The sequence below is a fragment of the Lolium perenne genome, chromosome 6, assembly GCF_019359855.2.
Source record: "Lolium perenne isolate Kyuss_39 chromosome 6, Kyuss_2.0, whole genome shotgun sequence".
NCBI lineage: Eukaryota > Viridiplantae > Streptophyta > Magnoliopsida > Poales > Poaceae > Lolium > Lolium perenne.
Window position 1 is genome coordinate 208,845,032 of NC_067249.2, and position 72,089 is coordinate 208,917,120.

At 45.8% G+C, this 72,089-nt stretch overlaps 4 protein-coding genes across 4 annotated transcripts in view; 3 read left to right on the forward strand and 1 right to left on the reverse strand.

Annotated features, from left to right (window-relative positions):
* Positions 1–1,625, forward strand: part of LOC127306246 (U-box domain-containing protein 11) — a 4,163-nt gene extending 2,538 nt beyond the window's left edge. The window contains exons 3-4 of the mRNA XM_051336870.2: positions 1–250; positions 365–1,625. The exon at positions 1–250 is cut by the window's left edge and continues 206 nt beyond it. Coding sequence (XP_051192830.1) covers positions 1–250; positions 365–1,423 — 1,309 coding nt within the window. The 3' untranslated portion in view covers positions 1,424–1,625. The remainder of the gene's footprint in view (positions 251–364) is intronic.
* Positions 1,626–12,730: 11,105 nt separating this feature from the next.
* Positions 12,731–15,055, forward strand: LOC127306245 (uncharacterized protein At1g66480). The gene is made up of 2 exons (XM_051336869.2): positions 12,731–13,576; positions 14,910–15,055. The coding sequence occupies exons 1-2, from the start codon at positions 12,848–12,850 to the stop codon at positions 14,952–14,954; spliced, it is 774 nt and encodes a 257-aa protein (XP_051192829.1). The 5' UTR covers positions 12,731–12,847; the 3' UTR covers positions 14,955–15,055.
* Positions 15,056–52,526: 37,471 nt separating this feature from the next.
* On the forward strand, positions 52,527–55,069 carry LOC127306244 (protein TIFY 6a). Its single transcript, XM_051336868.2, has 6 exons — positions 52,527–52,826; positions 52,917–53,047; positions 53,138–53,210; positions 53,306–53,483; positions 53,605–53,668; positions 54,469–55,069. The coding sequence occupies exons 1-6, from the start codon at positions 52,647–52,649 to the stop codon at positions 54,647–54,649; spliced, it is 807 nt and encodes a 268-aa protein (XP_051192828.1). The 5' UTR covers positions 52,527–52,646; the 3' UTR covers positions 54,650–55,069.
* A 16,587-nt stretch (positions 55,070–71,656) lies between these two features.
* LOC127306243 (ADP-ribosylation factor-like protein 8c) overlaps positions 71,657–72,089 on the reverse strand; it is a 2,619-nt gene continuing 2,186 nt past the window's right edge. The window contains exon 6 of the mRNA XM_051336867.2: positions 71,657–72,060. Coding sequence (XP_051192827.1) covers positions 71,940–72,060 — 121 coding nt within the window. The 3' untranslated portion in view covers positions 71,657–71,939. The remainder of the gene's footprint in view (positions 72,061–72,089) is intronic.

Here is a 72,089-nt window from a genome sequence, read left to right on the forward strand (position 1 = left end):
AGTTTCAGAAATTAGCGGGATAGCTAAATCTGACATCAAGAAAATAACATCTGAGCTAATTGAAGGACTAGAAAACACTATAGTTACTGATTCTGCAAAACCTGTCGATGTTGAGAGCCAAAAAAGTGACGACACAAAAGGCTCACCTGACGAAGTTAAGAAGCCCGAATCTGTAGCTATGCCTGAAGATTTTCGTTGCCCAATATCTCTTGAGCTGATGAGAGATCCTGTCATTGTGTCAACAGGACAGGTAAATTTGCACACCATCACCTATTATTTGTTCGCACAGCACTTAAGAGTACTTCTGTCTAGGGCTTCAAGCATAATTTGACACCTGCTAACAATTTGCTCGCTAATGTTGTAGACATATGAGCGTGCTTTCATTCAAAGGTGGATTGATGGTGGGAACCGGACCTGTCCAAAAACTCAACAGAAGCTCCAAAACCTTACATTAACCCCGAACTTTGTCTTGAGAAGTTTGATATTACAGTGGTGTGAGGAAAAAGGGATTGAACCACCTACGAGATCTAAGTATGAAGGTTCTTCCGTAGAGGTTGGTGAGGACCGATTAGCAATCGAAGCGTTAGTTCGCAATCTCTCTTGCAGCTCGTTGGATGAACGGAAATCTGCAGCTGCTGAAATAAGATCTTTGGCCAAGAAAAGTACAGACAACCGTATGCTTCTAGCAGAGTCTGGTGCTATTCCTGCTCTAGTGAAACTGTTGTCTTCAAAAGATCCGAAAACCCAAGAACATGCAGTTACCTCCCTTTTGAACCTCTCGATATATGATCAAAATAAGGAACTGATAGTGGTTGGTGGCGCCATAGTCCCAATCATACAAGTGCTTAGGGCGGGTAGCATGGAAGCAAGAGAAAATGCAGCTGCGGCTATTTTTAGCTTGTCACTAATCGATGATAACAAGATTATGATAGGAAGCACCCCTGGGGCGATTGAAGCTTTGGTTGAGTTGCTGCAGGGTGGCAGTTCAAGAGGCAGAAAAGATGCGGCAACAGCGCTGTTCAATTTATGCATATACCAAGCAAACAAGGTCCGTGCGGTTCGAGCAGGAATATTGTCGCCACTGGTTCAAATGCTGCAAGATTCATCTAGCAATGGAGCTACTGATGAAGCGCTGACGATCTTGTCAGTCCTCGTGAGTCACCACGAGTGTAAAACCGCCATAGCCAAGGCTCACACCATTCCTTTCTTGATAGATTTGTTAAGATCAAGCCAGGCCCGCAACAAGGAGAACGCAGCTGCTATTTTACTTGCCCTATGCAAGAAGGATGCACAGAATCTGGCTTGCATAGGAAGGCTGGGTGCTCAAATACCACTAACCGAGCTCTCCAAGACAGGCTCGGACAGAGCCAAGCGCAAGGCGACTTCTCTCCTGGAGCATCTCAGTAAGTTGCAGGTGCTCTAGTCTCCTTGCCCATCGCATACCATTTTGCACGTGTGCGTGGATTTTACGTGTACGTATACATACAAAAAATTTGTAACTTCATCTGTTATTCGGTGTGAAATTAGTGGGGATGGTAAAGAGGTTTTGGACAACCTGAAATGTGTTTGTTGGTGGATACAATAAAAGGGTTGGCGCTGATGAATCTGATCTGTGGTGTTGCTCATCTGAATGAATCCCCGTTCAAGCCTTCTAGATCTCCTAAGTAATATCTATTCATGACTTCTTGGTTCCAAGATATCAGCTTTGACATTAACCAGAAACCTTTTCTCATGCCACAAAACGTTAACCAAGATTCCTTCACCACCATCAGAAAGATCAGAGATTTGGACAGCACTCAGCGCCGCCATAATCTAGCATCATTATCTGTTGCAACCCAAGTTGTTGGAAGCCCCAATATACTCGTCTGGACATGACACTACAAGGTGATTCTGGTTTGAAAAGTCACATGGTAATGGTGACTTTGTGTTTGTTTCTTTGATTTCAATACCATGCTGATCCATGACTGGATAGTGAGAATGACACGGACAGATGGTGAGCTGTTTGACATTCGATTTTACTGGACCTGATACTGCGTTCCCTCTTCTGAACATTTGACTGCTCAGAGCTTCTCCGTTCGCATGCCTGCGGCCGCAAGACTAGTGCAAATGTTGTGCTATCTGTCGTAAGAAATGTTGTACTCACACGCACCGGTCAAACAACGTTGCGTTTTCAGAACAAACTCAGCGACGGTGAGATGGTGCATACTGTTAGCGATTCGCTTTTTTTTTTTTGAAACTGCGGCAAAAGCTTTGCCCCAATCTATTAATTAAGAAGAAGAGATGCCCGATTAATTAACGGAAAATTGGGCAAAAACCGTTACAACAACACCAAAACCACAAGAGGACAACACCCAACACATGCAACTATCCGACCGACTAGAAAACCACGAACTCACGACGCCAAGAACACCAAGCCACAAAGATGACCCTACTAAACCAACAAAACCACCCAAATTGGGACTATGAAGGAGTTGCGGAAGCTTTCCTTGCAAAGCCCCTCCTCCTTACTATCACGCGAGACGGAGACTTCTCCACCTTCTTGATCATGTTCTCTGAAGCATTTTCCGCCAAGACGCAAGCAATCTCCTTGCTATATCTAGGGCTCGCCGCCTCTAGACTAACAAGCAGGTCACCAAGCTCTTTTGCAAAGAGAGCATCGGCCTCGGGTGCTAAAGCACCTGCCTCAGTAACTTTGTCACCAGGGTCAACAAAGTCAAGCGGCTGGCAAGGCTCCGCCGGTGGATGTGCGGCAGCCACCACCAAGGTCTCACGCGAGTCTACCTGCAGATGCGTCATCGACAAAGGAGAAGAGGTCTCCCTACACAACTCATGTAGCTCGAGCAGGACCAACATCACCGGAACCAAGGTCCCATCAATGGCCTCGCACCTAGAGGCAATCGACATATCAGGCTGCGGCGAAGGGAAGGACCTAGCATGAGGGGAGAAACAACCATAGATGCATTCTTCTTCAACCATAGACGACTCCTCTGGGGTCTTGTGGGCAATGGCTTCATCACCCACCTTTGACGATTCGCTTTCATGTGGTGTGTAACGTGATACGAAGGTACCAAATAATATTATCACGCGATTTGTCAGTTTGTGACGATGTGATGCACCAGTGCAAGGTCGTGGCAGTGACAGAAAACTGAAGTGTATTGCCCATTACGACAGGCCGGCGCACTAAACAACCAAATCAAACAAAATAGCAGTACTTACTATTTTGTATTTTCAAGGCGCCAGATGTATGTTGCGAGAAAAGAACAGGCAAAGCCATTGTCACAATTGATGTCACCTAAAAATAGAGACAATGGCAGATCACCGTATGCAGGGAGTCTCCAAGAGAGCTGGATTATTAGCACAACAAAAAAAAAATATCACAAAAATTATACTGTTGGAAAACTTTTTTTGAATACGAATCCAATGGTATAATTTTTGTGGCATATATTTCATATTTTGTTCGCCAAATTTATAATCAAACTTGTTTCTCGAAATATATAATACGCGTCTAAACCTGTATGAATGTAGTAGTGCGATCGAAGCAGACAAAAAGAGGTACTGATCGGTTTGATAGTGGAATTACGTAGTACTGAACGGCCTACCGACAGAGGAAGACTTTAGGTAAGATGCAGCCCCCAATGCAAATTCAGCTGACATCTTATCGCGTTGTTAAGAGGCCTACGGTTTGAGACGGTTTGACCTATAGTTTATCTCGCTTCTTCCCAGGGAAACAATCAGGTGAGCAATCTCCTCCCGAAGGCCGACTCATGCAAACACCGACGAGGCAACGACCAACAACAGAAAACATTCTAGACTAACAATTCTAGGAGCATCTCAGTAAGTTGCAGGTGCTCTAGTCTCCTAGCCCGTCGCATACCATTTTGGGCGTGTGCGTGTATTCGACGTGTACATATACTGCTATACATACAAAAAGTTGTAGGAGTAACTTCATCTGTTATTGGGTGTGAAATTAGTTGGCTGGTGATCGGGTTTCAGACAACCTCAAATGTGCTGTTGCTCATCTTCGTGATGTTTCATTTTAGCCTTTTAGACTGGAGTGTTATTGTGCTCTCCATCGAAACATATATTCATTACTCCTTTGAACCTGAATTTGTAACCAATAGGGAGAGAGCAGTGAGAAAGTAAAGAGAAGTCAAGTTTTGTTTTCACGGTATAGAAAATAATTGTATTTGTAAGTTTCAAATAATTCCGAGAAAAATCATTGCACGTGACAGATGCCGGTATGAGGCTGTGAAGTTTGAAACTTACATATGCGTATTTATGATCCTTATAAAAACGAATAATATAGATATCCTACGTAATCAAGTTTCAAACTTTGTCACTTAACACGAAAACCGGATCTCAATGAAATGGATGGATCAGAAGTTTGGGACAGATGTGCCCCAGTCCAGACGACGATTCTCGTGTTGCTCCCTTCGTTGTTACAAAGGCCTATAAGTTTATTTCTAAGTCAAACAATTTTTTTTTGACCTAGATAATAGAAAATGACTCAAAAGAAACATAGTCCTTTTGGGGAATGGAGGTACTATCAGTGTATCACCTTGTGTCATATTAAGCAGAAACTTTTTTTTCCATGCCAAAGAACATTAACCAGATTCCTTTCACTCGATCGGAAAGGTCGTAGATTTGGACAACACTGAGTGCTGGCATAACCTCATTGTCACCGTTCCAGGCCTAGCTCCACAAACTCGTGTCGCGTTTCGGTGTTTGGCGCATCTAGCCTAGCCCAAAACGGATAGCTCTCTCCATTCCAAAACATTGGATGGCTACTCCTCCTTATAAGCTGCTTGTAGCCCTCTCTCGTTAGCGAGCTGGGACTAAAGTCACTGACAACGCTTGGTATTTTTTTTTCGATAAAAGTTATTTTATTACTTAAAATATTTAAGCGTTACACACGATCTCTGCATATAGCTAAGATGCACATAGTTGTTCAACATCTAAGTACGAAAAGAAAAATAAAAGGCCAAATACATGAGCAACATGAAATAGTATTGGCTCCTAAGGCGGTGAATGTCCAATCCTGAGATTATGCTGTCACCCATGTTAGATAATAAACTTCCTCACCATGTTCTCCAGCCATGTAGACACCTTCATAAAGAGGGTATGGTTCTCCATACACTGAAGAGACGACCATGAACGGAGCAAAGTGGTGCACCGGTAGAAAACCTACATAAGAGAGGAATTTTTATCGTTAGAAAGCTTGTCATTACTACATAACCAAAGCGAGCAAATAATAGCAAGCGCTTCTACCTTAATAAGTATTTTAACCCTATGATCCACCCGGTAAGCCAATTTCCAAAAATATTGGCAACGCTCCATGGTGGGTATAAGTAAGGTAAAACCTATTTAGATGATTAACCATATAAATCTTGCAAACTAGCAGTAGAATAATAAGTGTTTTATTGTCTCATCCCGATGATAAAAACACATTTTTAACTTTCCTGCCAATTTCTCATCAAAAAGGGAACCATCCCTCCAATTAACACTTGGTACCTAACACTCACATCATCATCTGTTGCAAACTTGCAACCCAATTTTCAAGATCATGCTGATTCATGAATGGATAGTGAAGATGACATGGACAGATGGCGATCAGTCTGTTGTAAGAAATGTTGTACTCTGCACACACCGGTCAAACAGCGTTGAATTTTCAGAACAAACTCGGCGAAGGTGAGACGGTACATACCGTTAGAGATTCGCTTTCTTGTGGTGTGTAACGTGATGTGCTCACTGGTTAGAAGCGGCAAAAAAATATGATCAGTCGATCTGTCAGTTTGTGACGACGTATGCACCATGGCAGTGACAGAAAACTGAAGTATATGCTCATTACTGTGGCAGCTGTACCTAACAACGAGAGGAAACGAAAAATAAGTATGGGATTATTTCGTATTTTGAAGGCGCCAGATGTACATTGCGAGAAAAGAACAGGCAAAGCCATTGTCACTATTTGATGTCTCCAAAAAACAGAACGATAATGGCAGATCACCGTACGGAGGGAGGCTCCAAAGGAAAGGGACCTGCATTAGTAGCACAACAAAGTAGGTAGCTAGATAGCTTAGAAGCTGACAAAAAGAGGGGATCGATTTGACAAGTGGTAGCTTAATACGCTTAAGCCCCTTTTGGATAGAAGGATTTTAATGGAACTTTGGAGAAATATAGTCGGTAAGATATTTTGTTATAAGAAACTCCTTTGGATCAATGGAATTGGAGAAGCTCTAGCAGATCCCCCGTAATCCGAACCAAATACGTCGTGTCGGGGGAGCTAGATAATAGATCTGCAGTACCCACGGTTGAGCACAGATACTGAAATTCATACTAGAAACTGAAAAAAAAAATAGCGCAACAAATAGAAGATATACATAGTTCACTAGTTCGTCATAGATCATAACAGATCAGTAATTTACGTAGGCAACAGATAGATAGATTAGCATCTTTTAACCCTACTATCATTGGACCTAACCCTGCCCTAGATAGATTAGTCGGAAGACCTACGAGGTGGCGTCGACGGCGCACATCGGAGGACCTACGCATTGCTGTCGCCATAGCGATGATTTGGCGGATGCACAAATCCGTGCTGAATGTTGAGGCTCTCGAGGATCGCCTACTGGTACTCGCCTCATCTATCGCAATGTCGCCTGAATCTGCCCTTGTCGCATCCCACGCCTCGATGAAGACCTCCAACGAGTCCCGGGCGCGATTGAGCAACAGAAATTATGCTTACATTAATTAGATGCCGACGCATTCGCAGTGAATGCATCGGCGCTGACACGCCGGTCAGTTTGCCTCGGCCCTCCCGGTTGGAGGTTTTTCCAAAATTCTATCCGGCATGACCAAAACGGACTTTTGGTCCGTTTACGACGAGCCGCTGGAGATGCCTTTAAAGGAATTTTGGAGAAATATAGTCTATAAGATATTTTTTCTAAGGAAGCCTTTTGGCTTTTGGATCAAAGGAATTAGAGCAACTCTAGAAGATCCCCATAATCTGAACCCACAAATACTGGAAATTCAAAACAAAAAAACGTGATAAATAGAAAATAGACATAGTTCACTAGTTCGTAGTTCATCACAAATCAGTAATTTACATAGTTAACAAATAGATACATTAGCATCTTCTGACCCTACTATCACAAGACCTAACCCTACCCTAGATAGATTGGCCGGAAGACCTGTGAGGCGGCGTTAGAGGCGCTCACCGGAGGACCTACGAGTCGTTGTCGGGGGGGGGGGGGGGGGGGTTCCAGTATAGGAACCCTAAATCGCTCTCTGGAAAAGATATATAACGGCATGAGGGGGTTCTAACGGGTAACCTTGATATTTGTTTCCAGGCCGTTTTGCAATATATATTCGGGCCCAAAAAAGTTACAACCGGAAAATGGCCGGAGTTATCCAGTTTCTAGCCGTTTTCCAGGATATGCTAGAGTTGCTTTTACAACTATAAAAATTCTATGGATTGGTCTTTCCTTGCGTGTCTCCCAACCCCTCTCCCCTCTCATTGCCCCTAGAGGCTGCCACATGGTAAGGTTGTGCGGCGCCGGTGAAGGTGATGGTGGCGGCGCGAATCTACTCTTGGGACTCCATGTGCGGTTGTAGAGAGGAAGGCGACCGTGTGGGGGGCTTGTCTCCGCTGCTGGGAAGGTGCCAACGGCAACCCTCCTCCCTTCATCCCCCTCTCCGGCTCGGCCTCACCAGCGCTTGGGAGTAATGGACGGTGCCTGGAGTGCTACCCTCTGCAGACCGGGCTAGGACAATGGAATTTAGGGCGATGCCCCTAGGCGCGTGGTGGGGCAGCGACGACCTAGCGGCGGGTGGCGAGCGTCGGTGCTGCAAACCGTGCTCTTTGGTTGTGTGGGTGGTGACTGGGTGGCGGGCGTGGGCTTGGGCATGGTGCAGAGATTGCCCTGATAGGCCTCCGACATCAGATCTGAAGATTATTGATGCTCCTCCCTGCGGTGCTCATCCCACCTCCCCGACCCCAGACTTTGCTCCGGTGGTTGGCAGGTGTCGTCGGATGTGGGTTGTGGACTGGGAGAAAACCTTTGGCCGATGGTGGCGGCCACGATGTCGACGCCACCGCCGGCGCCGTTCTCCTTCTTGAAGGCGACATCGATGTTGTATCCCCTCCCTTCCTGCCTATCTATCTCAGGTGAAAATCCAAAGCTTCGGGTTGGGCGGCGACACTCTGGCATTGTCCCCTCGCTGGGGCCGCCGTCTTGAGATAGAGGGTTTGGCTAGACGAGATCGACAGTGGAGGGTAGGCATCGTCTTTGCCTGCCCCTGGCAGCTTGGTTCGGTGTGTTGTGGTTAGGGCTACGAGTGGTGGTGATGTTCGTGGGTGGCGGTGCGGCGAGTGCTCGGAGTCCTTCTCCCCGGCAGTACACTTCCATTACCTATGCGTGCTTAGGGAGATCTGTCTACCCTACGATCCGGGGAGAGAAAGTAGGTGCTTTCCTCGACTGTTAAAATGGATGGTGTTGGGGCTTTGCTTGGCCTCTGGAAGTTGATGATGGTGCGAGCCCCTCAATGGCGTCCTTCTTCACCAGCTTCGCTTCCCCATTAGCCGGATTGCAAGGCTGGACAATGGACACGAAGCTCAAGTTGTGTTTCATTTCCTTTTCTTGTATGTTTGTTGTTTTTTCGTTTCCTATGAGCTGGGTTTTCAGCACTTTGCATCAACTTGACGGCAACATCCTTATTAATTCAAGGCAGGGTCACCGCCTAATCTCTAAAAAACATCTATTCTAACCTCTTTCTTACACTCACATGTGTTTTTCTTGTGTTGCATTCAAATTACTATTCCTGCAAGTTTTCCTTTGTTTGCAATCATATGCATTGTACATGCAATACTATCAAAACCCAGTGTTTTTTTTGTATTCCTGTGATCCAAAGGAGCCTTTAGGAGTTACGATTGCAGCGAACGGCCTACCGACAGAGGAAGACTTTAGGAGTTGTAAGATGCAGTATCTATGTGTTTTTTGTGTGTGTTGCGTCCAAATAATTATTCCTGCCGTTTTCTTCTGTTTATAATCATCTGTTTTGTACCTGCAATACTATCGAATTCCTGTGGTTTTCCTATACCGTGTGATGCAAAGAAGCCCTTAGGATTGCAGCGAACGGCCTACCGACAGAGGAAGACTTTAGGAGAGGTAAGATGCAGCCCCCAACGCGAATTCAGTTGACATCTTATCGTGTTGTTAAGAGGTCTACGGTTTGACCTAGTTTACACCTCGCTTCTTCCCAGGGAAACAAATCAAGCAAGCAATGCGGTGGCCGACTCCTACAAACACCGACGAGGCAACGACCAAGGACAGGAAAAAAACAGTACTAGCAAATCTAGAAGCGTAACCATTCAAAAAAAAAATCTAGAAGCATAGGAGGTTGGCTGATTGTTCACATTAACGCGCGCGAGCGACGGAAAAGAAAGAGCTGGTTGTGCCTTGAATCTTACTTAGCCGCTCGCTTTACAGTTCGCAGTTGGGCTGGGCAGCTGCAAAGAGCTGAAGATCTCGTGACAATCCAGGATCGTAACCAGAATGGAAGCCAGTGTTGATATTCCCCTGCACAGATTCCGTTCATCTCCACGCTTTCACATGCATGCACACCCTTCTTTCCACTTTACTTTCGTAGAAGCTGTATTTTCTTCTTTGCCATGATTGTCGACTCAAACGGAGTTTCCATGGTCTCCCATGCGTGCTAAAGGCATTTGCAACGATCCAACCTAAACGGATAGAAGTTGTTCGTTTTGGTTCACGCAGAACATGAGAACACAAAATATATGATCTTGGCTCGACACAAATGGATCGAGGCGCGTGGATCGACTCTTCTCGGCCAAATTTGGGCTTTAAATGTGATCGCACGGGTAGCGCCTACTGTTTGCTTGCGTCGCCACCTTGTCCTCCCGGGCACAGGCCAGTGGCGCACGAGCCACTCTCCCGCCACTCCCTCACAAAACCCGCTGACGCTATTGTGACAACCCTATCATGTGATGGATGAAGCCATAGCCCGCACCACCACCGTTGTCGACATCTGCTAGTGCATGGCCAAGGTCGTAACCGAGTCGAAGAAAGAGCTGACGCCAACGGAGTGAACAAATGAGACCAAGAAACACGCCGGCCGACGTGTCGCCATGCAGGTAAGGGCGGACGGAGCCAGGAATGAAGTATAAGGGGCCAATCTTAGTATGAAAGGGGCAAAGCTAGCTAAAATCACACAAATAAGGAGCTGACATGGCTTGTGTTAACAATCATGAGCATGGGGGTGGGGGGGGGGGGGGGGGCTCGCCCCCCTTGTCTCCGTCCCTGAGGGCGACCAAAGAGGCAACCGTTGCCGCAGCAAAGAAAGAGGCCGAGCTCGCTCTGACCATTCAGGCCCATGCGAACACAAACGTCTTCGCCTCCCAAGCCTCCGTCAAGGCCGTGCTCCTGATCAAGGAAGAGACACCCACTCCCGCCAGGGGCCAGGTCGTCGGTGCCTCTTTGAAAAGCTCGGCCTCGTCTGCGGCCGCACGACCACCTCTTTCACCATGGTCGCCAACAGCACTGATGGAGACGTTATATGTAGTCTAGTACGTCTCCATGCCCTCTCGGCTAGACGCGTTGTGATCGTCGTCACCGGAGGACTCATCCTTGCAGGGTGGCCTAGCAGTGCCTGGCCGTGACCTCAACCGCACCCCTGTGCCCCGTGATTTAGGCCATGAGACTAGCAAGAGGCCACAGGTGATCCCGCCAGGGAACTTTCTCGTGCCCATCATCCTGTTTGAGGGAGTGCTAAAGACAAAGACAACAACACCTAAATGCATGACATGATGAATGGTGGCGGCCCAATGGACGATGATCTAGGGACCACACAAGAGACTCAACTAGAGGGGTTCAATATTCATTTGGAGCAATTGTTTGGGCAAGATGGCTACCCTATGGATGATGCCACCGTCATGGAAGATAAGGCCGGCAATATGGACGATGACCCTGTGGATGACAACGACGGTGCAACACAAAAAAAGGACCGGAGGATACACTTTGAAGGAGGACCGGTACCTTTGTGAGGCTTGGATGCCGATTAGCCAAAATCCAATTTGCGGTGCCAAGCAAAAAGGAGGGACATATTGGCTAAAGGTTACCAAGTTCTTTCTTGAGCAGAGGAAGTTCCTTCCCTTCCAAATTAATGGTGATCAAAATCAATTGTCAATTCAAAAGACATGAGGATTCATCAAAGAGGAGTGCAAAAAAAATTGTGGTGCATACGAGCATCTGCTTGCGCGCTCCATCAGCGGCATCGACATTGAGAACATGGTAAAACCTCAAACCATTTTAATATGACAATTTACATTGCATACGTTAGTGTATCGAACAGATTGCATAAATGTAGGTTCCCCAAGCTTTGGACTACTTCAAGGAGCAATATGATAACAAATTCTTCACCTTGTGCCATTGTTGGATGGAGATCAAGGACTGTCACAAGTGGGACCTATGCTATGCTACATACAAAAAGGTCTAAAGCATGGGGGCATCGATGTATCGTCGGTCATTTATATTAAAGAGGGTAGTCGAAGCACGGGTAGCCCAAGCAATGGTGGCCTTGCATCTCGTCCAAGGGGCCACAAGGCCACCTATGCGAATCTCAAGCGTGATGCTTTCGCACTTGCAGTTAAGCATTGAATGAGGAGGCAAATACCAAGAGGGATGAGAAGTAACTCCGGGACAAAGAGGCCACATATGCTATCTTCATTGACCTTCAAAAGAGAGCTCTTGAAGTTGACGAGAGCAAGGCACAATCACTAGACATTGAGGCCAAGGCCAAATTGCTAAGCAAGGAGAACAAGAACATGTTCGTGAACTTGAGCATCATGGACTTGGTAAATCGTGCTTGGTTTAAAAAGAAGAAACTGATCATCCGTCAACTCACATATCTATCTATCTTATTTCGTCTTTTGTTTTCTTCCGTACTTTGATTCGATAATATGACGTGTGAACTCTGTGATTTTCCAATTAGTGGTGATTTACATTCCATTAATTAACTCAGTTTTTTGGTGGTAGATATGTTGGCTAATTAGATGCAATAGGGATAAATAAAATGCAAAGAGGCAACATAGACCAAATGATTCTGGCCGTTGGGTATGCCCCCAATCCAAATGGATCGAAGGAGTGACACGATTTTATTTTTTTGTGTGAATAGAACCCTGGTATTAAGAGAAATGTCGAACAATATAAAGCATCACAATAAAAAAAGAAAATTACAACGAAATTCTTGAGAGGCCCTTCGTTTTCAACTTATAGACCGTGTCGAGCGACGTGCCGCCGCTGCCACTCCTCCCTGAGACGGTCTAACGTTGTTGGTTATGGATGAAAAGTCATCGAACAGGTCGAGAAGACCGCATCCATCCCGAAGATGAAGAAGAGGGATTAACCTTCGATGAAGCTCCATGAAAATCTGTAGATCCGCCATCCAGAAGAAATCCTCTAAAACCACATCAATCCGATAAGTTTCTCGACATCGTCGTTCAGATAGGGGGGGAAGTGCCCTATTATGTCCCTGAGCTGAGCCAAACAGATCAAAACGGACGGCCTGAAATAGATCAGTCCCATTGATACCTAAATAGCTCAAAAAAATAAAAGAAAGGAAAAAACAAGCGCAAGAGAGACAAGAGCACACCTCGGCATCTTCCCGGAGCAATAAAGTACTCCCACGTCACCTTTGACCCCGCCACATTTCCCTCCTCCTCCTTCCTTTTATAAAACAAAAGAAAAATCGCGCATCCCGAGACGACACACCTCCTTCAACATCAAAACGCAGGCCAGCGACGCCGGGCGCACCACCACCGCCGAGAGCACGAGCCATGGGGAACAGCATTGGGGCCAAGCGCAAGGGCGCCAAGGTGATGCAGCTGGACGGCACCTCCTTCCGCGTCAAGCCGCCGGCGGCCGCGGCCGACGTGCTGCGCGACCACCCGGGCTTCCAGCTCCTCGAGGCCGACGAGGTCAAGCTCCTGGGCGCGCGCGCCCGCCCTCTATCCGCCGACGCGCCGCTCCGCCGCGGCCACCTCTACTTCCTCGTCGCGCTCCCGCGCCGCCCGGCCTCGCGCGCGGCCCCCCCGCGCCGCGCCTGGTCCGGCAACCTCCAGGTCGGCGCGCGCGAGCGGCTCGAGTCGCTCAAGCTCTCGCGCCGCTCCACCTCCGACCTCTCCTCCTTCCAGGGCCACGCCGCCGCCTCCGCCTCCGCGCCCACCTCCCCGCTCAACTGCGGCTACGCCAGCGGCGGCGGCGGCGGCGGCACCCCCGTGCGGCTCAAGATGCGCCTCCCCAAGGCGCAGGTGGAGAAGCTCATGGGCGAGAGCCGCGACGCCGCCGAGGCCGCTGCCAAGATCATGGAGCTCTGCGCCGCCGTCGGCGACGGCGGCAGCGCCAAGGTCACGCCCGAGAGGCCGCCCGGGATCCTGCGCAGCCCGCGCTTCGCGGCCACGCCCGAGTGGGGCTCCGGGTTCATGCTCCCCAAGCCGGCGAACGGGCCGGCGCCCAGGACGCCGCAGCGGTGGCCCTCGCTCGCCCGCACCAACGCCAAGGAAGAGGTACTACTAACCAATGCCTTCTTCGATTAACGTCCCACATTCATTCTCCACGTGCACTCCATCACTGCGTGCTCCCTTGTACACATTGCACATTGCGTGAAACAATTGCGATACATCTCTGAACAAGATCTACTATACATTTTTCACTTGCGGTAAAATCAACATGCCTGTACTCCGGAGTAGTTCTACGACCTGGAAATGCAACTTAAAAACTTAGGCACCGCTCACTTTGTGAATTATCCTTGGATAGAAATATGTACTCCTACAATTGTTATTTGCGACGCAGCTCAGAACAAGATCTACTCGTAGCACATTTTTAATTGGTTGAATTAATTAGGAGTTGCTTGTAGTGCTGGAGCATGAAGATGTAACTTGAAAAATTAGGCACTGTTCACTTTCCGAGTTATATCCTTTTGCCAGTAATGGTGTAGATACTATAATTCTTGTTCTTTTTAGATCGGTTTGCGTCGGTGACCGTAGTACAAAAGCGCCACTAGCAGAGGTTAACGAAATTGCACTATGTAAGATGCCGCGTCATGACTCACGAGCACAGCAGCAGCAAGAATTTTGTTGCCTTTGCAGAGAACATGTAGCCTGTCTCGGTGGAGCACTACACTTGGAAAACTCTTCTCCGCTCATTGCGGGAAACAACCTACACGCAAGTACCTTCCTGCTGTTTTCCTCTTTTCACATTCAAACAATACTCAGCTTAGCAGCCCTCGAAAAAAAAAACAGAGTTAGTAGTGGGAACAAAAGAAGAAGAAAATGGCTGTTGCCTGCCATCTTTGTTTTTTCTTTCAATAAATGATGAATCCAGAAGCATACGACATTTTTTTCAGCATCCGACTTTTAAACCATGAAATTTTCTTAATCTTTTTCTATATGGTTTCTGGTTGCCAACAGACAATACATGAAGTCGTTATCCCTCTGGCCATCAATTGTATTTGCAAAAGACTTTCACATTCAACAAGTATAATTTAGTGGCCCTAGCAGAAAAAAAAATTAGTAGAATGGGAAGAAAAGAAGAAGAAAATGACTGTTGCCTGCCATTTCTGTGTTTTTTTTAGAACTGCATTGTGGTGTTGACGATTTTATTTTCAGCGACCGAGTTTCTAAATGATGAAGTTTTCTCTATCATTTTTATACAATTTCTAGGTGCCAACAGACGTTACCTGAAGTCGTTATCCCCCTGGCCATCGATTAAAATTGCAAAAGACTTTCTTCGTGCATACATGCTTATGCACACCGAACTGTTCAACAAACCTGTATACAAATCTGTGTCATAATCATCGCCTTGCCTGAAGACTAATCTTATTCCATTTTGGTATTTCAGAAGCGGGCAAGGTTTGTGGCGTTGCCAGACGAGCTGATAGCATGACTGGCATTCCCTTGACCAAGACGTGTTAACACATCCTACTGTCCCAACCATGCTTGGTGATCGTCTGACCGGCCGGGAGATAGAAAGTTTCAATGTATCTTCAGGCTGAGATGTAGTTGGATTGTTGCTCTCCTTCCAAAAAAAAAAAAAAAAAAAACTATGGTCTGATGACAGAGAAGCCGCGGAATGGCTTCCAGTTCACCTTGATTTCACATCTGATTAGTGTGTTTCTGGATTCTCTCTTCTGCGTTTTGTGGTAGCTTGTCTCTGGTGGTTTATTATAAGTCCACCATGTTGTGCTCTCATTCTCTGGGCGAGCCAATAGTCATGGTCAACTCTTTTGCATGATTTGGAAGATGCCAACCTGCAGTTTCAGGTTCTCTGCACTGTCTTGTACTACTAATTCTCATTCGTTTCGTGTATGATTCTTGAGCAGACGTGCGGTCTAATAGTGCTTAATAATCGATCCTTGCGTTGAATTGGTTAGATGATTAGCATAAGTATAATGCATAATAATGGGGCTGTTTCTGAACCGCGTTCCTCCGCACATGCAGATATCATTTACATAACCATGCACCTGCAGTGCTTCTTATCTCAAACCAGTCAGATTTGGATAATGGTGCTGCAGGTTTGCACCCAATCATCAGAAAGCTGGACATGTTGTATGATCGATTTGAAATACAATTCTAGTATATTCAGTGCCAGAAAGTCAGATATATGCACATACTTGAACCTTGCTAGCTGACCCTCTCTTTTTTTGGCATTGCATCTTAGAGCATCTCCAGTCGCGTCCCCAAAGCGACTTGGGGCGCGCCGGATAAAAAAAGTTCCCAGCCGTGCGCCCCAAAGGCCATATTTGTCCGGCGTGGCCCAATATGGTGGCTGGCGCCCCCAGCCCGTCCCCTCTACACAGGAGACGCTCCGGGCACGCCGAACACAACGAAATGAGAGGCGAGGAGGCATGGGCCCGACGCGTCATTGGCTCGGATGCACAATCGCCGCCTACGTAGCGACAGTGCAGTTGCCGGGAAGTGGAACCGTCGCATTGGCAACCGCGTTGGCCGACGCGCCAACCGCCGGAATGGAGCGCGGACTCCTCGGAAGAGCAACCGCCGCTCTCTTCGACTTCTGCGCCTCCGTTCATCCGCGCTCAATAAGACCAGTATGTAGGCGCTTTCGGATCTTCAACCGGCTGCCATTCATCCAAGCTTCTCCTCACGACGATGAGCTACATCTCTGAGCTTCCATCCGACACCTCCAACAAGGGCAAGCCTCCAGGATGGCGCCATTGGTGGGACAACGGGATGCCCAACAGCGGCGACGATTCCCCGCCGCCAGTTGACAGCGCCGAGGAATGGCAGGACGTGGAGGAGGACGCGGAGGAGGAAGGGTCAGAGGAGGAGATGGCGGCGGCCCGTGCGAAGGCGGAGGCGGACGCGAAAGCGAAGGCCAAGGCCAAGGCCAAGGCGAAGCCGGCGAGCACCAGCGACGACGAGGAGGACACAAGTTCCTCCGACGCGTCGGCCGACAGTTGACACCGCCTTTTCGGAAGAGGTGACGAGCAGGAAGCGCCACCGTGATGACGACGACGAGGCGGGGCCATCATCAAAGAAGAAGAAGTAGTAGTTTAAAATAATTTGTATGTAATTTAATTATATTTTTTCGAATTTTTATATGTAATTTGTTTATGTTGCACCGATTTGAATATTAGTAAAGAGTTTTTTCTATCTATTAAAATTATTTTTAATGTTTGGGGGGCGGTGTTTGGGGGACGCGGCTGGAAGCGACGTCCACCAAATGCGGCATGAATGAAACACGTCCCCCAAACGCTCAATCCGACACCATTTGAGAACAGTTTAGGGGACGCCAGAGTGGTGATGCTCTTACTCAATGACCCTGTAGTGCACCTTATGCACCTCAGAATAGTTAATGGGCGTCCAGATGTCCAACTTCAGCAGGACCTGACAATGACGCAATATTGCTGCCAGTTTGTTATGTCTATGCGACTGAGATGGGCAGGATGAACAGAACAGGTCAGGGTCTTAATCAAACCTAGACGACTGAGACATTGTTATAATTGCTTACCATACATCTCTCGAAGAGAAATAACTCCATCCAATTAAAATAGCAGAGCCACATTTAGATGAATGGGTGTTAATTTTTTTTTTCAAATCGAGGAAATGAACCCCCAATCTCCGCATCGAAATAACGCCTGCTTTTATTTCATTATTGAAAGATAGTTTCCAATGTATAAGCTGATTACAAATTCATCAATCACTTAAGATTGATACATGTATCAACCATCTAAAGAAGCAAAAGCTGAATCAGACGCCAATGAATCAACATGCAAGTCGGTGATCAAGCTGCCATCCGCATTATTGAAAGATAGTCTCCAACTCTCCAATGTATAAGCTAATTACAAATTCATTGATCACTTAACATTGATACATGTATCAACCATCTAAAGAAGGAAAAGCTGAATAGGCGCCAACGAATCGACATACATGTCGGTGATCAAGCTGTCAGCCGCAGCAGCTGAACAAATCATGTGTAACAATTTTCAGTCGGTAGCACAACACCCAAAATTCATGTCCAGACGTTGCTCATCTGGGGGCTGGTGACATAACCACGTACGGTGTTCAGTGGGTAACAAGAGGGATAGCATGCAAAAAAGAAGCACAATTTGTTTTGTTAAAGATGATATCATTTCACAAATGCCATATTGTCCACATAAGAGCACAAACGCCAACTCTAATCTGGCCCTTGACTCTTTTGTTCAGTCCTTCCGACCAATTTATAAATAAACTCTTCATGTTTCTACGTGGTGATTTACCAAAGGACATATGGACAATACCCCCCAAATAGTTTTGCAAGTGTGCAATCAATGAATAAATGTTGGGTGTATTGTTTTCTCTTTGGGCAAAAACAACATTTTGTATTCCCATACCAATTTCTATTAATTAGGTTCTCTTTTGTAAACATTACCTTTCTATGTAAAAACAACATGAAGATCCTTATCTTTAGTGACACAGTAATCTTTCATATGTATTTACGCAAAAGCACCGTGTGGGACCTAGGGGCCAAAAGAACACCAGTGGTGTCGCCTACCATGCTAGCCGCGCTAGCTGTCCTTGTGGGCCCAACATGGGGAGTTATGTGAGATGCAAGCTCCGAGGTTCTTCCCCTCAACTCAAAACTCGACCAGGTACTCCTCGGAAAAATCCCCACTCTCCCTTGCTGCCTCATTTTCGATCTCCAAGTTTGAGCAACCATTTTCAAATCCCTTTGGTGGGATTACTCCTTGGTATGTGACTCCTCCCCTCATCTAATTTGTTTTGAGTTGATGCTTTGTACTATGAGAGAATTTCTGCTATTGGTGACACATCTTATGCATTAGAAATCCATGGATTTGTATTCTTTAAGTTGAAATTATGGATATTCTTGCTTGATAGACCCTTTGATGGTATTCTTAATGAATTACAACTTGATACATCTAATTATTTAGTGATTTTGTTAGAGTTCAGCAAGGTTCTTATCACCATGATCAAGGGAAAATACATCCCTGGTGCTCTAATGCCAAGGTCTAGAGGAGGTTCTTCCAAGGTCTCCATCATCCTTGATGAAGCTCAGCAGTGGTAAGCCCATATGCTCTATAAGGCGGAGCAATTGCACCTGCACACCACAAGGTGGAAATACCCAAGTGTGTTGGAGAGCTGGAGAATGGAGGATGACTTCAACCACTTCGCAGGGTTGCTCAATTTCGCCAATAATCCTTAGAATACTTATGCTGAAATGAGTCGTGAGTTCCTTGCTACCTTCAGATTCAACTACTAGAAGGGGAAGGTAAGTAAGAGAGGTAAAGACACTGCAAGCACCTTTAATATAACTTTTGTCATGCAAGAAAAAAGATCTGTCATGTCCCTTGATGAATTATGTAATGCATTGCGTCTTCCAAATAATGGTAGTTGGGATGAAATCCCTAGTGATATTGATGCTAATATTAGAGCCTTTTGGAGGACTATAAGTGTAGATGTGCATATTCAACACCCTGGACTAGGGTACTTTGCATATATTGCATTGTTTCTTGTTAGAGGATTTTTGGTAGAGATAACTCCACTGGTTGCACCGGTCCCATGCTATATTTGTTGAAATGTGCTAAGGAAGGTAGATTTCCAGATTACAATCTAGGGGTAATTCTTGCTAGAACTTTATCATATGCAGTATCACATAATAGTAGCACACCCCTTTTTGTTGGAGCCATAGCTACATTAATTTTTTTTATTGTAGGGATTCGTTGCATAGAAAACAAAAAAAAATCCTACCGCGAGAACGCAATCCAAGCCAAGATGCAATCTAGAAGATGGGAGCAACGAGGGGATGAACGAGACTAACCCTTGAAGATTTCCAAAGCCTATAAGAGTAGGCTCTTATTGCTGCGGTAGACGATCACTTGCCGCTTGCAAAAGCGCGTAGAAGATCTTGATCACGGTGCCACGATCGGGCAGCACCTCCGTACTCGGTCACACGTTCGGTGTTGATGAAGACGACGTCCTTCTCCCCGTTCCAGCGGGCAGCGGAAGTAGTAGATCCTCCATGGAATCCCGACAGCACGACGGTGTGGTGGCGGTGTCGATGGAGATCTCCGGCGGAGCTTCGCTAAGCATATGCGGGAGAGGTGGTGGAGGAGAGGTAGCTAGGGTTTGGGGGGAGGGGGCTTGGGCGCCGGCCCTCAAAGGGGTGCGGCCAAGGCTGAGCCAAGAGTGGCCGGCCACCCTCCCCTTGCCCCTCATTATATAGGTGGAAGCCCCAAGAGTTGTGGTCCAAGTCTTCGAATAAGACCCCAACACCAAAACTTCCCAAAGGTGGGAAACCTACTCAAGGGGGGAGTCCTACCCAAGGTGGGACTCCCACCTTTCCTTGAGGTGGGGCTGGCCGGCCACCAAGGTGGAGCCCACCTGGGACTCCTCCCCCTTAGGGTTTGGCCGGCCATGCTAGTGGAGTCCCTCCGGGACTCCACCTTCCATAGTGCCGTTCTTCCGGACTTTTCTAGAACCTTCTAGAACCTGCCATAAATGCACCGGATCATTTCCAAACTTGGAATATGACTTCCTATATATGAATCTTATTCTCCGGACCATTCCGGACCTCCTCGTGATATCCTGGATCCCATCCGAGACTCTGAACAAAACTTCGAACTCCATTCCATATTCCATATCTACTTAAACGACATCAAACCTTAAGTGTGTCACCCTACGGTTCGTGAACTATGTAGACATGGTTGAGACTTCTCTCCGACCAATAACCAATAGCGGGATCTGGAGATCCATAATGGCTCCCACATATTCAACGATGACTTAGTGATCGAATGAACCATTCACATACGATACCAATTCCCTTTGTCACGCGATATTTTACTTGTCCAAGGTTTGATCATCGGTATCACTCTATACCTTGTTCAACCTCGTCTCCTGACAAGTACTATTTACTCGTACCGTGGTATGTGGTCTCTTTATGAACTTATTCATATGCTTGCAAGACATTAGACGACATTCCACCGAGAGGGCCCAGAGTATATCTATCCGTCATCGGGATGGACAAATCCCACTGTTGATCCATATGCCTCAACTCATACTTTCCGGATACTTAATCCCACCTTTATAACCACCCATTTACGCAGTGGTGTTTGATGTAATCAAAGTACCTTTCCGGTATAAATGATTTATATGATCTCATGGTCATAAGGACTAGGTAACTATGTATCGAAAGCTTATAGCAAATAACTTAATGACGTGATCTTATGCTACGCTTAATTGGGTGTGTCCATTACATCATTCATACAATGATATAACCTTGTTATTAATAACATCCAATGTTCATGATTATGAAACTAATCATCCATTAATCAACAAGCTAGTTAAGAGGCATACTAGGGACTCTTTGTTGTTCACATAACACACATGTATCAATGTTTCGGTTAATACAATTATAGCATGGTATGTAAACATTATCATAAACTCAAAGATATTATAATAACCATTTTATTATTGCCTCTTGGGCATATCTCCAACAGTCTCCCACTTGCACTAGAGTCAATAATCTAGTTTACATTTGTAAAGATATAACACCTTGGCCTTCCGGTGCTTTATCATGTTTTGCTCACGGGAAAAGTTTTAGTCAACGATTCTGACATACTCAGAAACGTATGTATTTTGCAATTCATTTGCGTCTTAACGCATCACTCATTTTCCAAATGAGTTGGCATTAAATATATTTTGGTCTTCTGGTGGAACCTTAATTCCGCGGTCTGAAATATGTCACTAATATTGTCATACACAATATAGCTTCAAAGTTCTGACACTATCGGAACTACACCAAGTTCTCAAAGAACCTCTTTGACTTAACATCCTCAGTCATTGTCAAAACAATGACATACTCTGCCTTCGTTTGTAGAATCCGTCACAATATTTAGAACTCTTCTAAATCTAGCATAGACAACTTCTAGCTCATTGTGCTACCTTTTACTTAGTCTAATTTGAGATTGAAATTTTATTTTCATATGTGACAAAACAAATATCGGTGCAACATCTTACAGCGATTTGTTTGTCATTTCTCCATACAAAACTATATATATATACTTGGTTCTTCTTAAGTACTCAAGAATATTCTTACTGTTTTTTAATGATCATCACATAAATCATTTTGGTACATGCTCATAACACTTTTAGAGCATAGGACATCTGATTGTGTACATATTATTCGTGATCTATAATCACTCATGTGTTTTTACTCATTGAGTGTCAGATACACTCAAGTCTTGTTAAACCTTCACATGACAAGAACATTTTCTTAATATTTCTATATTGAACTACTTCAATATCCATCCTATGTACTTTGACTTAAACTTATTTATGTGTTTCAATCTATCTTCATAGATCTTGACACTAAATTTGTTTCAGTCCATATCCTTTCATTGAAATTAATTCTCAATGAAACCTTTTTAATCAAGTATATAATTACATCATTTATAACCAACTATATGTCATCTACATAAAGTATTATAAATATGTCTCAGCGCTCCCACTTAATTTCTTGCAAATGCAAGCCTCTTCATCGTCTCTGATGAAATCAAAAACTCTTTGACTATTTCATCTGGTGAAGATTCCAACTCCGTGATACTTACTTCATCCAATTGAAGTTTGTATACCTATCTAGTATTCTATGGACTAGCAAAACTCTTGGTTGTATCTTGTATACACCTTTTAATACACACTTCTGATATGTTATGTATTTTGCCATCCTACTAACATATCTCATAAAAGAAATATGTAGTGAATACTAGAATAATCCACATAGACTATAAGCATTGCTACGGAAGATCTAATCTTATCGTAGTCAACTCTTTGAACTTTGTCGTAAACAACTTTTCGACAAGTCGAGCTTCTTCAAGGATATTTCATCCAAGTCCATCAAATTTATAGATCCATTACTTTCAAAAAGTATTCATCTATCTTGGATTTCATGGCGTATAGCCATTTTAACGGAGTCAGGGCCCATCATAACTTCTTTGTTTGTAGTTGGTTTATCATTGTTCAAAATCAATCCTTTGTCCACAAATCATTTATTTGATCACAAAGTAAACCATACCTACAAGGTTCAATATGTACTTTGATCTCCATGACTAAAACACTTTGTAGTCATGGGAGCCATGATCGTCGTGGACGCTTCCGGAACCAATTCCGATGCTGCGCTACTCTGATCATTATGCTTAGGTTCATAAATTTTATCAAGTTCTATTGTCCTCCCACTCAAAAACTTCGCTAGAAACAATTTCTTGGAAATAAGAAACATTGACAAACACTTTTGTCTTTGTCTCCATAGTGGGAAGAATTCCCAATCAATTCTCTGGGATAACCAACAAAGACATTCATCCGATTTTGGTTGTAAACTTATTTACTTATGCTATGCATACCAAAATTTAAGAAAGGACTATTAGGGTTCATACCCATGCCATAACTCGTATGGTGTCATTTCTACGGATCATGATGATGCTCTATTCAGTGTAAAAGCGGTAGTCTCTAAAGCATAATCCACAAAAATATAATGGCTTTATTTTATTTTATCTCATCATTAATCCAACAAAGTTTGGATACATCTCTTGGATACTTCATCATCACTATGATACTCCAAGAAACGTGAGTTGTAGAACAATTTCATAACTCTCTTAGATGTTCGCTAAAACTCGTAATTCAAATATTTCCACCATGATCCAATCATAGATATTTGACTTTTCTATTACGATGATTTCCACTTCATGCTGAAAATTATTTGAATCCATTCAAATGTTTCAAACTTCTTCCTTATCGAATATATCCACATATATATACTCAATTCATTGTTGGAAGTTTTCATGAAGTAGAAGAATCTCCCGCACACAACTATGCCCAGTGAACCACATACATCATCATGTATTTTTTCACTAAGTTTGTTGCCCGTTCAACTCCTGGCCTATGAACGGTATTTTAATAATTCTCTTTTAGAAAAGATTTGCAAGCGCCAAATGATTCAAAAATCAAATGACTCCAAAAATCCATTTGCATGGAGTTCCTTCATGCGTTCCTTTCTAACATGACCTAAATGGCGGTTCCACAAATAAGTGGAATTCAAATCATTTGCCTTATGGCATTTTAGCGTCAGTGTTATGTGAAGGAGATATGCCCTAGAGGCAATAATAAAGTGGTTATTATTTATATCTTTATGTTTATGATAAATGTTTATATATCATGCTAGAATTGTATTAACCGAAACATTAGTACATGTGTGATATGTAGACAAACAAGAAGTCCCTAGTATGCCTCTTAAACTAGCTTGTTGATTAATGGATGATTAGTTTCATAATCATGAACATTGGATGTTATTAATAACAAGGTTATATCATTATATGAATGATGTAATGGACACACCCAATTAAGCGTAGCATAAGATCTCGTCATTAAGTTATTTGCTATAAGCTTTCGATACATAGTTACCTAGTCCTTATGACCATGAGATCATATAAATCACTTATACCGGAAAGGTACTTTGATTACACCAAACACCACTGCGTAAATGGGTGGCTATAAAGGTGGGATTAAGTATCCGGAAAGTATGAGTTGAGGCATATGGATCAACAGTGGGATTTGTCCATCCCGATGACGGATAGATATACTCTGGGCCCTCTCGGTGGAATGTCGTCTAATGTCTTGCAAGCATATGAATGAGTTCATAAGAGACCACATACCACGGTACGAGTAAAGAGTACTTGTCAGGAGACGAGGTTGAACAAGGTATAGAGTGATACCGAAGATCAAACCTCGGACAAGTAAAATATCGCGAGACAAAGGGAATTGGTATTATATGTAAATGGTTCATTCGATCACTAAAGTCATCGTTGAATATGTGGGAGCCATTATGGATCTCCAGATCCCGCTATTGGTTATTGGTCGGAGTGAGTACTCAACCATGTCCGCATAGTTCACGAACCGTAGGGTGACACACTTAAAGTTGGATATTGAAATGGTAGTACTTGAATATGGAATGGAGTTCGAATATTTGTTCGGAGTCCCGGATAAGATCCCGGACATCACGAGGAGTTCCGGAATGGTCCGGAGAATAAGATTCATATATAGGATGTCATTTTATGTGAAATAAAATGTCGCGGAAGGTTCTATGGAAGGTTCTAGAAGGTTCTAGAAAAGTCCGGAAGAAACCACCAAGGAAGGTGGAGTCCACATGGGACTCCACCTCCATGGCCGGCCAGCCCTAGGTGGGGAGGAGTCCCAAGTGGACTCCCCCTTAGGGGGCCGGCCACCCCCCACATGGGAGGTGGAAATCCCACCTTTTGGTGGGAGTCCTAGTTGGGCTAGGTTTCCCCCTCTTATGGAAGGTTTTTGGTTCGGGTCTTATTCGAAGACTTGGACACCAACACTTGGGGATCCACCTATATAATGAGGGGCCAAGGGAGGGGGCCGGCCACCCCAAGACCACAAGCTGGCCGCCCCCCTTGAAGTGGCCGGCCACCCCCTCCCAAACCCTAGCCGCCCCCCTCTCCTCCATATAGCCCGCGTAGCTTAGCGAAGCTCCGCCGGACTTATCCACCGCCACCGACACCACGTCGTCATGCTGTCGGATTCAAGAGGAGCTACTACTTCCGCTGCCCACTGGAACGGGAGGTGGACGTCGTCTTCATCAACAACCGAACGTGTGACCGAGTACGGAGGTGCTGCCCGTTCGTGGCGCCGGAACCGATCGTGATCAAGATCTTCTACGCGCTTTTGCAAGCGGCAAGTGATCGTCTACCGCAGCAACAAGAGCCTCATCTTGTAGGCTTTGGAATCTCTTCAAGGGTGAGACTCGATACCCCCTCGTTGCTACCGTCTTCTAGATTGCATCTTGGCTTGGATTGCGTGTTCGCGGTAGGAAATTTTTTGTTTTCTATGCAACGTTATCCTACAGTGGTATCAGAGCCGTGTCTATGCATAGATGGTTGCACGAGTAGAACACAATGGTTTGTGGGCATTGATGCTCTTGTTATCTTTAGTTTGAGTACTTTGCATCTTTATGGCATAGTGGGATGAAGCGGCTCGGACTAACTTTACATGACCGCGTTCATGAGACTTGTTCCTCGTTCGACATGCAACTTGTATTGCATAAGAGGCTTTGCGGGTGTCTGTCTCTCCTACTATAGTAAAGATTCAATTTACTCTTCTATTGAAAACATTAGTATCAACGTTGTGGTTCATGTTCGTAGGTAGATTAGATCTCTCTCGAAAACCCTAAACCACGTAAAATATGCAAACCAAATTAGAGACGTCTAACTTGTTTTTGCAGGGTTTGGTGATGTGATATGGCCATAATGTGATGATGAATATGTATGAGATGATCATTATTGTATTGTGGCAACCGGCAGGAGCCTTATGGTTGTCTTTAAATTTCATGTTGAGTAGTATTTCAAAGTAGTTGTTATAGTTGCTACATGGAGGACAATCATGAAGACGGCGTCATTGACCTTGATGCTACGCCGACGATGATGGAGATCATGCCCGAAGATGATGGAGATCATGTCCGTGCTTTGGTGATGAAGATCAAAGGCGCAAAGACAAAAGGGCCATATCATATCACATATGAACTGCATGTGATGTTAATCCTTTTTATGCATCTTATTTTGCTTAGATCGCGACGGTAGCATTATAAGATGATCCCTCACTAAAATCTCAAGATAATAAAGTGTTCATCCTTAGTAGCACCGTTGCCAAGACTTGTCGTTTCGAAGCATCTCGTGATGATCGGGTGTGATAGAATCAACAAGTGCATACAACGGGTGCAAGACAGTTTTGCACATGCGGATACTAAGGTGGCCTTGACGATCCTAGCATGTACAGACATGGTCTCGGAACACGTGATACCGAAAGGTAGAGCATGAATCATATGGTTGATATGATGAACACTTTGAGTGTTCGCCATTGAAGTCACACCTTTTCTCGTGATGATCAGGTTTAGGTGCGGTGGATTTGGTTCGTGTGATCACTAAGAGAATGCGAGGGATATTGTTTTGAGTGGGAGTTCACCTAGATTTTTAATTATGTTGAATTAAAATTTGAACTCAATTTGTCATAAACTTAGTCTAAACTATTGCAAATATATGTTGTAGAGATGGCGTCCCCAATCAATTTTAATCAGTTCCTAGAGAAAGAGAAACTTAAGAGCAACGGTAGCAACTTCACCGACTGGTTCCGTCATGTGAGGATCTTCCTCTCTGGCGGAAATCTGCAATTTGTGCTTGATGCACCGCTAGGTGACCCTCCTGCAGAAGATGAAACCGATGAAGTAATAGCTATTTACGCGACTCGGAAAACTCGGTACTCTCAAGTTCAGTGTGCCATCCTGTGCAGCCTGGAATCCGATCTTCAAAAACGTTTTGAGCACCATGATCCTCATGAGTTGATGAATGAGCTGAAAGCTATATTCGAGACTCATGCGGCCGTGGAATGCTATGAAACATCGAAACATTTCTTCAGCTGTATGATGGAAGAAGGCAGCTCCGTTAGTGAGCACATGCTCGCCATGACCGGGCATGCGAAGAAACTCAGTGACTTGGGAATAGTGATTCCTAATAGACTGGGGATTAATCGTGTCCTTCAATCACTGCCACCAAGTTACAAGAACTTTGTGATGAACTACAACATGCAGAACATGAACAAGGAGTTACCTGAACTCTTTGGCATGCTAAAAGCTGCAGAGATTGAGATCAAGAAAGAGCACCAAGTGTTGATGGTCAACAAGACCACCAGTTTCAAGAAACAGGGCAAGTCTAAGGGAAAATTCAAGAAGGGTGGCAAGAAAGCTGCCACGCCTCCTATGAAACCTAAGAACGGCCCTAAGCCCGATCTTGAGTGCTATTATCGCAAGGAGAAGGGACACTGGAAGCGTAATTGCTCCAAGTATCCGGCTGATCCGAAGAGCGGCCTTGTCAAGAAGAAGAAAGAAGGTATATCTGATATACATGTTATAGATGTTTATCTCACTTGGTTCTCGTTCTAGTACACTGGTATTTGATACTGGTTCGGTTGCTCATATCTGTAACTCGAAACAGGAACTAAAGAATAAACGAAGACTACTGAAAGATGAAGTGACGATGCGCGTTGGAAATGGATCCAAAGTCGATGTGATCGCTGTCGGCACACTTCCTCTACATCTACCTTCGGGATTAGTTTTAAGCCTAAATAATTGTTATTTTGTACCCGCGTTGAGCATGAACATTATATCTGGATCTTGTTTAATGCAAGACGGTTATTCATTCAAGTCTGAGAATAATGGTTGTTCTATTTTTATGAATAATATCTTTTATGGTCGAGCACCACAAAAGAATGGCTTATTTCTGTTAGATCTCGATAGTAGTGATACGCATATACATAACATTGATGCTAAGTGAATTAAATTGAATGATAATTCTACTTATATGTGGCACTGTCGTCTTGGTCATATTGGAGTGAAACGCATGAAGAAACTCCATACTGATGGATTACTTGAATCACTTGACTTTGAGTCACTTGATAGATGCGAAGCATGTCTAATGGGAAAAATGACAAAGACTCCATTTTCTGGTATGATGGAGCGAGCTACTGATTTATTGGAAATCATACATACCGATGTATGTGGACCAATGAGCGTAGCATCGCGCGGTGGTTATCGTTATGTTCTAACCTTCACAGATGATCTGAGTAGATATGGGTATATCTATTTCATGAAACATAAATCCGAAACTTTCGAGAAGTTTAAGGAATTTCAAAGTGAAGTAGAAAATCAACGTAACAAGAAGATCAAATTTCTACGATCTGATCGTGGAGGTGAATATCTGAGTTATGAGTTTGGCATGCATTTAAAGAAATGCGGAATACTTTCACAATTGACACCGCCGGGAACACCTCAACGTAACGGTGTGTCCGAACGTCGTAATCGAACTCTCTTAGATATGGTTCGTAGTATGATGTCTCTTACTGATTTGCCGTTATCATTTTGGAGTTATGCATTAGAGACAGCCGCATTCACTTTAAATAGAGCACCATCAAAATCCGTAGAAACGACACCGTATGAATTATGGTTTAATAAGAAACCTAAGTCATCGTTCTGAAAGTTTGGGGTTGCGAAGCCTATGTAAAGAAGTTACAACCGGACAAGCTAGAACCCAAAGCGGAGAAATGCGTCTTCATAGGATACCCTAAGGAAACTATAGGGTACACTTTCTATCACAGATCCGAAGGCAAAATCTTTGTTGCTAAGAACGGAACCTTTCTTGAGAAAGAATTTCTCACTAAAGAAGTGACTGGAAGAAAAGTAGAACTCGATGAGATTGATGAATCTATACTCGTTGATCAGAGTAGCGCAGTACCGGAAGTTGTACCTGTACCGCTTACACCAGCAACAGAGGAAGCTAATGATAATGATCATGAAACTTCGAATGAGGAAACTACTGAACCTCGCAGATCGACAAGGGAACGTGCCACTCCTGATTGGTATGATCCTTGTCTAAATGCCATGATTGTGGATAACAATGATGAGGACCCTGCGACGTATGAAGAAGTGATGATGAGCCCAGATTCCAACAAATGGCAAGAAGCCATGAAATCCGAAATGGGATCCATGTATGATAACAAAGTATGGACTTTGGTAGACTTACCTGATAGCTGAAAGGCTGTCGAAAATAAATGGATCTTCAAGAGAAAAACAGATGCTGATGGTAATATTACTGTCTATAAAGCTCGACTTGTCGCAAAGGGTTTCCGACAAATTCAAGGAGTTGACTACGATGAGACTTTCTCACCTGTAGCGAAGCTAAAATCTGTGAGGATTTTGTTAGCAATAGCTGCATTTTTCGATTATGAGATTTGGCAGATGGATGTCAAAACAACATTCCTTAATGGAGACATTGAGGAAGAGTTGTATATGGTACAACCCAAAGGTTTTGTCGATCCTAAAAATGCTGACAAAGTATGCAAACTTCAGCGTTCAATCTATGGACTGAAGCAAGCATCAAGAAGTTGGAACCGACGTTTTGATAAGGTGATCAAAGACTTCGGGTTTATACAGTGTCATGGAGAGGCCTGTATTTACAAGAAAGTGAGTGGGAGCTCTGTAGCATTCCTGATATTATATGTAGATGACATATTATTGATCGGAAATGATATAGAACTATTAAGCAGTGTTAAAGGTTATTTGAATAATAGTTTTTCAATGAAAGACCTTGGTGAAGCATCGTATATATTAGGCATCAAGATTTATAGAGATAGATCAAGACGCCTAATAGGGCTATCACAGAGTACATATCTGGACAAGATTCTAAAGAAGTTTAGAATGGACGAAAGTAAGAAAGGGTTCTTACCTATGTTACTGTGCAAGGTATTGAGTAAGACTCAAGGACCGGCTACGCAGAAGAAAGAGAAAGGATGAGTAATATCCCCTATGCCTCGGCGATGGGATCTATCATGTATGCCATGCTATGTACTAGACCGGATATAGCACATCTTTGTTAGTTTGACTAGCAGATATCAAAGTGATCCGGGAATGGAACACTGGACAGCGGTCAAGAATATCCCGAAGTACTTGAAAAGAACTAAGGATATGTTTCTTTGTTATGGAGGTGACCAAGAGCTCGTTGTAAACGGTTACACCGATGCAAGTTGGAACACCGATCCCGATGACTCTAAGTCACAATCTGGGTACGTGTTTATATTGAATGGTGCGGCGCAAGCTGGGCAAGCTCGAAGCGATTGCACGGTGGCGAAGTCTTCAACAGAATCGAGTACATAGCGGCTTCAGAGGCTTCATCGAAGCGGTATGGATGAAGAGGTTCATTGTAGAGCTCGGTGTGGTTCCTAGTGCATTGGACCCATTAATCATTTACTGTGATAACATGGGTGCCATCGCCAATGCACAAGAGCCAAGGTCACACAAGAGGCTGAAGCATATCAAGCTGCGTTACCACTCGATACGCGAGTACATCGAAGATGGAGAAGTAAAGATTTGCAAAGTACACACTGATCTGAATGTAGCTGATCCGTTGACTAACGCTCTCCCTAGGGCAAAGCATGACCAACACCGTAATGCCATGGGTGTTAGGTATATTACGATGTAATCTAGATTATTGACTCTAGTGCAAGTGGGAGATCAAGGAGATATGCCTGGAGGCAATAATAAAGTGGTTATTATTTATATCTTTATGTTTATGATAAATGTTTATATATCATGCTAGAATTGTATTAACCGAAACATTAGTACATGTGTGATATGTAGACAAACAAGAAGTCCCTAGTATGCCTCTTAAACTAGCTTGTTGATTAATGGATGATTAGTTTCATAATCATGAACATTGGATGTTATTAATAACAAGGTTATATCATTATATGAATGATGTAATGGACACACCCAATTAAGCGTAGCATAAGATCTCGTCATTAAGTTATTTGCTATAAGCTTTCGATACATAGTTACCTAGTCCTTATGACCATGAGATCATATAAATCACTTATACCGGAAAGGTACTTTGATTACACCAAACACCACTGCGTAAATGGGTGGCTATAAAGGTGGGATTAAGTATCCGGAAAGTATGAGTTGAGGCATATGGATCAACAGTGGGATTTGTCCATCCCGATGACGGATAGATATACTCTGGGCCCTCTCGGTGGAATGTCGTCTAATGTCTTGCAAGCATATGAATGAGTTCATAAGAGACCACATACCACGGTGCAGTAAAGAGTACTTGTCGAGACGAGGTTGAACAAGGTATAGAGTGATACCGAAGATCAAACCTCGGACAAGTAAAATATCGCGAGACAAAGGGAATTGGTATTATATGTAAATGGTTCATTCGATCACTAAAGTCATCGTTGAATATGTGGGAGCCATTATGGATCTCCAGATCCCGCTATTGGTTATTGGTCGGAGTGAGTACTCAACCATGTCCGCATAGTTCACGAACCGTAGGGTGACATACTTAAAGTTGGATATTGAAATGGTAGTACTTGAATATGGAATGGAGTTCGAATATTTGTTCGGAGTCCCGGATAAGATCCCGGACATCACGAGGAGTTCCGGAATGGTCCGGAGAATAAGATTCATATATAGGATGTCATTTTATGTGAAATAAAATGTCGCGGAAGGTTCTATGGAAGGTTCTAGAAGGTTCTAGAAAAGTCCGGAAGAAACCACCAAGGAAGGTGGAGTCCACATGGGACTCCACCTCCATGGCCGGCCAGCCCTAGGTGGGGAGGAGTCCCAAGTGGACTCCCCCTTAGGGGGCCGGCCACCCCCCCACATGGGAGGTGGAAATCCCACCTTTTGGTGGGAGTCCTAGTTGGGCTAGGTTTCCCCCTCTTATGGAAGGTTTTTGGTTCGGGTCTTATTCGAAGACTTGGACACCAACACTTGGGGATCCACCTATATAATGAGGGGCCAAGGGAGGGGGCCGGCCACCCCAAGACCACAAGCTGGCCGCCCCCCTTGAAGTGGCCGGCCACCCCCTCCCAAACCCTAGCCGCCCCCCTCTCCTCCATATAGCCCGCGTAGCTTAGCGAAGCTCCGCCGGACTTCTCCACCGCCACCGACACCATGCCGTCGTGCTGTCGGATTCAAGAGGAGCTACTACTTCCGCTGCCCGCTGGAACGGGAGGTGGACGTCGTCTTCATCAACAACCGAACGTGTGACCGAGTACGGAGGTGCTGCCCGTTCGTGGCGCCGGAACCGATCGTGATCAAGATCTTCTACGCGCTTTTGCAAGCGGCAAGTGATCGTCTACCGCAGCAACAAGAGCCTCATCTTGTAGGCTTTGGAATCTCGTCAAGGGTGAGACTCGATACTCCCTCGTTGCTACCGTCTTCTAGATTGCATCTTGGCTTGGATTGCGTGTTCGCGGTAGGAAAATTTTTGTTTTCTATGCAACGTTATCCTACATTATGTATGTGTGTTTCACCATTAAGATTTATAATAACTTATCCATCGTACATGGAGTAATGTCATAATTTGAACAACTCATTGTTTTTATTTGACCAGAGCAAAATAACAATTATTAAGTTCTTTATTATAAATTCTAAGGGCTAGATAGAATGCCAACGACGAACATAATAACACCTTATTTTGTTCCAGACGTGCATTCCTATCATATTCCTTGTCAGTCACTTAGGCCATTGTATTCTTGTATTGCGTTGTTTTGTATGACACTTCATACCAACCAATATGGTACAAATACCCAAGAATTTTATTGTGTGACTAAACAAGGAATATATCCATAACATGTATATCATTTATGTACACCTGAGCTAGACTTTCTAGTCTTTTCTTTCTTTCTGCCAATAATCTTTTGTAGTTTCTCTTTTAGCTTTCCTCATTATTCAGAGAAACACTTCAACATCAATAACTTCTAGGTTTGTTGGTCAAATACCAATAACCTTGAAGTTCTTACTTTGAAGTTGATCATCATATGACAAGTGTTCCGGAATTCACTATTAGTAACCTTGTAATATGATGAACAATTTCATTCATAATTTTATCCATTGTTGAAGGAGATATGCCCTAGAGGCAATAATAAAGTGGTTATTATTTATATCTTTATGTTTATGATAAATGTTTATATATCATGCTATAATTGTATTAACCGAAACGTTAGTACATGTGTGATATGTAGACAAACAAAGAAGTCCCTAGTATGCCTCTTAACTAGCTTGTTGATTAATGGATGATTAGTTTCATAATCATGAACATTGGATGTTATTAATAACAAGGTTATATCATTGTATGAATGATGTAATGGACACACCCATTTAAGCGTAGCATAAGATCTCGTCATTAAGTTATTTGCTATAAGCTTTCGATACATAGTTACCTAGTCCTTATGACCATGAGATCATGTAAATCATTTATACCGGAAAGGTACTTTGATTACACCAAACGCCACTGCGTAAATGGGTGGTTATAAAGGTGAGATTAAGTATCCGGAAAGTATGAGTTGAGGCATATGGATCAACAGTGGGATTTGTCCATCCCGATGACGGATAGATATACTCTGGGCCCTCTCGGTGGAATGTCGTCTAATGTCTTGCAAGCATATGAATGATTTCATAAGAGACCACATACCACGGTACGAGTAAAGAGTACTTGTCAGGAGACGAGGTTGAACAAGGTATAGAGTGATACCGAAGATCAAACCTCGGACAAGTAAAATATCGCGTGACAAAGGGAATTGGTATTGTATGTAAATGGTTCATTCGATCACTAATGTCATCGTTGAATATGTGGGAGCCATTATGGATCTCCAGATCCCGCTATTGGTTATTGGTCGGAGTGAGTACTCAACCATGTCCGCATAGTTCACGAACCGTAGGGTGACACACTTAAAGTTGGATGTTGAAATGGTAGAACTTGAATATGGAATGGAGTTCGAATATTTGTTCGGAGTCCCGGATGAGATCCCGGACATCACGAGGAGTTCCGGAATGGTCCGGAGAATAAGATTCATATATAGGATGTCATTTTATGTGAATTAAAATGATGCGGAAGGTTCTATGGAAGGTTCTAGAAGGTTCTAGAAAAGTCCGGAAGAAACCACCAAGGAAGGTGGAGTCCCGGTGGGACTCCACCTCCATGGCCGGCCAACCCTAGTGGGGGAGGAGTCCCAAGTGGACTCCCCCTTAGGGGGCCGGCCACCCCCCCATATGGAAGGGGGGAATCCCACCCCAAGTGGGATTCCCACCCTAGGTAGGTTTCCTTTTCATATGGAAGGTTTTGGTTTCGGGTCTTATTCGAAGACTTGGAGTCCAACACTTGGGGTTCCACCTATATAATGAGGGGCCAAGGGAGGGGGCCGGCCACCCCAAGACCACAAGCTGGCCGCCCCATTGAAGTGGCCGGCCACCCCCTCCCAAACCCTAGCCGCCCCCCTCTCCTCCATATCTCCCGCGTAGCTTTAGCGAAGCTCCGCCGGAGTTCTCCACCGCCACCGACACCACGCCGTCGTGCTGTCGGATTCAAGAGGAGCTACTACTTCCGCTGCCCGCTGGAACGGGAGGTGGACGTCGTCTTCATCAACAACCGAACGTGTGACCGAGTACGGAGGTGCTGCCCGTTCGTGGCGCCGGAAGCGATCGTGATCAAGATCTTCTACGCGCTTTTGCAAGCGGCAAGTGAACGTCTACCGCAGCAACAAGAGCCTCATCTTTTAGGCTTTGGAATCTCTTCAAGGGTGAGACTCGATACCCCCTCGTTGCTACCGTCTTCTAGATTGCATCTTGGCTTGGATTGCGTGTTCGCGGTAGGAAATTTTTTGTTTTCTATGCAACGTTATCCTACAGTGGTATCAGAGCCGTGTCTATGCATAGATGGTTGCACGAGTAGAACACAATGATTTGTGGGCGTTGATGCTCTTGTTATCTTTAGTTTGAGTACTTTGCATCTTCGTGGCATAGTGGGATGAAGCGGCTCGGACTAACTTTACATGACCGCGTTCATGAGACTTGTTCCTCGTTCGACATGCAACTTGTATTGCATAAGAGGCTTTGCGGGTGTCTGTCTCTCCTACTATAGTGAAGATTCAATTTACTCTTCTATTGAAAACATTAGTATCAACGTTGTGGTTCATGTTCGTAGGTAGAGTAGATCTCTCTCGAAAACCCTAAACCACGTAAAATATACAAACCAAATTAGAGACGTCTAACTTGTTTTTGCAGGGTTTGGTGATGTGATATGGCCATAATGTGATGATGAATATGTATGAAATGATCATTATTGTATTGTGGCAACCGGCAGGAGCCTTATGGTTATCTTTAAATTTCATGTTGAGTAGTATTTCAAAGTAGTTGTAATAGTTGCTACATGGAGGACAATCATGAAGACGGCGCCATTGACCTTGACGCTACGCCGACGATGATGGAGATCATGCCCGAAGATGATGGAGATCATGTCCGTGCTTTGGAGATGAAGATCAAAGGCGCAAAGACAAAAGGGCCATATCATATCACATATGAACTGCATGTGATGTTAATCCTTTTATGCATCTTATTTTGCTTAGATCGCGACGGTAGCATTATAAGATGATCCCTCACTAAAATCTCAAGATAATAAAGTGTTCATCCTTAGTAGCACCGTTGCCAAGACTTGTTGTTTCAAAGCATCTCGTGATGATCGGGTGTGATAGAATGAACAAGTGCATACAACGGGTGCAAGACAGTTTTGCACATGCGGATACTAAGGTGACCTTGACGAGCCTAGCATGTACAGACATGGTCTCGGAACACGTGATACCGAAAGGTAGAGCATGAATCATATGGTTGATATGATGAACACTTTGAGTGTTCGCCATTGAAATCACACCTTGTCTCGTGATGATCGGACATAGGTGCGGTGGATTTGGTTCGTGTGATCACTAAGACAATGCGAGGGATATTGTTTTGAGTGGGAGTTCATCTAGATTTTTAATTATGTTGAATTAAAATTTGAACTCAATTTGTCATAAACTTAGTCTAAACTTTTGCAAATATGTGTTGTAGAGATGGCGTCCCCAATCAATTTTAACCAGTTCCTAGAGAAAGAAAAACTTAAGAGCAACGGTAGCAACTTCACCGACTGGTTCCGTCATGTGAGGATCTTCCTCTCTAGCGGAAATCTGCAATATGTGCTTGATGCACCGCTAGGTGACCCTCCTGCAGAAACTGAAACCGATGAAGTAAAAGCTGTTTACGAGACTCGGAAAACTCAGTACTCTCAAGTTCAGTGTGCCATCCTGTGCAGTCTGGAATCCGATCTTCAAAAATGTTTTGAGCACCACGATCCTCATGAGTTGATGAATGAGCTGAAAGCTATATTCGAGACTCATGCGGCCGTGGAATGCTATGAAGCATCGAAACAATTCTTCAGCTGTATGATGGAAGAAGGCAGCTCCGTTAGTGAGCACATGCTCGCCATGACCGGGCATGCGAAGAAACTCAGTGACTTGGGAATAGTGATTCCTAACAGATCGGGATTAATCGTGTCCTTCAATCACTGCCACCAAGTTACAAGAACTTTGTGATGAACTACAATATGCAGAACATGAACAAGGAGTTACCTGAACTCTTTGGCATGCTAAAAGTTGCTGAGATTGAGATCAAGAAAGAGCACCAAGTGTTGATGGTCAACAAGACCACCAGTTTCAAGAAACAGGGCAAGTCTAAGGGAAAATTCAAGAAGGGTGGCAAGAAAGCTGCCACGCCTCCTATGAAACCTAAGAATGGCCCTAAGCCTGATGCTGAGTGCTATTACTGCAAGGAGAAGGGACACTGGAAGCGTAATTGCTCCAAGTATCTGGCTGATCTGAAGAGCGGCCTTGTCAAGAAGAAGAAAGAAGGTATATCTGATATACATATTATAGATGTTTATCTCACTGGTTCTCGTTCTAGTACCTGGGTATTTGATACTGGTTCGGTTGCTCATATTTGTAACTCAAAACAGGAACTAAAGAATAAACGAAGACTACTGAAAGATGAAGTGACGATGCGCGTTGGAAACGGATCCAAAGTCGATGTGATCGCTGTCGGCACACTTCCTCTACATCTACCTTCGGGATTAGTTTTAAGCCTAAATAATTGTTATTTTGTACCGCGTTGAGCATGAACATTATATCCGGATCTTGTTTAATGCAAGACGGTTATTCATTCAAGTCTGAGAATAATGGTTGTTCTATTTTTATGAATAATATCTTTTATGGTCGAGCACCACAAAAGAATGGCTTATTTCATTAGATCTCGATAGTAGTGATACGCATATACATAACATTGATGCTAAGCGAATTAAATTGAATGATAATTCTACTTATATGTGGCACCGCTGCCTTGGTCATATTGGAGTGAAACGCATGAAGAAACTCCATACTGATGGATTACTTGAATCACTTGACTTTGAGTCACTTGATAGATGCGAAGCATGTCTAATGGGAAAAATGACTAAGACTCCATTTTCTGGTATGATGGAGCGAGCTACTGACTTATTGGAAATCATACATACCGATGTGTGCGGACCAATGAGCGTAGCATCGCGCGGTGGTTATCGTTATGTTCTAACCTTCACAAATGATCTGAGTAGATATGGGTATATCTATTTCATGAAACATAAATCCGAAACTTTCGAGAAGTTCAAGGAATTCCAAAATGAAGTAGAAAATCAACGTAACAAGAAGATTAAATTTCTACGATCTGATCGTGGAGGTGAATATCTGAGTTATGAGTTTGGCATGCATTTAAAGAAATGCGGAATACTTTCACAATTGACACCGCCGGGAACACCACAACGAAACGGTGTGTCCGAACGTCGTAATCGAACTCTCTTAGATATGGTTCGTTCTATGATGTCTCTTACAGATTTGCCGTTATCATTTTGGAGTTATGCATTAGAGACAGCCGCATTCACTTTAAATAGAGCACCATCAAAATCCGTAGAAACGGCGCCGTATGAATTATGGTTTAATAAGAAACCTAAGCTGTCGTTCCTGAAAGTTTGGGGTTGCGAAGCCTATGTAAAGAAGTTACAACCGGACAAGCTAGAACCCAAAGCGGAGAAATGCATCTTCATAGGATATCCTAAGGAAACTATAGGGTATACTTTCTATCACAAATCCGAAGGCAAAATCTTTGTTGCTAAGAACGGAACCTTTCTTGAGAAAGAATTTCTCACTAAAGAAGTGACTGGAAGAAAAGTAGAACTCGATGAGATTGATGAATCTATACTCGTTGATCAGAGTAGCGCGATCGGGAAGTTGTACCTGTACCGCCTACACCGGCAACAGAGGAAGCTAATGATAATGATCATAAAACTTCGAACGAGGAAACTACTGAACCTCGTAGATCGACAAGGGAACGTACCACTCCTGATTGGTATGATCCTTGTCTAAATGTCATGATTGTGGATAACAATGATGAGGACCCTGCGACGTATAAAGAAGCGATGATGAGCCCAGATTCCAACAAATGGCAAGAAGCCATGAAATCCGAAATGGGATCCATGTATGATAACAAAGTATGGACTTTGGTAGACTTACCTGATAGCCGAAAGTCTGTCGAGAATAAATGGATCTTCAAGAGAAAAACAGATGCTGATGGTAATATTACTGTCTATAAAGCTCGACTTGTCGCAAAGGGTTTCCGACAAATTCAAGGAGTTGACTACGATGAGAATTTCTCACCTGTAGCGAAGCTAAAATCTGTGAGGATTTTGTTAGCAATAGCTGCATTTTTCGATTATGAGATCTGGCAGATGGATGTCAAAACGGCGTTCCTTAATGGAGACATTGAGGAAGAGTTGTATATGGTACAACCCAAAGGTTTTGTCGATCCTAAAAATGCTGACAAAGTATGCAAACTTCAGCGTTCAATCTATGGACTGAAGCAAGCATCGAGAAGTTGGAACCGACGCTTTGATAAGGTGATCAAAGACTTCGGGTTTATACAGTGTCATGGAGAGGCCTGTATTTACAAGAAAGTGAGTGGGAGCTCTGTAGCATTCCTGATATTATATGTAGATGACATATTATTGATCGGGAATGATATAGAACTATTAAGCAATGTTAAAGGTTATTTGAATAATAGTTTTTCAATGAAAGACCTTGGTGAAGCATCGTATATATTAGGCATCAAGATTTATAGAGATAGATCAAGACGCCTAATAGGGCTATCACAGAGTACATACCTGGACAAGATTCTAAAGAAGTTTAGAATGGACGAAAGTAAGAAAGGGTTCTTACTTATGTTACCAGGCAAGGTCTTGAGTAAGACTCAAGGACCGGCTACAGCAGAAGAAAGAGAAAGGATGAGTAATATCCCCTATGCCTCGGCAGTAGGATCTATCATGTATGCCATGCTATGTACTAGACCGGATATAGCACATGCTGTTAGTTTGACTAGCAGATATCAAAGTGATCCAGGAATGGAACACTGGACAGCGGTCAAGAATATCCTGAAGTACTTGAAAAGAACTAAGGATATGTTTCTTTGTTATGGAGGTGACCAAGAGCTCGTTGTAAGTGGTTACACCGATGCAAGTTGGAACACTGATCCTGATGACTCTAAGTCACAGTCTGGGTACGTGTTTATATTGAATGGTGCTGCAGATGGTGGGCAAGCTCGAAGCGGTGCACGGTGGCGAAGTCTTCAACAGAATCGAGTACATAGCGGCTTCGGAGGCTTCATCGAAGCGGTATGGATGAAGAGGTTCATTGTAGAGCTCGGTGTGGTTCCTAGTGCATTGGACCCATTAATCATTTACTGTGATAACATGGGTGCCATCGCCAATGCACAAGAGCCAAGGTCACACAAGAGGCTGAAGCATATCTAGTTGCGTTACCACTCGATTCGCGAGTACATCGAAGATGGAGAAGTAAAGATTTGCAAAGTACACACTGATCTGAATGTAGCAGATCCGTTGACTAAAGCTCTCCCTAGGGCAAAGCATGACCAACACCAGAATGCCATGGGTGTTAGGTATATTACAATGTAATCTAGATTATTGACTCTAGTGCAAGTGGGAGACTGAAGGAGATATGCCCTAGAGGCAATAATAAAGTGGTTATTATTTATATCTTTATGTTTATGATAAATGTTTATATATCATGCTATAATTGTATTAACCGAAACATTAGTACATGTGTGATATGTAGACAAACAAAGAAGTCCCTAGTATGCCTCTTAACTAGCTTGTTGATTAATGGATGATTAGTTTCATAATCATGAACATTGGATGTTATTAATAACAAAGGTTATATCATTGTATGAATGATGTAATGGACACACCCATTTAAGCGTAGCATAAGATCTCGTCATTAAGTTATTTGCTATAAGCTTTCGATACATAGTTACCTAGTCCTTATGACCATGAGATCATGTAAATCACTTATACCGGAAAGGTACTTTGATTACACCAAACGCCACTGCGTAAATGGGTGGTTATAAAGGTGGGATTAAGTATCCGGAAAGTATGAGTTGAGGCATATGGATCAACAGTGGGATTTGTCCATCCCGATGACGGATAGATATACTCTGGGCCCTCTCGGTGGAATGTCGTCTAATGTCTTGCAAGCATATGAATGAGTTCATAAGAGACCACATACCACGGTACGAGTAAAGAGTACTTGTCAGGAGACGAGGTTGAACAAGGTATAGAGTGATACCGAAGATCAAACCTCGGACAAGTAAAATATCGCGTGACAAAGGGAATTGGTATTGTATGTAAATGGTTCATTCGATCACTAATGTCATCGTTGAATATGTGGGAGCCATTATGGATCTCCAGATCCCGCTATTGGTTATTGGTCGGAGTGAGTACTCAACCATGTCCGCATAGTTCACGAACCGTAGGGTGACACACTTAAAGTTGGATGTTGAAATGGTAGAACTTGAATATGGAATGGAGTTCGAATATTTGTTCGGAGTCCCGGATGAGATCCCGGACATCATGAGGAGTTCCGAAATGGTCCGGAGAATAAGATTCATATATAGGATGTCATTTTATGTGAATTAAAATGATGCGGAAGGTTCTATGGAAGGTTCTAGAAAAGTCCGGAAGAAACCACCAAGGAAGGTGGAGTCCCGATGGGACTCCACCTCCATGGCCGGCCAACCCTAGTGGGGGAGGAGTCCCAAGTGGACTCCCCCTTAGGGGGCCGGCCACCCCCCCATATGGAAAGGGGGAATCCCACCCCAAGTGGGATTCCCACCCTAGGTAGGTTTCCTTTTCATATGGAAGGTTTTGGTTTCGGGTCTTATTCGAAGACTTGGAGTCCAACACTTGGGGTTCCACCTATATAATGAGGGGCCAAGGGAGGGGGCCGGCCACCCCAAGACCACAAGCTGGCCGCCCCATTGAAGTGGCCGGCCACCCCCTCCCAAACCCTAGCCGCCCCCCCTCTCCTCCATATCTCCCGCGTAGCTTTAGCGAAGCTCCGCCGGAGTTCTCCACCGCCACCGACACCAGGCCGTCGTGCTGTCGGATTCAAGAGGAGCTACTACTTCCGCTGCCCGCTGGAACGGGAGGTGGACGTCGTCTTCATCAACAACCGAACGTGTGACCGAGTACGGAGGTGCTGCCTGTTCGTGGCGCCGGAAGCGATCGTGATCAAGATCTTCTACGCGCTTTTGCAAGCGGCAAGTGAACGTCTACCGCAGCAACAAGAGCCTCATCTTGTAGGCTTTGGAATCTCTTCAAGGGTGAGACTCGATACCCCCTCGTTGCTACCGTCTTCTAGATTGCATCTTGGCTTGGATTGCGTGTTCGCGGTAGGAAATTTTTTGTTTTCTATGCAACGTTATCCTACAATTGTATCATGATGACTTTCTGAGACCATGTCTATACATGCTAGGCTCATAAAGTTTAACCTTAGTATTCACATGTGCAAATCTGTCTTGCACCCGTTGTATGCACACGTAGAATCTATAACACCCGATCATCACGTGATGCTTCAAAACGACGAGTCTTAGCAACGGTGCATACTAAGGATGATTACTTCATGGATATGCGAATATCGTTAGTGCCCCAATAGTTGGAGGATTGGGACGCCTTGCGTCTTCAACCTTCGTACATTCCCATAAAACTTATGAGTTTATGTAGTCTCACCAAATTATATTCTATCATCTTGCAATAAGGTCTTAGATATCACATATATCTCGTACCTTGATTATTTCTGAAAACTAAATTTTCAGCTCCTTACTTTTCAAACAGATTTGAACTTCAAGTTTCACGGAGACAAGATAACTTTAGGTACTAATTGAAACCATAGCTCTCTGAATCAACAAAGTGAGGTTTACTAAAAGTTTGCAATAGGACTTAATCATTTCTTGATTCATTAACAATACGGTACCAGTCCGTAAAGTTACTTGTTAGATTTAACAGTATTTCTATCTCAATTACAAGACTAGCGCATGGTAGAAAACGGATGCCAATTCTACAAATTAATTCAAAATACTACGCAGACTATGTTTATGATAATTAGTTCATGTTTTAATCTAATTACTAATGAACTCCCACTTAATAAAACATCCCTCATAGTTGTTAAGTGGTACACGATCCAAATCCACTACATCAAAACCGATCATCACGTGAGATGATGTAGTTTCAATGGTGAACATCAACATGTTGATCATATCATCCATATGACTCGTGTTCAACCTTTCGGTTTCCGTTGTCCCGAGGCCATGTCTGTACATGCTAGGCTCGTCAAGCAAACCCAAGTATTCCGCGTGTGCAACATGGCTTACACCCGTTGTATATGAACGTTGAATCTATCACATCCGATCATCACGAGATGCTTTGAAACGACGAACTTTGGCAACGGTGCATACGAGGGGAGAACACTTTATTATCTTGATATTAATGTGAGGGATCATCTTATAATGCTACCGTCACGTTCTAAGCAAAATAAGATGCATAAAGGATTAACATCACATGCAATTCATATGTGATATGATATGGCCCTTTTGTCTTTGCGCCTTTGATCTTCATCTCCAAAGCACGGACATGATCTCCATCATTAACGAGCATGATCTCCATCATCGTCGGCGTAGCGTCAAGGTTCATGGCGCCGTCTTCATGGTTGTTCACCTCATGTAGCAACTATTACAACTACTTTGAAATACTACTCAACATGAAAATTAAAGACAACCATAAGGCTCCTGCCGGTTGCCACAATACAATAATGATCATCTCATACATATTCATCATCACATTATGGCCATATCATATCACCAAACCCTGCAAAAACAACTTAGACGTCTCTAATTTAGTTTGCATATTTTACGTGGTTTAGGGTTTTCGAGAGAGATCTAATCTACCTACGAACATGAACCACAACGGTGATACTAGTGTTGTCAATAGAAGAGTAAATTGAATCTTCACTATAGTAGGAGAGATAGACACCCGCAAAGCCTCTTATGCAATACAAGTTGCATGTCGAACGAGGAACAAGTCTCATGAATGCGGTCATGTAAAGTTAGTCCGGGCCGCTTCATCCCACTATGCCACAAAGATGCAAAGTACTCAAACTAAAGACAACAAGAGCATCAATGCCCACAAAACCATTGTGTTCTACTCGTGCAACCATCTATGCATAGACACGGCTCTGATACCACTGTAGGGATTCGTTGCATAGAAAACAAAAAAAATTCCTACCGCGAGAACGCAATCCAAGCCAAGATGCAATCTAGAAGATGGGAGCAACGAGGGGATGAACGAGACTAACCCTTGAAGATTTCCAAAGCCTATAAGAATAGGCTCTTATTGCCGCGGTAGACGATCACTTGCCGCTTGCAAAAGCGCGTAGAAGATCTTGATCACGGTGCCACGATCGGGCAGCACCTCCGTACTCGGTCACACGTTCGGTGTTGATGAAGACGACGTCCTTCTCCCCGTTCCAGCGGGCAGCGGAAGTAGTAGATCCTCCATGGAATCCCGACAGCACGACGGCGTGGTGGCGGTGTCGATGGAGATCTCCGGCGGAGCTTCGCTAAGCATATGCGGGAGAGGTGGTGGAGGAGAGGTAGCTAGGGTTTGGGGAGAGGGGGCTTGGGCGCCCGCCCTCAAAGGGGTGCGGCCAAGGCTGAGCCAAGAGTGGCCGGCCACCCTCCCCTTGCCCCTCATTATATAGGTGGAAGCCCCAAGAGTTGTGGTCCAAGTCTTCGAATAAGACCCCAACACCAAAACTTCCCAAAGGTGGGAAACCTACTCAAGGGGGGAGTCCTACCCAAGGTGGGACTCCCACCTTTCCTTGAGGTGGGGCTGGCCGGCCACCAAGGTGGAGCCCACCTGGGACTCCTCCCCCTTAGGGTTTGGCCGGCCATGCTAGTGGAGTCCCTCCGGGACTCCACCTTCCATAGTGCCGTTCTTCCGGACTTTTCTAGAACCTGCCATAAATGCACCGGATCATTTCCAAACTTGGAATATGACTTCCTATATATGAATCTTATTCTCCGGACCATTCCGGACCTCCTCGTGATATCCTGGATCCCATCCGAGACTCCGAATAAAACTTCGAACTCCATTCCATATTCCATATCTACTTAAACGACATCAAACCTTAAGTGTGTCACCCTACGGTTCGTGAACTATGTAGACATGGTTGAGACTTCTCTCCGACCAATAACCAATAGCGGGATCTGGAGATCCATAATGGCTCCCACATATTCAACGATGACTTAGTGATCGAATGAACCATTCACATACGATACCAATTCCCTTTGTCACGCGATATTTTACTTGTCCAAGGTTTGATCATCGGTATCACTCTATACCTTGTTCAACCTCGTCTCCTGACAAGTACTCTTTACTCGTACCGTGGTATGTGGTCTCTTTATGAACTTATTCATATGCTTGCCAGACATTAGACGACATTCCACCGAGAGGGCCCAGAGTATATCTATCCGTCATCGGGATGGACAAATCCCACTGTTGATCCATATGCCTCAACTCATACTTTCCGGATACTTAATCTCACCTTTATAACCACCCATTTACGCAGTGGTGTTTGATGTAATCAAAGTACCTTTCCGGTATAAATGATTTATATGATCTCATGGTCATAAGGACTAGGTAACTATGTATCGAAAGCTTATAGCAAATAACTTAATGACGTGATCTTATGCTACGCTTAATTGGGTGTGTCCATTACATCATTCATACAATGATATAACCTTGTTATTAATAACATCCAATGTTCATGATTATGAAACTAATCATCCATTAATCAACAAGCTAGTTAAGAGGCATACTAGGGACTCTTTGTTGTTCACATAACACACATGTATCAATGTTTCGGTTAATACAATTATAGCATGGTATGTAAACATTATCATAAACTCAAAGATATTATAATAACCATTTTATTATTGCCTCTTGGGCATATCTCCAACATTTATTACATTAAAGATGAAAGGAAGCTCTCAAACCCTGGCACTAAAATCAATGAATCTAATCTCATAGACTTGAACGTGCTGAAAAACATGGGAATAATGAGATTGTGGAGAGATGGAATTTACATGTATCAATACATGGTTAAACGTGGACACTTTGAGTGCACAATCCTCCCTCATCTTGACTATTTTGACAGGCTTTCGGACAAGTGGATAGCTCCAGAGGAGACGCATTCTTCATGGGATGACACGCCTTCACCATCTCATTATCCATCATGGGAGGCACCCTCTTCCTAGTAGGACAGCGAGACCGCGCCTCGGGAGGATGCGCAATGGTAACTATCACCTTACTACGATGATGGATCAAGTGGCCGGGGGTCATACTAGCACTTTCCGGACTGCTAGCTTCCACCCACGCTTGGGGGAGTATCATTTTCTGGCGTTCATTCTCATTGTTCATATCATGATTGAATTGTTTAAGTTGTAGTTCTGTTATTTATTTGTTTCTTTAATTTTTTCTCATAGTTATTTACTTCATCCATCTAAAACCGAAAACCCAAACAGATTTTCGTTTGTGTTATGAATGCTAGAAAGAGTTGCAGAAATCTGCATGATGTTGTCCACTATTTTATTTTTCATTGTTTCTCTCTAACTCTGATTGAGTTGAAACTTATATAGCAACTGTAACTTTTCACCCCCTGCGAAAAAAATGGCAAAAATTCCTAGGGTGTGTAAGTAAGGAAAAATTGGGATGAACTGTTGTAGTAAATTGTTGACATATTTTGATCACTATTTCCTCTGTGAATGCATTGCGCAGTTTCATGTGGAAGAGGAAGAGCAACAATGATGAATCGGCACGTAAGAATTGATAAAGGAGGTATGAAAACTTTGCTATATTTATGTATGCAATTTAATAATAGCAAGTGTTCAAAACATGGCTTCGTTAATACTGAGGAAAGTGGTAATAGATTGTTTAATCTGTATGTGTACTCTTCGCTATATAATGATGCTAGGAAGATGCTACCAAGTAACAATATTCAGCTTAGACTAAAAGATAGTGGCTAGGAATAAAGGTCTGTGCATCCCATCATGCTTGCTATTGTAAATTTGGCACACATTTAATGATGATTATTTATATTCATGTGTGTCTTTAAAATATAAAGGTTAAATGTTGGTACGAGAATCCAGTCTTTGAAATGGTGAACCTTATCATAGATTCATATATAAGTGGGTTGATAGTATCTTCAGTTGACGAATCAGTCTTATTGCTAGCCTGAAAAACCAATTCCGCCAACATGAATAATGTGTTGGTGGACAAAAACCCTTGAGCCAAAATCATGAAAATAAAAAGGAAAGAAAAACCCAATGAGCTGGTTTTTATTTTTATTATTACTACATTGAGATCCATGGAAAGAAAGAGTTATGCAAGTTCAAATTTCTGTTGAGGGTATCCTCGCCGCTCATCCAAGGCATGAAGCTAAGAAGAAGCAAATGCATTTCCTACTTCCTTCCCATCTCAATGTTGTCAACTGAAGATACTAGCCACATACTCATATATGGATCTTCAATGAGTGCTTAAATATTGAAATACTGGAATGATACGACATTACATGATTATTTAAGTGTACAATGCAAGCATGGTAAATTATCAATCAAATACTTAAAAGAATCAACGGTCCCAAAACCTTGCTCATGGTTCAATCAAAATGCGACGTGAGAACTTTATTTGTTGCTACTCTCAATTGATCTTGTCTCAATAGTGTTGCCATATATTATCTTCTCTGCAACATGTATAAATTTTGGAACACCGATAGAATGAACCTTTGCTAACACTTTGCTATTTGTTAAGGAAGTAATAATCTGGACACTTGTTGCTATTGATGGCTGTGAAATACACCATATTTTCTCGCGTTTAAACCCCTAGCTAAGTCAACAAATTGACTAAATTTGCCTCTCAACTTGCCACTAATGCCTAATCAATGCAAAGATGTGCAATCTCTTCTATTTTTGGATGTTGTGCAGGATATTACGGCATAATGGCAAATGGACCTGCAATTACTGAAGAAAATCACGTCATGAGCATGGAAAGTTGACTACGCTCGGAAAGGCGGGTTCCAGGGGCTTTAACGGGCACGGGAAAGCTCCGCTCGTACCGTCCGCCCGTACTGTGTGCTACTGCGTTCCCGATGTCAAACTCTATAAAAGTTGTGAAGGGACCGATGCCAAAAATACAACCATTCATCGCCATACAGAGCCGCCATCCACCAGATCCATCTGCAACACACCGAAGGAGATCCATTCCCTAGTTCATCCATTCCATCCTCCATCTACCTCATAGCCATAGCCATCACCATTGTAGTAGATATCTCCTTGAGATTGGCGACCATTATAAGAATATTGTGATTTCAATCTAAGTATTTTGCATAATGATTTCTTTGTTTGATCTTGATCTTGATATTATGTGTGAGTAGTCCTCATGGGCTACGGGTTGGGGTGAATCCTCGCAGCAACTATGTGCATCTAATCTTATGTTTATGTGTAAGGATTTTATATGAGTTTTGCAATCTTCTATCTTTGTCTCTTTCCCTCGTCTTTGATGATCTGTAGGTACCCATGTCATTAGAGAGGATCAAGGGAAGAGGTGGGATGCGTGGAGAACGACGTGTACGGTGAAACCTCAGTGACAGAAAGGGAAAAGTATAGGTACATGTTTAGTGATTCATTCGAGATCATAGCACAATCATCTAGCTTATGGCTTTGGAAGATTTGTATTTACTTAAAAACTGTTCTTGCTTGCGGCTGTGAGGCCAATAGTTGGACCATTAGACTCTTGTCACCTATGGCTTTAGGGGAAAGGGTATCTACGGATGTGCTACCCACATATCTCTCATCTATATTTTATATGTTACACATATGAGCTTTATTAATATATGTACGCATAGCTGCAGGTGAAACCTTAACCTTGGCCTATTTCCATCATTGAAGACAACCCTCTCCAAAGTAAACTAGATAGGTTCGGTAAACTGAAAATTAGATACACTAGCAAAATCCTGTAGACGTTTCCTTCATTTACACCATTTAGCATGCTTCCCAAGGTTCGATTAAACCTAGGTATTCTAGGGAAAAAGCTTACCATACTACAATCCGTAATCTGGATCAGAGGTATCAGCTATTAAAATGTCACACATGTGTTGAGCAAAGTTCTTGTCAAAGTTCCTTATCACTTATGCACTACATTTGAGTTGTTTGAGGATAAACAACGAGCTAAGTTTGGGGGATCTGAGACATCCAAAAAATATATACTTTTTCAAGTAGTTTGCTCGATGTGCTGCTCCGGAATCTCACCATACTTGAACTAAACTGCTGAATCTGACGCATCATATGTATGAATTTGATATTTATCTGCAAAGTGTATTGCCTATTATTATATTGAACCTGTGATTCCTAAAGTGATAGTTAGGCAAAACAAGAGGGATATGTGGTACTTTTGAGGATTGTGTGTTACCAGAGTGCTAATGCATTGTTTAGGGCTATCAAAAAGGTAGACCTTAATTACATGTAGTTTCAAGTTGGCCCCGGTGAAACAGGCATGTAGGACAATAGATATTCTGTACGCATAACTATATTTAAAACACATGTCTAAACACAGCAGAGTTAGAGATGAATGCCATGTTATTTGTATCTCATCATATGATCAATCGTATTCATGCTAACCCCGCTATCACCTCATGCCTATGTTTTTAGCCACTGACGTTACACGTTGCTACTTTTGGTGAAAACTGGAAATCTGTTTTTACCGTTTAGTGTTTTGTTTTACTGTTTTAATTCAAATGTTGCAATCACCACTTCCTTTTTGATACACATGTGTGGTCGAGAGTGACGCCTCAATTATTAAAGTTTTACTGGTATTTTTGTGTTTCCCTTGAGTCAAACTATAAATTTGGGTAATATACTTTCTATCGAAAATTTCAGCGGTCCTCTATACCTGTGGGCATCAACGTTCCACCCGGATAAAAAATTCGTTGTCTTCTAGGAGAACGATAGGAAATGTCTTCTAATGTGCCTCTGCCGCACAAAGGAGGATTTCATTGATGCACTTCGACGCCTTCTAGGAGAACGATAGGAAATGTCTTCTAATGTGCCTGTGCCACACAAAGGAGGATTACATTAATGCACTTCGACGACAACTGGGTACGGGTTGCGGCTGATTTATGCCCCTACCAAACGCATCAACTTGATTTTTAGGTTTGTGTTTGTCTCATCTCGTGTGTAATCGATCAATCAAGAGTGCCCTGCCAAGCTCATGAAAGTGAAATTCATGTCTGTGTCTTTCACATCTCATGTGTAATTGATCAGTCAAGAGTGCCATGCATCAACGTGAATTTCAGGTATGTGTCTTTCTCATCTCGTGTGTAATCGATCAATCAAGAAATGTTCAGAGTGTTGTGTTGCATCGCGAACCAATGTTGAAGGATACTGCCCGGTTATCGAAAAATTCGATCTTGTTCTAGGTTCAGAAGGTGTCTTATATTTTCTCTAGGATTGGAGTAACTTAGTTCCTATTTATATCTTAGACATATTCTATTGGAGTTCTTTTCATGTCTAGAACTAACCTTGTATACATAAGGTCGACAACCTTTTGACTTTGTTCAAATCTGATGTTACACAAGAACCAATTTTATGGACTGAATATGTGAGTGTGTGGTAGGTTAATACTATGATGTTTCATCTAGCTGAATTGTATGGTGTATACGCGCATTGTCAGAGCTCAGCCCTACAATTCATCGTAAGAGTAATCTTGTACTGCTGGATTTTAGTGATCCATATACTCGCTGAATTTTGGTGATTCATGTGGTATTGTGATTGCTATACTTGCTGGGTTTTTGGTGATCCCTATACTTGAGTTTTTATCTAACTTGTTGTTTGATCAAGTTGATGAATGTAAAGCTTAAACCTGGTGTGCATTCAATGTGGGCTGAACCTGGAGTTTTTTGGAGCTGATCTAGACTACTTGTTCAACAAAGTAGTTAAATGTTTTGTGAGTCAAAACAATGGAGCCTGCTTAAAAAGGATGGATTTTTTTTGCATGTTTGAAATGTGCTGATCGTTATCTCTTATCTTGAAATATTGATATCTATACCAAGTTGTTTATGACTTGGAAATTGTTTATAGCTCTAGTAATTTCTTGGTATAACAACGTAGGGAGGGATTTCCGTTGAAACTACGAAAAATTAAAGGTAAAATCACTCCTAACTTGATGCTTGACTTCGTAATGCACTATATGAGCTAAAAAAAAACTACACCCCTCTGATCGAAAAATAGTGTCGGAAAGGCGATTTCCCAAAATAAACCTCGTGTTTTTGTTCTCGTCGACCCTCACTCCCCTTTGTGACCCACCCGCACCACACGGAACCCGCATTCACTCCCCAGTGCAGGTCTGGGCTGCCTCCTCATCTCCACTCCACCTCATTCCCCTCACAATCCCCCACCCACCAGAACCATGGACAAGAATCTCGTCGGCCCTCCTCCTAGATGAGCTCACCATGGATACATGTCGGCCCTCGTCCCCCCATCTGTTCCATGACGAGTAATAGGTCGTCCGTAGCAACACCTCAAACCCTATCCGGAGGACAAGTGTACGCATATTCCTTCCGTGGCGACGGGGGAGCCGCGGCAACGGGTCATGGCACAACGGCTCGGGTGGCCACCTACAACAGTGCAAAAGCCGTGGCTGGCTAGCGCCATCCCATTACCGGACGTCGGCGTCTTCAGGGCCCGCATCACTGCCTACGGCCGCGACCGGGAGCTGCGGGTGGCAGCATTGTTAAATGGAATACATTATGACAAGACAACAACAGCGATGATAACCTCTACTTGAATGTACTTTTTTGATAAATTTACATCATGTATGTATTTGGAAGTATAGATGAACATTATTATAGTTAAATGAAATACGATGTATTTTGAAATGATTTTAAAAAATCCAAACATAGTTACTACTGGCGTACCTACTAAATTGCATGTCGCCACTAACACTTTTTGCCATGGGTGTGCAAAATTTTGGTACGCCACTAATAATTTATATACTAATGGCGTACAAAGTGGCTACCAGTAACGTATAGCCTGGTTCACCACCAATAAGTTGGTTATTGGTGGCGTATCATACTGGTGCGTCACCGGTATCCACTTACCAGTGGCGTGAAGTTTGTGGCCTACCTTGGTGCGCCACTAGTAGATTTTTTCTAGTAGTGCAAACATGATAGATGCCACTCGTCAAAAGATCCTAGCCCGTGATAGTTGTAGTGGTGGCCTCAGTGGTGGTTATGACTTTGATATGATTTCCTTGGTGGTGATAAGCATGAAAGTGCTTAAATTCTTTCGGAGGTGATGCTAGCGGTAGGAGTGATGGCTTTGGGAGGTGATGCTAGCGGTAGGAATGATGGCTTTTGGATGAACTTGATCAATGTGTTGTTTTATTTTGGATGAACTTGATCGATGTGGTGGCATTTTGGGTGAGTTTGATGGATGTGGTGGCTTTTGAATGAACACTCTATGCCACGTTTTAATTTGAAATGTTAGATTTGATGAAATATATGTATGTCTATTGGTCAACTCTGTTAGATTGTATTGTACTCAACTAATCATAAGGATCAAATACAGGATCGGCTAGAAACGGTCACCTTTAACTTTTCAAATTATAGTAAAGTTAAGGTAAGGATACTTGGCTGAATAAAAAGTTAAGTTTTAGGGGATTGGTCAGAGATGCCCACAGGTTGTTCTCAACCACTGATCTTGTGCACGGATGCATACTCCAAATATAGCCATGAACAGTGTACAACGTGTAACGCATGTACAGACTCAGTCAATTACTAGTAGCGGGTCATTTGTGGATGCCTCAAGAATAGTGTTGGCTCATGTGAGTTTCCACGGAGTGTCAGCTCCGGAACGAACTGCCCTGCATCCCGACGCCTCCGCCCTAGCACTCACGCACGCATGCGCACACCTCGTTTTAGGCCATCGCAGCTCGGATCTCACCCGCTCGCGCGAATATCGTGAGTGTTAACAGTACCAGAAATATGACGCGCGTGCATGCATGCACCCCGCGCGCTAGCTCCTATATCTGCACCCACGGGGAGCAGAGATTAGCCGAGCGAGATCCATTCTCGGCCCTACACCACCGGCGACGACGCAGGTGCGTTCGTTGTGTTGATCGCCTTCCCCGAGCCCGATCGAGGCGCAGCGCGGATGGAGATGGACTTCCTCGGCCCCCGCTCGTCGCCGTGGCAAGTGATGCCGCCCGTGCCGCGACGCAACGACGGCGCCGAGCCCTGGCGCTTCGCTGCGCCGCCGCCGCCGCCGATGCTTCATGCGCCGGTACCGGACGTGCCCGCGGCTCATCGCTACCCGACGGCTCCGGCCTCCGAGGTTTGCGCGTCTAACTAACTTCGACCAGGGACCCTTGCGATCCCGATCTCTCGCACGTATAATGCCGGGTAAAACTGATCTGTCTGTTAGGTTCATCACGTCGGCGCGCGCGTGCCGCCGTCGCCGTATCCCCAGGCCTTCCCGTTCGGCATTCCAGCCTCGTATCTACAGGGCTCCCAGGTAGGAGTAGTCCACAATGCTGCGCCCACGCGCGATCAGAGGTACGTAATTCAAGCCACCATTGATTAGCCAAAGATTCTTTGGATACCACACATCGATGAGGTAAACCATTCCTGAATGTCATCAAACAGGTGCCCCGCCCCGCAGCTCACGATATTCTACGCCGGCTCCGTGCACGTGTTCGACAATGTCACCAAGGACAAGGTAAAATTTCTAACCCCAAATCTGACGATCTCAACTGAAGTAATGTGATCGTGAGCGTGCATCATTTCTGAAGATATCGGGGGTGTGCCGTGCAGGCTGAGCAGATCATGTTCATGGCTTCCAAGGCGGCTCAAGCAGGCAGCAGCCCTCCATTCCGTCTGCCGCTGCGGCAATCTGAATCAGCCCCAGCCCCAGTCCCAGACGAAAGGCAGATGGCGCCATTGGCGAGAGCTTGCAGTGATCCGGTGCATCTCAACCTGGACACCGTGCACGGTATTGTCGACAACACTTCGCCGGATCGTCTATCAGTGCTAGCTGAAGTTATTATATATGAAATGTACGTACTGTCGCATTGGCACGGCTTAATTTTGCCGTGGTGTTTCTCCCGCTGCAGATGTTCCGCTGGCCAGGAGCGCGTCCCTCGCTCGCTTCCTCGAGAGGCGCAAGCAGAAGCAAAGGTGCGATCATCACTGATGATTACTCCTGCATATAGCTCTACCAAACTATTTGGGGGTCACATTTGGGACAAGGGATTACAGGAGGATTCAAATCAAACTGGTTGTAGTGAAATGTTGGGTTCAAACAGGCTAGCATATTATTATGGTCTTTTTTTGTTATGTAAAACCCCTCTTCTGTAACGCAAAGCATATCTGTCTAACATGTCTTCGACCTTGAGGTCTCATGCATGCCAAGCAAATTAAATTCTCACGTCCAGTTTCATAAATAATTGACGATTTGGCATTTCTTGCTAAAATTTGATTTTATTGTTTAAAACTCAATCCTATGTACAGAGTTTTCACGTAGAGCATTTCAATTCTTATAGTTCTTCAGATTTTAAACATATGGTGAGAAAATACCCAGTGCAAACCAAGTCACGACGAAAAACTCCCTAAAAACCACGTCAGGCCTTGTTCGGTTTAACAGATTTCGGAGGGGATTGACATGGTTTGAGGAGGATTAAATCTCATCTAAGTCAAAATTCTCCTCAATCCCTCCCAATCCACTCCAGTACACTTGAGAAATGTATTAACCGAACAAGGCCTTATGTGTTTCGGATGTAAGAATATAAATATGCATGAATACTGAAGGTAAACTGTTTGTCATTATTCGCTTGCTGGATTATCTTTTTTCAAACCTCAAAATATGTTACTAAGGAGTATTTGTCAATTGCATGCAGACCATAGAGCAGTGCTCTCCACAAATGAAATCACCCGTTTATACCTGATGCAAAAATCTGAACTTGTTTCTTACCTTGCAGGGCAGCACATGCGGCAACACCTTACTCTCGCAGGGAGATATCTCCTGGCAGCATGGACACGTTCCTCATGCTTTCTCCGGGGAACACAGCGGTGTCTGGCAACCCCGAACTGTCATGGTTCTTCGGAGACGAAAAGGGAAGCCGCAACGAGGAGGCTCTGGACACCGAGCTGAAGATGTAGCACTCGCGCCAAACATCGGGTTCTGTTCACAACAACAACACACAGTACGTACGAGCCCGAATTCTGGATCAGGTCCGGTGGATCGTCGAGCTGATGATAACAAAAAGCTTTTTGCTAATTCAGCTAGAGATTGCCTAGGTTTTTCTTCTTTAAATTTTGAGTTCGGAGAGGATGTTTGCTCACAGTTCCTCCTGGAACTGAAAACATCGTCTTCCTTTTCGGCTTTACCTCCACGCAGAACAATTTGTGGGTTCGTTCAGATTGTCCGCAATCTGGGTAGGAATCCTGTAGTTTTGACCGGTGAGAGTTTTTATTTCCTTCCCTTTGAACATGAGATGACTTGATGTATCTCATACAATGAACAATTTTGTGAACTCATCAGTTCATGCCGTAATGAATCTATTGCTCTTAGGCCCACAATATTTTTACCTCCTGCTTTTAATGTAATGCGTGTACAATGGGAAGTTGTGAAGCTAATGTTTCAGATCAGTTTAGCAAGTTCACTATGTGAAGGTTCCAACTAATTTGATAGCGTCCATGAAAATGGCTATACACTACAGGAATGGCGCGCTGCGCCGACGGCCGTGGCGTACGCCGACGGCCAAATGTCGGGGCCGTCGGCGTACTGCCCGGTCAGCCCAGCTGCTCGAAGCGCCCCTCGGCGTATAGCCACCCTCGGCACATGACACGCTATGCCGAGGGTGGCCCTCGGCGTATCGGCGGCCCTCGGCATAGGTTGAGGGTGCGACCCCGTCCCATCGCCCCGCGGCCATGCCCTAACTGGACCTTGACGGCGTGAAGCCTATGCCGAGGGCCACCGTCGGCGTAGCTGAAGCCAATTTCTCCCGCCGAATCCTCCCGCCCCTCCCGCCAAAATGACGTCAGCTGTCTAGCCTATGCCGAGGGGCACCGTCGGCTTAGCATCCATCTTTTTTTTCCTTTTTCCCGCCCATTTCTCCCGCCCAATCTTTCCCGCCAATTTTTCCCGCCATTTTCTCCCGCCAGCTTTTCTCGCCGTTTCAGCCCCTCGCCTCCCTATATATACCCATGTGTTCTTCTCCAACAAAACACCACCACCAGCATGGTGTGGTGTTGTTTGTCTAATGTTGTACCCCCGGGGTCTTTCGGCTACACGCACATGCGCTGACGGCACTTAGGCATGTCCTGGACGTATAGGGCAGAACTCACCGGTGGGGTGAACCGGAGGAAAACCTTAGATAGCATGGATCCATACTTGCCACCACATGACCTAAAACAAAGGAAAAAAGTCCATTGCTAACCCTAACTCTAACCCTAACCCTAACCCTAGGGGTAGATTTGCGGGGTCCCCGCCCCCTAGGGTTTCCCTAGATACAAACCACCGGAGCGTCCGAATCGCTGGAAACTCCTGCTACGGCTCATCCGGGGCCTATTTCATTCCAAACCTATGGTTTCCATGTGCATATGTCCTAAACAAAGCAAAGAAATTAAAAAAATCCATTGGTGAACCCTCGCACGAAAAAAGCTATAGGGGTAGATCTGCAAGGTCCCCGGCCTAGGGTTTCCCAAGATACAGATCACCGGAGCGTCGGAATCGCTTGAAAACTTGCATTTGTCCCTAACATATGTGTAAAAGTGTGATGTAAGGTTTGTCTAACCTCGCATGTACCCCGCGTTGACGATTTCCGCATACATGGGCCGACACTTGGTAAAATCCAGGATTTGTATGTGGAAACTCCTGCTACGGCTCATCCGGGGCCTATTTCATTCCAAACCTATGGTTTCCATGTGCATATGTCCTAAACAAAGCAAAGCAAATAAAAAAATCCATTGGTAAACCCTCGCACGGAGAAAGCTATAGGGGTAGATCTGCAGGGTCCCCGCCCTAGGGTTTCCCAAGATACAGATCACCGGAGCGTCGGAATCGCTTGAAAACTTGCATTTGTCCCTAACATATGTGTACAAGTGTGATGTAAGGTTTGGCTAACCTTGGATGTACCCGTTGTTGACGATTTCCGCATACATGGGCCGACACTTGGTAAAATCCAGGATTTGTATGTGGAAACTCCTGCTACGGCTCATCTGTGGCCTATTTTATTCCAAACCTATGGTTTCCATGTGCATATGTCCTAAACAAAGCAAAGAAAATAAAAAAATCCATTGGTAAACCCTCGCACGGAAAAAGCTATAGGGGTAGATCTGCGGGGTCCCCGCCCTAGGGTTTCCCAAGATACAGACTATCGGATCGTCGGAATCGCTGGAAAACTTGCATATGCCCATAACATATGTGTACAAGTGTGATGTAAGGTTTGGCTAACCTTGGATGTACCCGTTGTTGACGATTTCCGCATACATGGGCTAACACTTGGTAAAATCCAGGATCTGTATGTGGAAACTCTCGCCACGGCTAAAATGGAGCCTATTTTATGGTAAAGTATGCCCAACCTATGGTTTCCATGTACATATGTCCTAAATAAACCAAAACAAGTAAAAAATTACATTGGTAAACTCTCGCACGGAGAAAGCTATAGGGGTAGATCTACGGGGTCCCCGCCCTAGGGTTTCCCAAGATACAGATCACCGGAGCGTCAGAATTGTTGGAAAACTTGCATCTGCCCCTAACATATATGTACAAGTGTGACGCGTCATTTTATGTGCTAAATGTTTTCCGTTTCGCGCGTTGGCGGACGGGTGCACGCGAGCGCCTCGCACGGCCATACCGCATGTCCCGTTGGCCCCGTTTTGCGCGATTGGCAAAGCAAACGGAGCCAAAAAATCGAGCGGAGCCGCGTGGCGTCATTTTATGTGTCCTAGTAACCACTGCAAAAGACGGAACTGGGATACGGCAATTATCTTGGAGAACCCTTCACGAACAAGGCTATCTCGTCCGGAGTTCTATGGCTTTTAGGGGAAATGAGTAGGAAACGGCCCGTTTCACCACATAGTTTGTCGGAACGAGGCCATATTTGGCACGTGCGTGGGCCTTAGGATGGGAAGCAAGGCCCCGGTCGCGGATTTCCAATCCGAACCACGGGCGACGGTTTTTCCATTTTCGGGGTGCCGGAAGGGCTTTTTTTTTGTGAAGCAGCTACATGGTGCGCATTTCAAGATCGCGCGGGACCTCTGCGCGGCGGTAGGATACCTCCTACGCACCACCTATCACATGCCATATGCGCGCGGAAGCCATCTGGGAATCCCACCCGCTTCTGCGGTGCCCGCCGAATCCATTGAAACTGTCCGGATTTGAACCGCGACACTTTCCTTCGCTCAATAAATGGAGGGAAAAATGTTTTTAGGTCTAGGACGCGTCATTTTATGTGCTAAATGTTTTCCGTTTCGCGCGTTGGCGGACGGGTGCACGCGCGCGCCCGGTACGGCCATACCGCATGTCCCGTTGGCCCCGTTTTGCGCAGTTGGCAAAGCAAACGGAGCCAAAAAAATCGAGCGGAGCCGCGTGGCGTCATTTTATGTGTCCTAGTAACCACTGCAAAAGACGGAACTGGGATACGGCAATTATCTTGGAGAACCCTTCACGAACAGGGCTATCTCGTCCGGAGTTCTATGGCTTTTAGGGGAAATGAGTAGGAAACGGCCCGTTTCACCACATAGTTTTTCGGAACGAGGCCATATTTGGCACGTGCGTGGGCCTTAGGATGGGAAGCAAGGCCCCGGTCGCGGATTTCCAATCCGAACCACGGGCGACGGTTTTTCCATTTTCGGGTGCCGGAAGGGCTTTTTTTGTGAAGCGGCTACATGGTGCGCATTTCGGTATCACGCGGGACCTCCGCGCGGCGGTAGGATACCTCCTACGCACCACCTATCACATGCCATATGCGCGCGGAAGCCATCCGGGAATCCCACCCGCTTCTGCGGTGCCCCGCCGAATCCGCTGGAAACTGTCCTGATTTGAACTGGGGCGACACTTTCCTTCGCTCAATAAATGGAGGGAAAAATGTTTTTAGGTCTAGGACGCGTCATTTTATGTGCTAAATGTTTTCCGTTTCGCGCGTTGGCGGACGGGTGCACGCGCGCGCCCGGTACGGCCATACCGCATGTCCCGGCGGCCCCGTTTTGCGCAGTTGGCAAAGCAAACGGAGCCAAAAAATCGAGCGGAGCCGCGTGGCGTCATTTTATGTGTCCTAGTAACCACTGCAAAAGACGGAACTGGGATACGGCAATTATCTTGGAGAACCCTTCACGAACAGGGCTATCTCGTCCGGAGTTCTATGGCTTTTAGGGGAAATGAGTAGGAAACGGCCCGTTTCACCACATAGTTTGTCGGAACGAGGCCATATTTGGCACGTGCGTGGGCCTTAGGATGGGAAGCAAGGCCCCGGTCGCGGATTTCCAATCCGAACCACGGGCGACGGTTTTTCCATTTTCGGGGTGCCGGAAGGGCTTTTTTTTTGTGAAGCAGCTACATGGTGCGCATTTCAGTATCGCGCGGGACCTCTGCGCGGCGGTAGGATACCTCCTACGCACCACCTATCACATGCCATATGCGCGCGGAAGCCATCTGGGAATCCCACCCGCTTCCTGCGGTGCCCCGCCGAATCCGCTGGAAACTGTCCGGATTTGAACTGGGGCGACACTTTCCTTCGCTCAATAAATGGAGGGAAAAATGTTTTTAGGTCTAGGACGCGCCATTTTATGTGCTAAATGTTTTCCGTTTCGCGCGTTGGCGGACGGGTGCACGCGCGCGCCCGGTACGGCCATACCGCATGTCCCGTTGGCCCCGTTTTGCGCAGTTGGCAAAGCAAACGGAGCCAAAAAAATCGAGCGGAGCCGCGTGGCGTCATTTTATGTGTCCTAGTAACCACTACAAAAGACGGAACTGGGATACGGCAATTATCTTGGAGAACCCTTCACGAACAGGGCTATCTCGTCCGGAGTTCTATGGCTTTTAGGGGAAATGAGTAGGAAACGGCCCGTTTCACCACATAGTTTTTCGGAACGAGGCCATATTTGGCACGTGCGTGGGCCTTAGGATGGGAAGCAAGGCCCCGGTCGCGGATTTCCAATCCGAACCACGGGCGACGGTTTTTCCATTTTCGGGGTGCCGGAAGGGCTTTTTTTTGTGAAGCAGCTACATGGTGCGCATTTCAGATCGCGCGCGGGACCTCCGCGCGGCGGTCGGATACCTCCTACGCACCACCTATCACATGCCATATGCGCGGAAGCCATCTCGGGAATCCCACCCGCTTCCTGCGGTGCCCGCCGAATCCGCTGAAACTGTCCGGATTTGAACCGGGGGCGACACTTTCCTTCGCTCAATAAATGGAGGGAAAAATGTTTTCAGGTCTAGGACGCATCATTTTATGTGCTAAATGTTTTCCGTTTCGCGCGTTGGCGGACGGAGTGCACGCGCGCGCCGGTACGGCCATACCGCATGTCCCGGCGGCCCGTTTTGCGCAGTTGGCAAAGCAAACGGAGCCAAAAATCGAGCGGAGCCGCGTGGCGTCATTTTATGTGTCCTAGTAACCACCGCAAAAGACGGAACTGGGATACGGCAATTATCTTGGAGAACCCTTCACGAACAGGGCTATCTCGTCCAGGAGTTCTACGGCATTTAGGGGAAATGAGAAGGAAACCGCCCGTTTCACCACACAGTGTGTCGGAACGAGGCCATATTTGGCACGTGCGTGGGCCCTAGGATGGGAAGCAAGGCCCCGGTCGCGGATTTCCAATCCGAACCACGGGCGACGGTTTTTCCATTTTCGGGGTGCGGAAGGGCTTTTTTTGTGAAGCAGCTACATGGTGCACATTTCGATATCGCGCGGGACCTCCGCGCGGCGGTAGGATACCTCCTACGCACCACCTATCACATGCCATATGCGCGCGGAAGCCATCTGGGAATCCCACCCGCTTCTGCGGTGCCCCGCCGAATCCGCCGGAAAGCGTCCGGATTTGAACCGGCGACACTTTCCTTCGCTCAATAAATGGAGGGAAAAATGTTTTAAGGTCTAGGACGCGTCATTTTATGTGCTAAATGTTTTCCGTTTCGCGCGTTGGCGGACGGGTGCACGCGCGCGCGCCGGTGCGGCCATACCGCATGTCCGGCGGCCCCGTTTTGCGCAGTTGGCAAAGCAAACGGAGCCAAAAATCGAGCGGAGCCGCGTGGCGTCATTTTATGTGTCCTAGTAACCACTGCAAAAGACGGAACTGGGATACGGCAATTATCTTGGAGAACCCTTCACGAACAGGGCTATCTCGTCCAGGAGTTCTATGGCTTTTAGGGGAAATGAGTAGGAAACGGCCCGTTTCACCACATAGTTTGTCGGAACGAGGCCATATTTGGCACGTGCGTGGGCCTTAGGATGGGAAGCAAGGCCCCGGTCGCGGATTTCCAATCCGAACCACGGGCGACGGTTTTTCCATTTTCGGGTGCCGGACGGGCTTTTGTGTGTGAAGCTGCTACATGGTGCGCATTTCAGTTTCGCGCGGGACCTCCGCGCGGCGGTAGGATACCTCCTCCGCACCACCTATCACATGCCATTTGAGCGCGGAAGCCATCTGGGAATCCCACCCGCTTCTGCGGTGCCCGCCGAATCCGCCGGAAACCGTCCGGATTTGAACTGGGGCGAAACTTACCTACGCTCAATATGTCGTCGGAAAAATCTGTTTGGGTCTAGGACGCGGCAGTTTGTGTGCTAAATGTTTTCCGTTTCGCGCGTTGGGGGACGGGTGCGCGGGCGCGCCCGGTGCGGCCATACCGCATGTCCCGGCGGCCCCGTTTTGCGCGATTGGCAAAGCAAACGGAGCCAAAAATCGAGCGGAGCCGCGTGGCGTCATTTTATGTGTCCTAGTAACCACCGCAAAAGACGGAACTGGGATACGGCAATTATCTTGGAGAACCCTTCACGAACAGGGCTATCTCGTCCAGGAGTTCTATGGCTTTTAGGGGAAATGAGTAGGAAACGGCCCGTTTCACCACATAGTTTGTCGGAACGAGGCCATATTTGGCACGTGCGTGGGCCTTAGGATGGGAAGCAAGGCCCCGGTCGCGGATTTCCAATCCGAACCACGGGCGACGGTTTTTCCATTTTCGGGGTCTTAGGAAGGGCTTTTTGTGAAGCGGCTACATGGTGCGCATTTCGGTATCGCGCGGGACCTCCGCGCGGCGGTAGGATACCTCCTACGCACCACCTATCACATGCCATATGCGCGCGGAAGCCATCTGGGAATCCCACCCGCTTCCTGCGGTGCCCCGCCGAATCCGCTGGAAACTGTCCGGATTTGAACTGGGGCGACACTTTCCTTCGCTCAATAAATGGAGGGAAAAATGTTTTTAGGTCTAGGATGCGTCATTTTATGTGCTAAATGTTTTCCGTTTCGCGCGTTGGCGGACGGGTGCACGCGCGCCCGTGCGGCCATACCGCATGTCCCGGCGGCCCGTTTTGCGCGATTGGCAAAGCAAACGGAGCCAAAAAATCGAGCGGAGCCGCGTGGCGTCATTTTATGTGTCCTAGTAACCACTGCAAAAGACGGAACTGGGATACGGCAATTATCTTGGAGAACCCTTCACGAACAGGGCTATCTCGTCCGGAGTTCTATGGCTTTTAGGGGAAATGAGTAGGAAACGGCCCGTTTCACCACATAGTTTGTCGGAACGAGGCCATATTTGGCACGTGCGTGGGCCTTAGGATGGGAAGCAAGGCCCCGGTCGCGGATTTCCAATCCGAACCACGGGCGACGGTTTTTCCATTTTCGGGGTGCCGGAAGGGCTTTTTTTTGTGAAGCAGCTACATGGTGCGCATTTTAGTATCGCGCGGGACCTCCGCGCGGCGGTAGGATACCTCCTACGCACCACCTATCACATGCCATATGCGCGCGGAAGCCATCTGGGAATCCCACCCGCTTCCTGCGGTGCCCCGCCGAATCCGCTGGAAACTGTCCGGATTTGAACTGGGGCGACACTTTCCTTCGCTCAATAAATGGAGGGAAAAATGTTTTTAGGTCTAGGACGCGTCATTTTATCTGCTAAATGTTTTTCGTTTCGCGCGTTGGCGGACGGGTGCACGCGCGCGCCCGGTACGGCCATACCGCATGTCCCGGCGGCCCCGTTTTGCGCAGTTGGCAAAGCAAACGGAGCCAAAAAATCGAGCGGAGCCGCGTGGTGTCATTTTATGTGTCCTAGTAACCACTGCAAAAGACGGTACCATGGGTCAGCTGTCATTGGATGCCGTTCAAAGGGGTAGATCTGGTCCTCGGCATAGCCCCACGCGCTTTAGATAGATCTATGATAATTATATATATTATGATTATTATATGGACCTATTCTTAATATATATATATATATTAGTATATTATATTCAGAAAAATAAATGAAATGAAAAACAAAAAAAAAAAAATTGTGCTATGCCGAGGGCCACCGTCGGCGTATCTCCGGCCCTCGGCATAGAACCCCTAACCCTAAAACAACTTACACGCACGCACGCAACCCGCCCGCCACCCGCCGTCCCCAACCCGAGCCCGCCCCCCGCGCCCCAGCGCTCTCCTCCCCAGCCGCCACCCGCCGCCGCCTCCCCGAGCCGCCGCCAGCCTTCCCCCGCTCCTCCCGAGCCGCCGCCCGCCGCAACCCGACCGCCGCCGCCTTCCCGAGCCGCCGCCAGCCTTCCCCCGCTCCTCCCGAGCCGCCGCCCACCGCAACCCGCCGCCGCAGCCGCGCCCCCCGCAGCCCCCAGCCGTCGCCCGCCGATCCCCACGCCCCTCCACCGCACTCGACGCCGGCCTCCTCGTCGCGCCGCCCTCCTCCTCCTCAACACCCCCGGCCAGTAGCCGGCCGGCCTGCAGATGGTAAGTATTTTAGCCTTTTTTCAGTTTTGTGTTGCTTTAATTGTTGTAATAGAAATTGATGTTGGAACTAGTAATAGAAATAGTGGGAATAGAAATAGAATAGTGTAAATAGTCGAAACAAATAGAAATGTAATAGTGTAAATAGTAATAGAACTAGAATAGTGGACATTTGGAAAAAATAGAAATGTGTAGTGTGAATGGAAATAGAAATGCAAATGTGAATTTCTTCTAATAATATGTATTTGTAATAGGCCATGCCGTGACCGCCTCGTCTTGAGCACCCCGGCGTGACGATCCCGGATCTTGACGCGCTTCTCGACGGTCGCCGACATCGACAGTCGGTTGTTCGACTACTTCCTCTACACCGAGGGTGAGCAAAATTTCCAACTTCTTCTCCGCATTTTATTTATGTCACTAGATTCATTTTCCAAGTCAAGTTGCGTCACCTAGGTGTCACTTCCCGTCCTCAAGCGTTACGCGGATAAATATGCATTAGTGGTCGGCATATTTTCAACCGTAACGCTTGCGGCATTTACGGGACAGTCGGCGGATCCGTAGTTGGGTACGTTCTCCATGCTCTGCTCCGGTCCGAGTCAGGATTTCGGCAGCGCCTCACCGTTGTTCTCCGGATGCACATCCTCTTGTCTTTTTGGCGAGACGTGTATCGGGAGAGCAGCGGGGAGGTGCTGCCGAAATCCTGACTTGGACCGGGGTAGAGCATGGAGAACGTACTCAATCTACGGATCCGGCGGCTGCTAGGAGCCCACCTAGTAGAGATGTAGGTTGATGCATTCGTTTTGCCTGTTAAAAAAATTAAAATATGATGCATTTTCCTATTTGATATAAATGCTATGCTTGTCGTTTGGCTTCCAATAGAGCAGAGGATGGCTGATAATGGATGGATGTACACCGGCCGTGTTAGTGCGACTAATAAAACGAGATGAGTGGATAAGGAAGACTTGGCATTTAGTGAAGGAGTTGGCGCGTGGTACAAAACGAAGGTTCAGCCACTTTGCCCGTGCAATCGTTGCTTGAAGCATCACCGTCGTGGAAAGGATGACATGTTTAAACACCTTCTGCAATATGGGTATATGCCTCGTTACGTCACGCAGATCGACTTTGATGAGCACGAACGTGACAGAGGTGAGGTGATGCGGCAGCGGCTCAATGGCAATGAGTACGATGGGGTTAGAGACTTTCTAGATGATCTTGTCGATGCCCACATGCCGAGTCGCCACCTTCACGGAGGAACCGCCAACCGGAGGAACCTCCGAGAACCGGAGGAACCGAGCCAGCCGCGAAGGCCTTCTATGATATGATAGCCGCTGCTAAGACGCCTCTGTACGATGGCGCCGAGATTTCTCAGCTTGATGCCATCTCCCAATGTCTAGCCGACAAGACCCGGTACAACACCACCCGTGACGGCTTCGAAGCAAGTCTGAAAACAAGCTGGTAACATGTTGCCCAAAGGGCATTGTCTGCCTAAAAGCACACGAGATGAGGCAACTCATATCGGCGCTCAACATGGATTATCAAAGGATAGACTGTTGTGAAAATGGCTGTGTTCTCTTCTGGAAACAGTTTGCGGAGGACAAGTACTGTCCCATTTGTAAGGCCTCTAGGTATGAAGAGGTAACGGGAAAGGATGGTCGGGTGAGGCGGTCAAAGATCGCAAAGTCGATTCTTCGGTATCTCCCATTCATAAAAAGAATCCAGCGGCTTTACTTGGCGAGGAGACCGCCAAACAGATGACGTGGCACAAGATGGGGACTCGAATAAAGGACAATCGAGGGCGGACGAAGATGGGACATCCATCGATGGCAATGCATGGAAGAACTTTGATAGAAAATACCCCCATATGGCAGCGGATGCTCGGAATGTCGTAATTGCGATAGCTACGGATGGCTTCAATCCATATGGTATGTCGAATTCCAATTACAGCTTGTTGGCCCGTATTTGTAATTCCGCTCAATCTCCCTCCCGGAGTCCTAATGACGAGGAAGACCATGTTTCGTCGCTGATCATTCCAGGGCCCCATTACCCGGGAAGAACTTGAGTGTCTACATGCAGCCGATTGTGGACGATTTGAACCACTCTTGGCACCACGGGACGTTGACGTACGACCGAGCATCGAAGACAAACTTCTGCATGAAAGTTTGGTTGCAAGATACCATGCATGACATGCCCGGGTACGCCCTAACATGCGGATGGTGTACAGCTGGTAAATGGCCATGCCCGGTGTGCGAGCATCGACTTGAGTTCCTTTGGCTAAATAAGGGTCGCAAGTATGTTGCGTTTGACACGAATCGGCAGTACCTCAAACGGAGGCATCCGTTCGTAGAAGACAAAAAGAACTTCAAGAAAGGCAAAGTTGTGCATGAAGTAACAGAGGTGCCAAAGTTCGATGGTATAGCTGTTGATGCCGAGCTACGTGCTCTCGTGCCAGCGGCATCGGAAGCTGGCCATCAATTTGAGGGATATGGTGTAACGCACAACCGGACTCACGAGGCAGCCTTAACGAAGCTCGAGTATTACAAGGACCTCGAACTTCCCCATAACATCGATGTGATGCACACCGTAAAGAATGTCGCGGAGTCCTTATTTCACACGTGCCTAAACATTCCCGGAAGTCAAAGGATAATGTCAAGGCTAGAGTCGATGTTGAGAAGCTCTGTGATAGGAAGAAATTACACATGCAACGTCCTCTTGGCCGTCGAAAGAATTGGTTCAAGCCGCACGCCGACTTCTTCCTTGATTCCATCCAAAAGAAGGAGGCATTCAAGTGGCTAAAATACGTTGTGATGTTCCCCGATGGTTATTGTTCGAATATGAGCAAGGGAGTCAATCTTTCGACGGGAAAAGTCACCGGGCTCAAGAGTCACGACTATCATATATGGATTGAGCGGCTGATGCCGGTGATGCTTCGAGGGTATCTCCCGAGAAAATATGGCGAGTGCTCGCGGAGTTGAGCCATTTCTTCCGCACGCTCTGTGCTAAGCGGATATGTCCTAAGGTTATTGAGAAGCTGAAAGTTCAAGTGCCGGAGTTGATATGCAATTTGGAGATGATATTTCCGCCAGGCTTCTTTACTCCGATGGCACATCTCATTGTGCACCTCGCAAACGAGGCACTCTTGGGTGGCCCAGTGCAGTTTCGGTGGCAGTTTTGTATTGAGAGAGAGTTCAAGTATATTCGGAAGATAACTGGAAACAAAGCCAAGATTGAAGCATGCATAGCAGAGGCAACGTGCCTTCGGGAGATGGCGGATGCCGCAACAACGTACTATCCCGATGAAGTTCCCACTCTGCATAACCCGGTCTCTCGTTACAATGTCGACGTGCCCATGAATGACCCCAAGCTTCAACTATTCCAATGTCCCGGTGGCAAGGCTGGTAAAGGACAAAAATATAGATTGGAGAGGGAAGAGAAGGATTGCATAATGCTCTATGTGCTTATGAACATGAAGGAAGTGGTGGGGGGACGACGACGATGGCGGTCACGATTTCATTAGGTAACATGGTGTAATGCTTATTGTATCTAGTTTCGATCACCTACACTCAACTCGGTCTAATGCTTATTGTATCCTTTCAGCGAATTCACGGATGAACAGTGGTGGCTTCCGCGCGATCCCACGGGCGCGGAGTTGGAGACTCTCTTGAAAGAGGGTGCTCCGAAGTAAAAATAAACTTTGTGTCTTGGTTCATGAAAAAAGTAATGTCTAAGCTGTCCCTCTTACCTACCAATATGTGACTTTTCCCTGTTATTCCACGTAACTAATGCACACAACAAATTTGAACCGTGCTTGTAGGGAGCTGATGCAAACGTTGAGATGACGGATGAGTTGAGATGTGTTTCCCAAGGTTGTAACCGTGACGTCATGAAGTATGAGAAGTATGACGTGAATGGGTTTCGATTCCATACGAGAGACACACCGGAAGGGCCGAGCGAATCCAAAAACGATAAATACTGGTGTCTTCACTAAAGGATCTGATACCTTTGATTACTACGGGAGGTTAGAGAATGTATACGAGCTGACCTTCAACCGTACAAACAAACAACTCAATCTCGTTGTGTTCAAGTGTCATTGGTTCGACCCAAGAGGTGGACAGAGAATTACCAAGTCCATTGGGTTAGTTGAAGTTAAGCCTTCCACCACCTATACCGGAGCCGATGTCTATATTGTTGCTCACCAAGCCAAGCAAGTTTATTATTTGCCGTACCCATGCCGAAGCGGCCCTCAACGGCTGGGAAGTCGTGTTCCAGGTATCGCCACATGGTAACCTACCGATTCCCTCAGAGGACGATTACAACAACATTGACCCTGTAACATACGAGGGAATTTTCTATCAAGAGGAAGAGGACTTCGGGCACTTTGAGTTAGAATGTGTTCTTGAAGAGGACCTCAGGAACGATGCAGAAACTCGTGGTGAGTCAGTGGTGGATCTAAAGGACATAGATATGCTCGAGAAGTTACAAGTGGAAGATGATAGCGATGATGAGCCTCCACCCGTCTATCAAAATCCAACTTACTACTCAAAAGATAGTGATAGTGATAGTGGCAAGGAGAAACAAAATGAGATTGACGATGAGATTGATGACGGCTGGTGAGGGTCTTTTATGTGTTTATATTTCAACATGCTTCTTATTTGTTTAGTATCTTTATGCTTAGTATTTATATTTTTTTCAACATGCTTCTTTATTGTTTAGTATCTTTATGCTTAGTATTTATATATTCTTGAACATGCTTCTTAATTGTTTAGTGTCTTTATGCTTACTATTTATATATTTTTCAACATGCTTCTTAATTGTTTTCTCTTTCTCAATGCAGGTGATTGAACAATATGAGCGGCGGCAAGGAGGACTCGTCGAGCTTGCTTAAGAAGATGCAACAACGCAAGAACAATGTTAGAAGGAGTGAGAGGGAACCGCGTCGCAATCCGCGTTACGAGGACTTTGCGGTAGGAGGAGGAGGACGAGGACGAGGACGAGGACGGGGACGAGGTGGTGGAGCTGGAGGTGGCTTGGGAGGAGGTGGAGGTGGAGGTGGAGGTGGCTGGGGAGGACCGGACTTTGAGCCACCACCCTTGGCTTCGTGCGACGTTGCTTCCGGGTTCTTTTGGAGGGACGTCTAGAGAGGAGGCGGAGACGGAGTCTAGAGCCGAGGAGGACTCTAGCCGCGGGTTTGAGACTCCGGAGGAGGATGGGCGGCCGAAGGCAGCGAAGATTCGTGGGGAAGCGAGAGTCCCCGACGAGAGGAAGGAGCCTAAGACCCATGAGGCGAAGACCCTTATTATTCCTGCTGGCCCTGAGTAAGTGTACTAATTTGGCAATTTCGATTTTCAAGTACTAATGTTTGATTTTCATGTGCTAATGTTTGATTTTCATGTGCAGCAATTGGATATTTCCTCCGGGGGTCAAGGGGCGCCTGCCTAGTAGCATGATTGGAGCTTTGCTTAGGAAGTTACGGCCGGGCAAGTACTATCCCCTCGGCCTTTGTCCCGGTGGCGAGAAGAAGCTAGCCACTACTTGGACGGACTACGAGAGTGCCCCGGCGTAGGCTTCCCGACGGCTGCCGAGGCCGTGATGAGAAAGTTTTGGGTAAGACATATTTTCTCGAGCTTCGTTCATATTTGATGACCCCAATGTTCTAACTCATGAATCTCACAATTGTTTTTTGCATGATTGAAGTGTTTTTATCGTGTGGCGCCCGAGGTTGAGGAGACGGCCGCGAACAGGACTTTGCGGGCGACTTGTGAGAGGTTGACACCGCAGGTGTGGTACAACCAAAGGATCACGTCCGCCGATCACTTACGGGCGAGAGAGGCGAGAGGGTCCATAAGCGGACATTGTCGGTAAGAATGCTAAGGCCGAGTACGAGATGACGGTGGAGGACTACATGTCGGTGAGTAAAATGTCAATGAGATTCTACATTGCTACTAAGTTGCGATTGCATTAGATTGAGTTGAGTATTGCATTTTCAGGTTATCCCCGATTGGGCCGAGCCGCATGCCGAGGCATGGGAGGAGATGGTTAGGACGAGGTGGCTCAAGATGGACGAGGACTTTGCAGCCGTGGCGAGGCGGAACGCGGAGAACCGAGGCGACGGTGGCACACACTGTGGGTGAAACCTCAACTACGAGCGCTTCAAGGGGAAGACGGTATGTATACATTTTATTTTCCTTCGGGTTCAAAGTTGGTACTCACAACATTTCCTTTCGCGATGCGAGAGGGCCGCGTTAGGACCCGAGGAGGAGATGTCGACCTCGAGATATACAACAAGATGCGGCTTAAGAAGCCCGATCTCTCGCAGCCTCAGCCCTCGCTCCCTGAGTACTTCGGCACCTACGCCGAGGACGTCGAGAACTCTTTGCGAGATGGTGAGGCATCGTCACCGGAGGTGGATGACCCCATGAGCGCGGAGGTCGACGAGGAGTCGTTGGTCTGTCGTCGGAGGGTTGCCGCATGGCCGTCTCGCCATGCTGAACAAGGCCGTCAAGCATACCCTCACCACGACCTTCACGCGTCTCAAGGCGGGACTCACCAAGGACAGCCCCCCTCTCCCGCCTCGTCGCCGGGCTCGGCAACAACCCGCATACGACGTAAGTTTCCCTCATTTCCATCCTCTTTCCGACTTTCGTTCATACATTGCTAAGTGCTAACGAGACATGAATTTGTGAAATTGTAGCCTGACTTCGAGGCGGCCTACGTGGCCGCTCATCAAGAATATCAGGTGGCCTTCAACCAACACCGACGGCGGTTCATGGAGTACATGGCATATATACATGTAAGTTCCAACCTTTGTTTTCGCAAATGATGACAAGTCCCACTTTCCCCTAGTTTGATGCTTCATTTACGCAAAGATGACATGTAAACTATCTTGCGGCGTCGTTTGTGGCCAATCAAAGCTGGACAGACAGATTTAGGGCCGATGCCTCCTTTCCGGGGCCGGCGCCAAACATGCCATCGAAGGAAAATTTCGCTGCGGAGTACTATGGGAGAACAACGGTAAGTTCTTCGCCAAACCGAATACTACGGCTTTCCTTTGCCTCGCAAATTGCTAACATCTCGGGAACATGTGTGTAGGAAACGGGATGTTCCGGAAACCAGGGTGGTGGGAGGGACATGACACCGGTTCATGATGGTGGTCCTTCTCCCGGTGCTACACCCGGTACTTCTCCCGGTACTTCTCCCGGTCCTTCTCCCGGTGGTTCTTCCGCAGCTTCTACCGGAAGGAATCGGCCCGGGCCGGTGTCTAGCGGCGACGAGCTCCTCTAGTTGTCCCATGCATGTATCTTATCGACACGATACTATGTATCCGGAGCTATGTTATGAGACCATGATTTGTAGCTATTTGAACATCATGTGATGTCTATGTGCAAAGTCCTGTGAATTATGCAATATATGTGCTGTGAAAACTGTGAAATCTGTGCAAACTGTGAAATCTGTGAAAAACTGTGAAATCTGTCAATTTGGCAATTTTGTGAAATCTGGGTCGACGCTACGCCGACGGCCTAACCCTCGGCATAGCCTCGACATGGACCAAATGGTCAGGGCTATGCCGAGGGCCTCCCCCTCGGCGTATGAACGGGGAGCTCCCAGCGGTTGCCACGTCGCACGATGTGCCGAGGGCCTCCCCTCGGCATAGCTCTTGATACGCCGACGGGGCCACGCTCGGCGTAGTGTCTGCGTAGACGCGGCCAGGAGGCGCCACGTGCCTCCGTACGCCGACGGGGCGACGCTCGGCGTAGCGTCTGCGTAGAAGCGGCCAGGAGGCGCCACGTGCCTCCATACGCCGACGGGGCGACGCTCGGCGTAGCCCAAACGGACGTTAGCCGGACGGCGCTGGTCACCGTGCTACGCCGAGGGTTGCGACGCCGACGAGCGGTTCCAGCCGTCGGCCCTCTGCGGCTACGCCGACGGCGGCCTCTACGCCGAGGGCCGCGTGTGCTCTGCCGAGGCCTATCTTCCCCGAGGAGCTACGCCGAGGGGGCCCGTCGGCGTATCGTACGCCGAGGGCAAGCGCGTGCTACGCCGAGGGTCGAAGGCCGTCGGCATCTACCGCGATTCCTGTAGTGATAGTTTAGTAACGATAAACTGTCACAAGGGCATTCAATAAAACTCACAGGACAAAAATAATTCAGATAAACAATGCTGAGGGAAACTCAACGACAACAATCACACAAAGATATGTTGGCAGTGGAAACCTAAGGAATAAAATCAAGACACAGTACGTCACATGCACACCAAAGAATAATCATCAAAGATTAAAGGTATTTACAAAGTAATAATACAAGATTCTGAGGCTCATGTACTAAACTCCACACATCAGTGACAACAAAGATATATCACACATTACAAGGTTGTCGCCTTTAGCCTTCCCCTTCCGGGTCATGAAACCGGAGATGTGCAAACTGCAAACTAAATTCATCTCGGCACACATGAAGGGACACAGATGTGCAAACTGCAAACTAAATTCATTCCGGCACACATGAAGGGGCACAAACAAACAACGACCCTAATTTTTTGCTGTTGTGGAATGCTTGATAAGCCAATCCATGACAACGTCTATGTTCACCGAGTCCTTGCAGGAGATCATGTAGCAGCAAACTTCACGGTCCGTTATAGATTCCAGACCTCTGAAAACACAGAAGGCACAATAACTCAG

Excerpts from the sequence above, each read along its gene's own strand:
- LOC127306244 (XM_051336868.2), top strand. The coding sequence starts at position 52,647 with ATGGAGATGGACTTCCTCGGCCCCCGCTCGTCGCCGTGGCAAGTGATG. Across the intron at positions 53,048-53,137 it reads GCGCCCACGCGCGATCAGAG|GTGCCCCGCCCCGCAGCTCA; the intron begins GTACGTAATTCA and ends GTCATCAAACAG. Across the intron at positions 53,484-53,604 it reads CAACCTGGACACCGTGCACG|ATGTTCCGCTGGCCAGGAGC; the intron begins GTATTGTCGACA and ends CTCCCGCTGCAG.
- LOC127306245 (XM_051336869.2), top strand. The coding sequence starts at position 12,848 with ATGGGGAACAGCATTGGGGCCAAGCGCAAGGGCGCCAAGGTGATGCAG. Across the intron at positions 13,577-14,909 it reads GCACCAACGCCAAGGAAGAG|AAGCGGGCAAGGTTTGTGGC; the intron begins GTACTACTAACC and ends TTGGTATTTCAG.